At 33.9% G+C, this 72,089-nt stretch overlaps 3 protein-coding genes and 3 pseudogenes across 7 annotated transcripts; 4 read left to right on the forward strand and 2 right to left on the reverse strand.

Moving 5' to 3' along the window:
• Window positions 1-9,617: 9,617 nt before the first annotated feature.
• LOC132046009 (pleiotropic drug resistance protein 1-like) lies at window positions 9,618-16,709 on the forward strand (annotated as a pseudogene).
• A 646-nt stretch (window positions 16,710-17,355) lies between these two features.
• On the reverse strand, window positions 17,356-21,802 carry LOC132045993 (uncharacterized). 2 transcript variants are annotated; one of them, XM_059436554.1, is made up of 2 exons: window positions 19,864-21,800; window positions 17,356-17,826 (listed from the first exon to the last, which is right to left on the reverse strand). In XM_059436554.1, exons 1-2 carry the CDS (start codon window positions 21,606-21,608, stop codon window positions 17,820-17,822), a joined length of 1,752 nt encoding a protein of 583 aa, XP_059292537.1. In that variant the 5' UTR covers window positions 21,609-21,800; the 3' UTR covers window positions 17,356-17,819. The 2 variants fall into 2 exon arrangements, with proteins under 2 accessions (XP_059292537.1, XP_059292541.1); XM_059436558.1 differs by lacking the exon at window positions 17,356-17,826 and having other exon boundaries at window positions 19,860-21,802.
• A 542-nt stretch (window positions 21,803-22,344) lies between these two features.
• On the reverse strand, window positions 22,345-25,405 carry LOC132046019 (uncharacterized). Of its 4 annotated transcripts, XM_059436584.1 has the most exons (4): window positions 25,251-25,397; window positions 24,010-24,100; window positions 22,680-23,713; window positions 22,345-22,563 (listed from the first exon to the last, which is right to left on the reverse strand). In XM_059436584.1, exons 3-4 carry the CDS (start codon window positions 23,607-23,609, stop codon window positions 22,558-22,560), a joined length of 936 nt encoding a protein of 311 aa, XP_059292567.1. In that variant the 5' UTR covers window positions 23,610-23,713; window positions 24,010-24,100; window positions 25,251-25,397; the 3' UTR covers window positions 22,345-22,557. The 4 variants fall into 4 exon arrangements, with proteins under 4 accessions (XP_059292567.1, XP_059292554.1, XP_059292558.1 ...); XM_059436571.1 differs by lacking the exon at window positions 24,010-24,100 and having other exon boundaries at window positions 22,680-23,654; window positions 25,251-25,405; XM_059436575.1 differs by lacking the exon at window positions 24,010-24,100 and having other exon boundaries at window positions 25,251-25,405.
• A 3,578-nt stretch (window positions 25,406-28,983) lies between these two features.
• Window positions 28,984-29,743, forward strand: LOC132048218 (SKP1-like protein 1B). The gene has a single exon (XM_059439128.1). The coding sequence runs from the start codon at window positions 29,137-29,139 to the stop codon at window positions 29,587-29,589; it is 453 nt and encodes a 150-aa protein (XP_059295111.1). The 5' UTR covers window positions 28,984-29,136; the 3' UTR covers window positions 29,590-29,743.
• A 1,743-nt stretch (window positions 29,744-31,486) lies between these two features.
• Window positions 31,487-32,040, forward strand: LOC132048219 (SKP1-like protein 1B; annotated as a pseudogene).
• A 4,684-nt stretch (window positions 32,041-36,724) lies between these two features.
• LOC132048220 (SKP1-like protein 11) lies at window positions 36,725-37,439 on the forward strand (annotated as a pseudogene).
• The last annotated feature ends 34,650 nt before the right edge of the window (window positions 37,440-72,089 follow it).

Genomic DNA, 72,089 nt, shown 5'->3' on the forward strand with positions numbered 1-72,089 from the left:
AAGAAAAAGAAATTAAAAAACAAAATAATAGATCCAAAAAAAAAAAAAAGTTAATTGAAATTTCCAGGTGTCAAGCGCGTGCGCTTCACCACCAAACACATATGTGGGTGTGACTTTTTAAGGGGATACATATTCTATTTTAAATTAGTCCAGGGGGGTAATAGGACCCCCGCAAGGCAAGTATTCGAGATTCACGTATTTGGAAGCAAACGTTAGGGGCTCATTTGGCTATTTTCTAAAAGAAAGTAACAAAGTGGATGTAAGCTGACCTTTTTCAAAGTGATGTTGAGGTAGGACATAAAAATATGATAAATGTCAAAGCATTTACAACGAGCCTATAATGAAAATTTATGAACCACGTAAAATGATTTTATAGTCCATTCCTTGAAGATAATGTGACTTATGGTAAGCATCGTTAATGCTCACCCATTCTTGATATATAGTGAATGTGTCAAGATGTGATAAAAATTATGAATAGTGACTTGCTCATGTATGATTGGATAAATACTACAATCCACATTTACGGAAGGTTTGAGAGAAATAGAGAAATTTATTTTGGCATAATTAGTCATTGATCGCGTACTTTTAGTACATCACAAATATCGTAGCACGTCTTATCAGCGAACTACCAAATGGCAAAGTGCAATTAATAACCTTGCATGTAAAGGTTTTTATGACCAAAATGAATATTATCGTAGCCGCAGATATGTCATTGAGCACGTACGTAGGTGTATGTCAAAAATATTTTGTCAGCCCTTATAAAAAATTATTACAGGTAAAAGTAAAGAAGAAATGTGTCTTGCCTGTGATCAGGGGCGGACCTACATTGGGTCAAGGGGATTCAACTGAACCCACTTCGCCAAATGTTTTGGCTTTTTACATGTATTAATTCATTGGAAATTGTATATATAAATGAAATGAACCCTCTTGCAACATTGAAAAAGCGTAGCTCAGTTGGTTAGCGGGTTCATTTATAACGAATGGGCTTAGATCGAGCCTCGGTATAGTCAAAATCTCTGAACTTTTTAGTTTTTAAATGTCACGAGTTGGCGAGCGGGTTCATTTATACATGTTGACCATTATAGTCCTAGACACGTAGTCCGTGGGAGTAGCGAGAGTAATACTTTTAGTTCAGTTTTCCTTTCAAGTTTATTATTTGAGAATTATATTGAAATTGTAAATAATAATTGAGATTATATATTTATATCTCTTAAATAGTACTACTTGTTATTGTACTTGGTTTAAATTCTTTAATAATCTACAAAGTTGTGTATTTTTTTCTTCTTCCACGGTATACACGAAGGTTAGGTTAGTGTGCTTTTATTTAATTATTTATTTATTATTTTACTATATTTTTATTTTATTTTATTTGTAGTTTTCCAAAATTGCTACATTTTTATTGTTATTTATAGGAGTAATACTTAACATTTTAATTGAAGATATGTGGAAAATTTCAATCTTTTAAAAACTTAATATATGTTTTGTCTAATTATTTATTCATTTTTAAATTGAACACCTCAAAACGATATTCCTTTTTTTAAATTACTTCTTCATTTATTTTATAATTATAAAATACCACCTCCAAACAACTTTTCAGGGGTATTATGGGAATAGAAAAAATATGATAATTATTATTATCGACAACTATCGTGGTTCATTGTAACTTGAACCCGCTTGAACAAAATTCTGGGTCCGTCACTGGGTGTGAAAGTTAAAATCATAATGGTGAGAAATAGTAGAGGGTTAACTATACATCATGAAGAAGAATGAGTATAGTAATGTGAGTCATTTCTTAGGATTTATGGACATCCATAGTAGTTTCATTATTTCATAACGCATACGGATTTGTTCTGATTATAACAATTGAATCGTTTTCTTTTAATTAATTCAACCATATTGTATTACACCACGAGAGTAGTCTAATATGCTTTTAAAAAATAGGAAAGCGGTCGATTTGTCCCTCGTACTCTCACCGTCAAGTAAAGTGTTATTTGTCATTATATTATACTTTTTCAATATATTTCGTTATCATCCTTTTAGTCACATTGCCTTCGTACAAAAAAAGCCATTTTTAACCCTACTCCTTTCAAATCCCCATGTCCCACCTTAATTTTCCTATGTGACGCCTTTCGTGTTTCTTTTCAATTAAATCTACTCACCCATTTAAACTATTTTTAACCGTCCGCTAGTTGACCGAATCCACCGACTCACCAAAAAATTAAAACCCAACTATTTTCTTTTCTTTCCATCATCATCATCATCTTCCTCTTCTTTTCTCTTTTAAATACCCACCCACAAGCATAGACAATATATATGTCATTTACATATGAAACGAGTGCATGATGGGTACATATCTATTTACCAAGAAAAGCAGCACGCGTTTAGACTCCACTGGAAAACAACATAAGAACAGCTCCATCAATATCAATCAATATTATATTAAAACATGAACTCCAAAACTTAAAAGTTAAATTATTAAAATACCCTTTTAAATAAGTTACATTCCCTACTCATTAAAAACAAAAATAAAAAAACTGATGCCGCTTTATTCTCAACAAGAATGGACATGACTGTTCTAATTAAATTTTGTCATTGTATTGACGCATCCATTGAGATTTTCTTTCACACTATGCCCACTTATTGGTATGATACAGTAACGTTGTTATATTATGTGAGATTAATCACTTGATTACTAATCGAGAAGACTTTGGTACTTTAATTTCTAACTAACAGTTCATTTTTTCAAATAAGAAAATTACATAAAATTACCTGTTTGTTTGAAGGGATATTGGAACTGCACACTTTGGTACTACAAAATCCCTGACCAATCATCAACGTTGAAGGCCAAAGATAGTTTCAGTGATTAACTGAGGTTAGTTTAATACTATTTATTACATACAAAAATACTTTCGAACCTATTAAAGCCATTGTTATTATCACTTTGTTTGCTTTAGAATATAATCCAAGTAAAGAAGAGGATTTATTTCCATTTTTTCTTGTTATTGGGACAATTTTCAATATTTTGACACTACGTAATAGAGAGAATATTTGAGAGGTATTTGTGTTGAAAGTGTAGTATTAATAATTGCACTACAAAAGGACAATATATGAATATTATAAAATTTTGTCATTTAAATCATGTATTGTTACAAGAAAATCAAAATAATGAAGTGTAATATTTCAAACCATGAGGGAGGTTAGTGTTATAAAAGCAAATCTGAAAGGTGGTTTCTGAAATAATCTCTAAAACTTAACATGCACATGATACAAGAAACAAGGAACAAAAGGAATGGCGTGATTAATATAGAAGCGATTAACAATATCATTGATTACTATTAATATATGGAGTTATTCCTCTGCGTTTACTTTTTCATGTCACTATTTTGAAAAATAGATTTTCACTTTTACTTGTCAGCTTTTGCATATCAAGTGAAAAATAATTTGTTTTTCCCGTTTTGCCCTTACCAGTAACTACTCATTCCAAATCCATACAACTATACACCAATTAATATGGATAACATGGTAAAGTATGCACTTCATTTATTATTGCTTAAGGAGTGTGCAAAATCCATAGTGGACAAATAAAAATGAACAGAGAGAGTGAATATGAGCAGTAGAAGCTTTCAGCTAATTAACTGCGGTGTTCAATACTCAAGGTTTGATTTAATTATAGGATTTTTACTTCACTTTTATGATATGTGGATCTAAAAGAAGATTTTGTATATTATCAACACTTACCGTATGCAAAATATAACAAGCTTCCACTGTGGAAAGTAAGCTAACAAATGTGGACCTAACAGAAATACAATTAAAATATCAAAATTACATATATTATGCTTACCTGCATAAATATGCGCTTATTTTATGTTTACCTAAGAATATATTCATAATATGATGGTGGTTCGTGCATACTATTAATCGTCATTAATAGTGTTTTATGGAACTTGAAATATTAAAAGTTACGACATAGACATACCAAAAAAACAAAATAAAAGGAATAGCGAGAGATGAAACAGGCTAACCATAGAATTGGTTACTATTAATATGGTGTATTAGTACCTCCCAAGATAGGGGTAAGATCTGTGTACACTCTATCCTCTCCAAACCTCACTTGTGAAAATACACTGGATATATCCAATATCATATGAAATTGTGTTTAAATAATATAAATTGGAGAGTGAATTAATGCTTTTAATGTCAAAAGTCAAATAGATAAAACTTCAACTTGTTTGGAATTGCAATATAGTTATCCTTGTTATTATAACGTCAAAGAAAAAGAGAAGACATTTGTCAAAATAATTTAAAGGGAAGACTTTTTTGAATTTTGTGGTCTAAAACAAGCCAAACAATTTTTTGTAGGAAATCATTTCATTAGGGTAAAAATGAAATTTTGCATAAGTTGTTGCTAAATATAGAAAGGTATCAATTTTTTTTTTTTTTGGAGTGACTAAAAAAAAAAGAGTGTTATATTAGATGTTGGAAATTCTTAAGAAAGTGGCCCGAGAAAGTAAGGCACTACGGTAATAGATTGTGCAAGGATCTTAAATACAAATTTACAATCATGAAATCTGTCCATGTGGAGTGGACAAAACAAAATATTTAAACATATATTCGATAATCTTAATAACAAGCTTGACAAGGATTATTTTCCGTCCACAACTTTTTTGGTAAATGTATGCGAATAATACAAAGATCTATCACCTATATATATGGACGGTGGGCCGAGGTTGAGAAGCAAAGATCTATATATAGTAGTAATATGATATTTGTTACAGGAATTGTTTTAGCATGAAGGAAACCCAAAAAAGGAAATTGTAATGGAGCATTTCGGATTCTAATGCTATGTAACCGTTCGTTTTTGTAGTTTAATTATTTATAGTATTATTTTACAAAATATACTACATGACGCGACATACACGTGCAATGCACGTGGCGAGAAACTAGTAGGATAAAAGATGTGAGACCAAATCAAGTAAATTACTGAAACACAAAACAACAAGTCTCCTTTTAGACTTACAGGATTTGACTACTTATAGCAAGCATTGTAAGGGACTCGGAAAACGGGATGGGAGAAACTGTTGCACTTACAAGATTGCTCAGGACTGAATTAAGAAGAAGAAATATAGCATTTACAGAATGCACTAATCCAATTAGCTGCCATGCCAACAAAAGTGAATTAGAATAAGTATTTGAGTAAATAAACTGCAAGAACAAGCTTCGATTGGGTATTGAAAAGTGAAAAGAAGAGGAAAAGATGAAAAGAAAAGAAAATGGTTCGGGTTTTAATTTTTAAGTGGGTCGGTGGGTCGGGTCGGATAGGTTAAAAAGAATTTAAATGAGTGAATAGATTTAATTAAAATGAAAAGTCTGTAGGCGCCACATAGGAAAATTAAGGTGGACATGAAAATTTAATGGAGTAGGGATAAGTATGACCTTTTTTTTTTTTTTTTTTTTTTTTTTGTACGAGAACAAAATATGTTGAAAAAGTATAACGAAAAGAAATATAGCTTTATTTGGCGTAAAGATACAAGGGCAAATCTTAGCCTTTTCGCATTAAAAATTCCTCTTTGGCAACATTTCCACTATAACGTTATTGACCTTTTTTAGTTGGGGGTGGGGGTGGGGGGGGGGGAAGATGGTTAAGGGCGAGGGATCGAAAGCGTTGTGTGGGTGGGGAAGGGGGGACAATAACTTGAAATGTCACTTATAGAAACTGTTTACCTTGCTTTCGGTAGGGAAGTCATTTTTCTCATTTGTAAGGAACTCGTTTTTTCTAGAGAAAATATTTGGACCAACCAAACATGAGAAAATTGAAAAATATTTTTCTGGAATACAAAAGCTATTCATAGAGCTAGTCCATATATGTACTTCCTCTATCCAATTTGTGTGACTTTTTCCATTTTAGTCAGTCTAAAAAAGAATGAAACTTTTCTAAATTTAGTAACAATTTAATTTAAAATATCATTTTACGCTTAATGAAATAATTTATAGCCAGACAAATATCTATATATTTATTTAGGCCACAATTAAAAAATTTCTTTATTTTTAAATTTTCGCTAACCTAAATACCTTCGTATCTACTAGATTTTCATGAAATTGTGTGACACTGGTAGTAAGAGGGGAGAAGAAGCCTCGTTAGTGGTTAGAAACTCTTTTTCATTTTTAATATTTTACTATGTTTTCGTATTTTTACAATGAGGAGGTCAATTTTTATTTTAATAGTAACTGACATGGTAATGGTTGTTATAGAATCTTTCAAAGGAAATTTGGTGTTGATTTCTTCAAATGATTAAAGTACTTTCTCCTTTTTGTAATGTAGTGATAAGCTAATGGAAGTGTATGGAAATTTATGAGTAGTGACGAGGAAACATGACTTGTAACGAGTTTAAATAGGTAATTTTAATTTTGTGAAATTTCCATACTATTAGTATTTGAAAGTCAACTATATAAACCGTCTATATTAAGTAGGTTCATAATCCGCAACATGAAATAGGTAACTTATTATGAGTAATTACATTATCTTGATTGTGTGAAACATCTTTAAGCCGAATTTTGTCATAAAAATTGAGATGGTGGTGAAGGAGTTGGTGACTTTGAAAGGTGGTGGATGACGAAGAAGGGTTGGCATGAGTTGGCATGCTATGTGGCTAAATGGACGAGATTAACCGAGGAAGGTCATATTTGAGCCGCTTTTATGACATTAGGGGTATCTATGAATTCATAATATAATGTTAGGGGTTAGGGATAATATAGATTGATAGTATAACGGAGGGTAATATTAAACCTTTTTAAATATTAGAGGGGCAAATATTACCCTTTGTCCCAACTAGAATGGCCAATATGTAGCGTTGTTCACAAGAAATCAAATAATCGAGCCAACCGAAAAATAAATTAAATGGATTTTTTTAATTTGGCTTGGTTTTCAATTAAGAAATTAATGAAGTTTGGTTTGATTTTGATTTTAAGAAAAAAATCACCGGAAAATACACATATAAATATATATATTTTCTTTTATATAAAATGTTAAACAAAAATTAATCTTTTAAACTCTTGACTTGTAATTTAGTTATTTGCCTTTACAATAATCTAATTTTTTATCTTTACATAAGCAAGGATAATGCTGGAGGAATTTGCGGAATCATTAGAAATGAGGCTGGGAAATGAGTTATGGGATTTACAAGGAGAGTATACTCCTTAACTCACACATACTCAGAACTAATAGACATCATACAAGGACTCCAACAGCATATCCAAATCAGCAGCTCCCAATTGAAATTGAGCTTGACTCAATATCTTTCCCCATGTATGCAAATTTAATTAAATCATGCAGGTCCTATTGAAAAGGTTGGCGAATTCAGTGGTACGCACATAAAGTGGCTGACTGCTCGGCAAATAAAGGACCCAGACTACAAAATATGATAGATCACACATCTTTTTTGTTATCTCCGCCGAAATTTGGTAGCAGAAACGATCCAAGCAGACAAGGATGAGTAAACAACCACTAAGCAACTTTCACTTTCTATATGTAATATTTTGGCTTCCTTTGGAAACAATAGTATGAACATTTATCAATGATAGTGATAATGTAACTACTTTGTATGATCCACCTTAGTATATAATACTCACTCCGTTCACTTTTACTTGTCCACTATACTAAAAATAAATTTTCACTTTTACTTGTCCACTATACTAAAAATAAATTTTCATTTTTCACTTGTCCACCATACATTGTCCACCATACAAAATTAGACAGCCTGCCTCTAGCCACAAGCCTCGTCACCTATGTCCTCAACACCAATGACATGACGTAGCAAGCCCAAACGCCAAGTACAACCCAAGGATGCGCAGCGAATCTCGTTGGACTAAACATTTATTATGAAATGAAGTAAAGAAAATTAAGTAATTCATTTGTATCGTGAATTAATTGGATGAATTCATACTTTTCAAACAAATAGACTAAAGATTTACTCTCAAGAAAAAATCAGACAATTGCTTATCAAACCCTGATTTAGGGAAGCAACCTCAACTTACCTAACATCAACTGTCAAGGTTCTCTTGTTTGGATGGTTGTTACCTATTGTGTTGTTACTTTAAATACCTTGTTTAGATTATTACTTAAATTTTATTGTATCATATCGTTACGTAATGGTGAAAAGCTACATTTTATGAACTGATCGATTTGTGGTGATCGCGTAGTTACCTTATTTTTTCTTCTCATTTTGTATTAGCGTATTATCCAATAATCCTATTTTATCTTTTACCCTACTTTTTTTATAATAGCTCTACTCTTATCTTCTTTTCTTGTAGGTTTATCGTTCAAATTACTTACAAGATCATTTTGTAACAACGGAAAACGATACAATCTATCCGAACATTATCTTCATTAAAATAATATACTGTAGTAAAATACAAGTGGTAATTAATACATTATAAAAACATATGTAACAACCATCCAAACGAGGTGTAACAAACTCGCGACCCTACCCAACTACTTACTAAATCAAATTCCTCAATTGAGGTCTCATTTAGCCATTTGCACTCAGAAACTCCATCAATCTAACAATTGAAACATCGTTATACGTCATAAAATTGCTAACTTTAGTAGTAGGAAGTAACGAACTCATCTTGAAAAATGTCTCCACAAACCTTAGATTTTGGGTCTTGAAGTACTCTTTGATTCTTGGGTGGAAACCTAGGTTTTAGGAACTAGAAGGTGTTAAAAAATGTAAAATGAATTCTTGGTAAGAATCTTACCTCAAGGAGTAGTGTAGAACCCTAGCTTATTTTCTCCTCAAAAGCTTTAAAAAGGTTGTGAGAAATAATGATTTTTCTCTCCCCGACAACCTATTATTTCATTTTTTTACCGCCTGATGTTTTTGCCACGTGTCGCCGTCCCTACAGTGCTCAAGGACCACACTTTTCTGGTCCAGCACTTGAGCGAGTACATAATACGTTGCGAAAAAAACTTTTTAAGCGTTACAGTAGTGTTGAGTTGATTTTTCAAATAGTCACTCAACTAATAGTTATTATTTGAGAAAGTCACTTTCTTTGATTAAAAGAATTGGAATCAAGAAGAAGGATGACTTTCTGATATAATAACTATTAATTAAGTGACCATCTAAGAAGTAGTGTTATGCTAGAATTAATATAGTTTTCGGAATATGTGCTTGGGTATATGTCATATTAAAAAAAGCAAAACTGACAAAACCGATTCGATGAAAACCGACTTAATTGATTTGCTTTGGTTTCATCAATATTTGAAGCAACGACTTAATTGGTTTGATTTCTTTCTAGGGAAAACCGAAATAGAACCATGAACACCCCCTAGCTATATGCACATTCTTCACATTCCTTATGACGTATAGCATGAACAATTAATAGTTGACGTGTGTTTTGATACATAGTTAGTGATAGTTCAGGTAGGAAACTCGCACACCTGATAGTTCAGGTAGGAACTCACGAAAAAGTGATAGTTCAGTTGTGTTTTTGACCATTAACTCATTAATCTGTCTATTCAAACATTTTTGGAAAAAGAAATTGTTCTTGAACCATCTACTCCTATTTATAGCCCGCCTTCATACTTGCTGCTATATAATAATCCCTTTGCTTTTAAATTCAGTAACACTCTTATCTTTCATGTAAGATTTGTTGGTTCAAAATGGAGCCAGCAAATTTAAGAGGGAGTAGTTTGAGAGAAAATAGTATGAAAGGGAGTTCAAGGTTAAGTATGAATATATGGAGGAAGAATGCTGTGGAGATTTTTAGTCGTTCGTCAAGAGATGAAGATGATGAAGAGGCTCTTAAATGGGCAGCTCTTGAAAAACTCCCAACGTTCGATCGTTTAAGAAAAGGTCTCTTGGTTGGATCACAAGGTGCAGCTGTTGAAGTTGATATACATGATCTTGGTTTTCAAGAAAGAAAGAATTTGCTTGAGAGGCTTGTGAATGTTGCAGATGAGGATAATGAGAAGTTCTTGTTGAAACTCAGGCCAAGAATTCATAGGTAAGTGAAGGAATCTTTTTCTCTCTGTATGTGTGTCGTTATCCGTAGACGAAAAAAAAATCTATATAGGCGATACTGATTAATTGTGATTAAAGTCTTGTAATGTTAGGATGTTTACTTTAGGTTCAGTGTTTGTTAGGAGTCTTTAGAACTTGATACAAATGTATATGCTATTAGAAACTCTAGAGAACTTCTAGTGTTAGAGAAACTAATTTTTATAGTATTTAACCGAGACAAGCTTAAATGGAGTGGCACGGATAATGAGGATTCATGTAGTCAATCCAACTTGCTTAGAATTGAAATGTAGTAGTTGTGATACTGACTTGGTTGTTTTCCCCCCTAATTTAAGTGATTTGACATTTCTTTTTTATTTTTACAGAGTTGGGATAGATTTGCCATCAATAGAAGTAAGATATGAGCATCTAAATCTTGAGGCAGATGCATATATAGGAAGCAGAGCTTTGCCTACATTTACCAACTTCATGACTAATTTTCTTGTGGTAAACATCTAAAAGAAAATCTTGATTCTCTATTAACAAAAAGGGTGTTTGTAACTATATTTTTTTTTTCTTTTGCGTTCATAGACAATGTTGAACTCTCTCCATATCCTACCGAACCGAAAGAAGAAACTCACTATTCTTAATGATGTGAGTGGTATCATTAAGCCTTCCAGAATGACTTTGATTTTAGGACCTCCAGGTTCTGGCAAAACTACTCTATTATTAGCTTTGGCTGGAATGCTTGATTCTGGCCTTTAAGATAAGACCATTAGCTCTACGTATTAAAAGGATTTAACTTATATATACTAACAGTGCAAAGATTGGTTATCATTTTTAACGGTCTACCAATTAAGATATGCTTATCATAGACTGTCGTCGTTGCATAGAACTTAAACTCCAAACGGGATGCACTTTTTCTTTTTTGGTTGCTTTTTGTGGAAATCAGGGTACTGGGAAAGTGACCTATAATGGACATGAAATGAATGAATTTGTGCCACAAAGAACTGCTGCTTATATTAGTCAGTATGATGTACACATAGGAGAAATGACTGTAAGAGAAACCTTGGAATTCTCTACCAGATGCTAGGGAGTTGGCTCTCGTTATGGTTAGCATTTCTTTTTTCTTTTTTCAAATTTTGATACTAACATAGATATATCGATTGATGGTTGTTAGAATTTTTTTGCAGATATGTTGGTTGAATTGTCAAGAAAAGAGAAAGCAGCTAAAATCAAGCCAGATCCTGATATTGATATCTTCATGAAGGTAAGGCTAGTACCAAATGTAGCATAGTAGAAATGGTACCACAAATCAGCTGGTATACATCTATGCAATTTGAAGCAAGTTTTGGAAGGCAAAGGCAAACCTTAATTGTTTTGTGACAACGTAGGCGGCAGCAGCAGAGGGACAAAAAGCCAATTTTGTTACAGATTATGTTCTTAAGGTAACAAAAGTTATGTCCAACAATTTCTCTACCTGACAATGAAAAGGCAGAAGAAATTTGATAACTATGTGTATTCCTTGTGCAGCTTTTGGGGCTGGATAGTTGTGCAGACACTATAGTTGGAGATGAGATGATAAGGGGTATTTCAGGAGGACAAAAGAAGCGTGTGACAACAGGTGAAATGCTCGTTGGACCGTCAAAGGCACTTTTCATGGATGAAATCTCAACTGGGTTGGATAGTTCCACCACTTATTCCATTGTGAACTCTCTAAGGCAATCTATGCAAATCTTCAATGGAATTGCTGTGATATCTCTCTTGCAGCCAGCACCCGAGACCTACAACTTGTTTGATGACATTATTCTGTTATCAGATGGCAAAATTGTCTATCAGGGCCCTCGAGAGGATGTCCTTGGCTTCTTCGAGTCCATGGGTTTCAAATGCCCAGATAGAAAAGGCGTGGCTGACTTCTTGCAAGAAGTATGTCTTATAATAAACTACAAACTAATATGGATGAGAAGCATTGATCTATTTGCCCTTCTGATGGTGAAAAAATAAATTCCTGGCAGATGACATCAATGAAGGATCAACAACAATAGTGGGTGAGGATGGATGAGACTTACAGGTTTATCACATCAAAAGAATTTGCTGAGGCATATCAATCATTCCATGTTGGGAGGAAACTTAGGGATGAGCTTGCAGATTCATATGACAAGACCAAAAGCCATCCCGCTGCTTTGTCGACTCAAAAGTATGGTATAGGGAAGAAACAACTCTTAAAGGTCTGCACAGAAAGAGAACTCTTACTAATGAAGAGGAACTCATTTGTTTACATCTTCAAGTTCACTCAGGTAACAACTTAGTCTATTAAATTTTATTGATTTTGAAGGTTTGTCTCATCATATTTACTTGCAAGTACTAATGCCTCTTTGTTTTGATTTGTTTTCAGCTTTCAATTATGGTACTCATAACAATGACCCTCTTTTTCTGAACTGAGATGCCCCATGATACTATGGATGATGGAGGAATATATGCCGGTGCCCTCTTTTTTGTGGTCACAAGGATGATGTTTAATGGAATGTCTGAGATTGCCTTGACAATTCATAAACTTCCTGTCTTCTACAAGCAAAGGGACCTTCTATTTTTCCCTACATGGGCTTATGCAATGCCCTCATGGATACTCAAAATCCCTGTAACATTTGCTGAAGTTGGTCTTTGGGTGTTCCTCACTTACTATGTCATTGGATTTGATCCCAACCCTGTAAGGTAAGGGGAGAAAATAATGATGTAGAATAAAGATTAGGTTACCTTCAACAATTTATATTTTCCCTTGATTACTAAACAGGAGTCTATTTTTGCAGATTGTTCAAACATTTCTTGCTACTCATATTAGTTAACCTGATGGCATCAGGATTGTTACGCTTCATTGGGGCAGCTGGAAGGACCATGGGAGTTGCTAATACATTTGGAATGTTTGCTATGCTTTCACAATTTGTATTGAGTGGATTCATTCTTTCACGAGGTAGATTTTGTGATTTATATGTTTGTAGAAGCATATGTCTTTCTTTAACCAGCTAGTGTTAAAGTCCACTGCTAATGTTGTAGATGATGTGAAGAAATAGTGGATATGGGGTTATTGGTCTTCACCTTTGATGTATTCAATGAATTCGATTCTAGCGAATGAATTTGATAGGAAAAAGTGGGAACAGATTGCACCAAATGGAACTGAGCCACTTGGAGCTGTAGTTGTAAGATCTCGAGGGTTCTTCCCAGATGCATATTGGTATTGGATAGGTATCGGTGCACTTATTGGATTCATAATCGTTTTTAACATCTGCTACAATCTTGCACTGGCTTATCTTAACCGTGGGTACCTCTTGAGTTTCTCCGTTTAATTTTTACCTAAAAGGCAAAAATATTGAATGTTTAGTTGAATATCTACAGCATTTGGTAAGCCACAAGCTATGATATCAGAAGGCAGTGAAGATGCCAAAACAACGAGCATTGAGAAAGAAGTGTCCAATAGTGAGGGCCAGAATAAGAAAAAGGGTATGGTTCTTATATTTGAACTGCATTCCATCACCTTCGATGAAGTTACATACTCTGTTGATATGCCTCAGGTAACTAGCTAGGAATTATTATGGATCAGAAATTAGTGATGCTAATCCCCCATTTCAATATTTATTTTACTGAATTTTCTAATAATACTTGCAGTGAAATATCAGGGTGCCACTGAAGATAGGTTGGTACTTTTGAAGGGTGTAAGTGGAGCGTTCAGGCCCGGTGTTTTGACGGCTTTGATGGGAGTTAGTGGGGCTGGAAAAACAACATTGATGAATGTATTAGCCGGAAGAAAAACAGGAGGATATATTGGGGGTGGTATCAAGATCTCTGGCTATCCGAAGAAGCAAAAAACATTTGCACGTATATCTGGATACTGTGAGCAGAATGATATCCATTCACCTTATGTTACAGTTTATGAGTCATTAGTATACTCAGCTTGGCTCCGTTTATCTCATGATGTTGATGAAAATACCAGAAAGGTTGGCTCTTTTTGAATATTTTCTTCCATAACATGAATCTCTCGCCTAAAAATCAGTTAACCTCAATCATATTACATTTCCTATATTATTATCCTTGTGCAGATGTTTGTTGAGGAAGTTATGAAACTTGTGGAGCTTACACCATTAAGTTCATCCTTAGTTGGTTTGCCAAGAGTGAATGGTCTCTCAACTGAGCAACAGAAAAGGTTGACCATTGCAGTGGAACTAGTGGCAAACCCCTCTATCATTTTCATGGATGAACCAACTTCAGGGTTGGATGCGAGGGCTGCTGCAATTGTGATAAGAACTATTAGGAACACCATTGATACAGGAAGAACCGTTGTTTGTACCATCCACCAGCCCAGTATCGACATTTTTGAAACCTTTGATGAGGTGAATTTAGCACCTTTTTTGAACGTAATCAAGCTAATAAATGTGTCTTTCTTTCTCATTTGACATTGAAACACCACACTTTGCAGCTATTTCTAATGAAACAAGGTGGACAAGAGATATATGTTGGTCCATTGGGTCACCATTCTTGCCATTTGATCAAATACTTTGAGGTAAGTTGTCTAAGTGAAAAAAAGCTTTCCTTTTTTCGATCAAATACTAAACTAAATTTTCTTGTATTCAGTCAATGTCTGGGGTAAGTAAAATACAAGATGGCTACAATCCAGCAACTTGGATGTTAGAAGTCACGAACTCGACTCAGAAAATGATGTTGGAGGTTGATTTTGCTGATTTATTCAAGAAACCAGACCTTTACAGGAGGAATAAAGCTTTGATTAGTGAACTCAGCATCCCTCGCCCTGGAATAAAAGACCTGCATTTCGCTAATCAATACTCACAACCATTTTGGACCCAATGTATGGCTTGCCTTTGGAAGCAACACTGGTCATACTGGCGTAATCCCGCTTATACTGCAGTCAGATTTCTCTTTACAATCTTCATCGCCTTGGCCATGGGGACAATGTTCTGGGATCTTAGTGCTAAAGTGTAAAGTCCAAACATATGACGAAACAAGTACTCATTTAACCTGGAAAAGACTTTAGGTCTTAATGCTAAAAGCTTTTTCTTTTTTGTTACAGGAGTAAGAGCCAAGATCTATTTAATACTATGGGATCAATGTATGCTCCTGTTATCTTCCTTGGTCTTCAACATGCATCATCAGTGATGCCTGTTGTAGCCGTTGAGCGTACAATATTTTACGGAGAAAGAGCTGCTGGAATGTATTCTACCATCCCCTATGCCTTTGGACAAGTGAGCAGAGAATTTAACTTCTTATAAGCCAATTTCTGGTTTAAAAAGTCTAAATTACTTATAGCTTTTGTTTTCCTTATCTTGTAGGTTTTCATTGAAATGCCCTATGTCTTTGTGCAAGCTTTTTTCTATGGTGTCATTGTCTATGTTATGATTGGATTTGAATGGACAGTAACCAAGTTCCTTTGGTACTTGTTCTTCATGTATTTCACTCTCTTATACTTCACCTTCTATGGTATGATGCCCATTGCCGTTACCCCAAATCAAAATATTGCGCATATTGCGTCTCGTTTCTTCTATGCCTTGTGGAATCTTTTCTCAGGATTCATTGTTCCACGACTTGTAAGTTCTTGAAATACTTTGATTTTTTGTTATATGAAAATCAATTTAGAGATCGAAATTGACATGTGTTTGTTGTTTTTCTTCATTAAAAAAACAACGTATGCCCATATGGTGGAGATGGTATTATTGCGTTGTCCTATTGCCTGGACATTGTATGGTTTGTTTGCATCACAATTTGGAGACCTCCAAGACAAAATTAGTGATGATGAAACAGTGGAACAATTCTTGAGCCGTTACTTCGGGTACAAGCATGATTTTCTTGGAGTGGTTGCAGTTGTGATTGTTGCATATGCTGTTGTTTTTGCCTTCACATTTGCTTTTGCTATTAAAGTATTTAACCTCCAAAAAAGATAGAAGAGTTACCTGCTGAAGATCTATATGAGGAAAATTTAAGAAAAGATTGATAATAAAACTATTGTATACAAGTTACCACTTTAGGAAGTATATGTTTTCTACTACAACATATTACACAAGGATTATCATATTGTGCAACAGAATTACTCCCTTCATCCCAACAACTATAGTGCAACCAGGGGCGAATTTATATATAAAAAATGGGTCAAGTGAACCCATGGCCACCCGATTAAACTCGGTATATTATGTATATCATCGTTAAATTATATTTAATATTAACTGAAGGAGCACATGATCAAACAAAATTGAGTAGAGCACTGTGCTAGCTTTAATCCCTTAAGGTAGCGGGATCGAACCCGACTAAATGCACTTGCGTCTTTTTTTTTTTTATAATTTCTAAGAAGCCTTTAACGTTTAGCTCGCCAAGTTGATGCCACTATAAATTTTATATCTTATCTTATGAATAATGATGAACCCATCCTCTTTAAATCCTAGATTCGCCTCTGAGTGCAACTAGAATTCTCTCTTCATATCTAAGCCTGACTTAAACCTTGTTACAAGACGACTTGCGACAAATATGCTTTACACCGCTTCTGCGAACTCATGCCACTATCTATACTCCCCTTTGATGGGTCGTATAGTCCCACGTTACGTACTTTCATGATTATTTCGACTTTGTTTCCTAAAACTCGCTTTCTCATTCCAACCATGTCATCACTATGTTTACCATCATGTAACATTTAAGAGCGACACCTTGTATCTCCTGGAGCCCCAGGGCGTCTTGAACTTGATCACTTGATGGTATCTCTCATATCTATTGCATACAGAAGATGTCTGTAAAATTGTCTTTTGATCTTCTATCTTTTAATTGCTTCCCCACGGACTTCGATGCCATATTTAGTACATTACTATCTACTGCGTCACTTCAGGGATAAAATTAACATTCCGCGTCGAGTTTCTGCTTCTCTTAATCCACTCGAACCAGACTCCGTTCCTCGTAACTTGTTTAGTAATGTTGTATGATTGTTGTTTTCCCCATTGCTAGAAGACGGGAACGGGGAAGAAATATTAAAACTAAGTTTTTATACAATAACTAGGGAGTAATTGATGAAAACGCAGCTTCTCCGGTTTATTTCTTCGCTGGAACTGTATTTGGCTGTTGGAAAAGTCTTTCACCAGGTACATCGCGGGACATGCCTGAGAGCATTCTCAAATGTGTTACCCTCTATGAAATTGAGCAAGTATCACCAACCAAAGAAATGAGAAAGGAAATCCCTGTTATAAGTTCACCCGGAAATTGCAGCTAAAAGCTCCAAAGGCTTAAATTCAACAAAGAACAAAAAAGAAAACAAAATGCACAGCTAAAGTACATCGCAGAATCTGAGAGTATAAGACCAGGTCGACGGGAACTGATGTGAAATATAGAACACCGGGTGTCTGTTTACCATTTCATCAAAAAAGAGGTGAAACAAGAACTGCAACCTCTATATCCTCAAACCCAATCCATTTGGCGGAAAAAAGAGGTTAAAATAAAGAAAACAATATACAACATAAAGTTCATTCTTGCATGACACTGACGGGAAAATGCAAGAACTGATTTTCCAACTAACTAGTCTACTGGAATATCATAGCTTGATTGAAAGTGACATGTCCCTCCGTTAGTAACTATTGGTACAACCTCAACCAAAGAAAAACCATCTGAGAAGACAACCTGTTTTACAGAGCTAAAGACGGGTGTTGACCAACAAATGCATACATAGCTTCTTGATTCCTCTAGCCAACATGTCCCAGACGATTTAAGTCTTGATTCCTCGAAGCCAACCGATGTTGAACAAGTTGCCCTCGCATACATGCAAAGACAGATATGGCTGCTCAAAAACTAGTCCCTGCAAACCAGAGATGAGGTTAGCATGTCTGTTAAACACCAGGAATAATAATAATAATAATAATAATAATAATAGTGAATCCGCCTGAAAATATAAACATGTACAAACAAGAGCACAACACGATAAGAGAAGTGAATAGAAAATATGGTTATCCTCCAGAGCAAGAGAGGACAATAGATCTAATTGATATTCTGGATGAGAGATCTATCCACTGATCTACCTCTACCACCCCACCCCCACGCCAAAAACCCCAAAAAAATTAAAAAATAAATAAACAACCCCCCAAATAGCATTCATCCCAATAACAGATATATACAGTAATGACAGCAAAACAGCAGGAGTGGAAGTGCTTTAACCCTCTCTGGTTGCTAGTAAGCTGAAATGTACCATCTCTCAAGGGATTGACAAGAGGAGACACTTGTAGAAACTGACAAAAGGTCTCAAAAACATTAATTGGAAGCAGGTCGAGATGTGTTATGGTGGCAGAATAGTAGCAGGGGCTCTTTAAAGGTGAGTTTAGCCTACAGAAGAATGAAACAGTCCAATCTACAGCTACATATCTGGAAAACAAAAAACCCCCACTGAGTTGCTTGCTTTGTATGGTTGCTGGCTAAGGAAGCAGTACTGACACAAGACAATTTGCTGAGAAGGGGGGTGCCTTTATTTTCCAGATGTTTCTTTTGTGGTGAAGATGCAGAAACAGTTAACCATCTATTTCTACACTGCAAGATTACAGGACAGCCAAGGCATTTCATGGACTATGCCTGGAATGATACAGAAGCACTTCAGAGTTGGGAGGAAGCAGGTTTGCAGGCAAAGAACAAAGGTAGATGCAGAATTATCCCAGCAAGTATTTAATGACAGTAGAGTGATGGAGTTTTTATGTAAATATGGTTTCAGTACAACCCATGTACTGTTTTGCTCTAATGAAATGATACAGTTACCAGTTCCCAAAAAAAAAAAAAAAAGAAGATATATGCAATGCACAAAAACCAATTAACAAATTTCAACAAAGATAGCCTGTTAAGGAAGATATTTCAACACATCCCAGACTACAATTCTACTTCACTGTCAGATAGACAGAGACATTTGGAGTGTGTTTTTGAATCTTTTAGGGTTAGTTGGGTAATGCCCTACACTGTTAAGGACCCTTGTGCTAGCTGGGGGCTCTGGAGAGTTGGCAATTCAGTCAAGATGATATGACAAATGGTTCCGGCCTGCATCTTTTGGTGTATTTGGAAGGAGAGAAATCTCAGATGCTCTGAGAGAATCACTACTCCCATATATGTGCTAAGGCTATATGGGGGCTCTGGAGAGTTGGCAATTCAGTGAAGATGATATGGCAAATGGTTACGGCCTGCAGCTTCTGGTGTATTTGGGAGGAGAGAAATCTCAGATGATCTGAGAGAATCACTACTCCCATCTATGTGCTAAGGCTAAGATGTCTCAAGAGTCTTTTCTGTTGCTGTAGAGTTGAAACAGTAATTAGTATTGATCAATTTATGGATTTTGTTAGCTCCTTGAATTACACGTAGTGATTACAGAAACATTGTACAGGAGCTATTTTCCACTAAGCTGCTGCAACTTTTAAGCACAGACCTCGTTAATCAATTTAAAATATTAAATTTCTAAAAATGCAACACAATTTCAAGTTTTTAAAATCGGGATTATTTTATACTGAAATTTATAATTTGTTGTTCTAAAATCAGTAACCTATTCATTCATAACATTTTCTATATTATAGTTCACTTTAGAGCTCTGTATTTGAGATGGCTTTATTTATGAGGGTGATGAGAGTACTTCATCCGTGGATCAAGGTGGGAGTGACAAATTTAGTCACAATTCTAATCAACACACTACCCTCCCCAGAACCCACTTGTGGGATTACCGTGGGTATGTTGTTGTTGTTGTATAAGGAGAGCATTTTTAATTATCCATATCACAACTACTTTCACAACTAAAATCTAATGCAGGAAAAAGCAATAAAAGATCAATCTACATAAACATAATAATTAAGGCAAGGATCATAAAGCTCACCAGTACTTGATCAAACCATCCCAACCACAAGTAGCAACTTTACTTTGTTCCAGAGGATGCCACTCTGCACCAATACAGACCCCTTCATGACATTTGAGAGTTCTGAAGACCTTACACGATTTCCAATCCCAAAACCAGCATCTGCCTTCACCATCTCCTGACAAGACAAACCGTCCATCAGGTGAAAAATTGACCTGGCAAGCATAACCAGCGACAATGTGTCCAGCAAATCTTTTCTTTTTATTCAGCTGAAATCTCTCTCGCGTACTATAAATAAGAATCTGGTTATCCAAACTTTGTGCTGCAATCCAATTCCCATTTGGATGGGGCGAAATAGACGGCATGGAATGCATATGGGGTTCACTTATATACTTAATAACAACCGGAATACCATATTCCCAAACACGAAGTGATTTATCATCACTAGAGGTCACAAACCTCCTATTATTATCCACAAAGGTAATTGTATTAACTGCCCCCAGATGTTGATCATACTCTTGTGTAATCTGTCCACTGTTTATATCCCACTGCACAATCTTCTTATCACTCATACCAGCCAAAAGTACATTCTGCTTATCCTCGTCAGGGTTAAGCCTCACCACATAGGGTATCTTACCTGTCGTGAACGTTTGGATCACTTGTCCTGTTTCTGTATCCCAATACTTAATGTACTTATCATACGAAGCTGTCAAAAACTTCGACCCATCATTACTAAACCAAATATCCCTCACTGCTTTCGAATGTCCCATGTAAGTCCTCATACATTTACCTGAATTGTAAACATCCCAAATCTTCACCTTTGTATCCATCCCAGCTGACAAAATCAAATGACCATGCTTAGGGAAAAATCTAATAGCTGAAACCCCTTTCGTATGTCCACTCCAAGTATGAACCAATCTTTTCGGTATATAACAATGATCATTAGCAGCCTTTGCATCCTTAGGTGGCGCAATCCACGACCTACCCTGATAATCTTTTTCCTCTTTACCATGAAATGTACTCTTTTCAAGTAAAGGTTCCGCCTTTTCTCTATCGCCACCTCTTTCTTCACCCTTCTTTTTAGCATACTCTTCAGCATACTTTTTCTGCTCCTCAGTTAACTCCACTTGTAACCCTTCTTTCTTTCCAGCCCATGGACTCTTCCTATTCCTCATTAACCACGTATCAGTCGACGGATTCTCAACTTCCGATACATCCACATCCCCCTCATCACCTTCCTCTTCCATTTTTTCCTTCTTTTTCTCTAATTTCCTCTTCTTCTGTTCATGTTGTGGTATATTATACACCGAAATCGCATCACATTCCTTCATTTTTTCCAAATCACCAATATAACTATTCTCAGAAGGATCAACAGCATACCCATATTTCTGAAAAGTATTATACTGCTCATCAAACACAAACGGTTCAATTGACGCGTTTTCAACAAACCCTAATTTATGATTTCGGAGCCCTTGGGCTAACCCGTCTTTAGCATAGGGGTGAGCTGGACCGATAATTGGGGCCCAGAGTTGTTCGTAAGTCGGGTTGAATCCGACAAGGTGTTGGGTCGGGTCAAGGGGTTTGGATTGAGCTCTGGCAGCGCCGCCGGCAACTGTTAGGGCTAACATGGTGTCGTCGACTTTAGGGGCGGCGGATTTAGAAGGAAGGATGCGGATTGGGGAAGAATCAGGTGAAGGGTTTTGGTCGGAATTAGGGTTTGGAGATTTGGGGATTTCGTCATCATCGTAGGATTGTAAGAGATCCATATGAAGATCTAGGTTTTGTGGAATCGTAAATGTGTTACTGCACTACTTACGAACGAAAAGATATACTATAGGATTGTTGAGGTTTTTATAATATGTTGGACGACAGAGGAGCTGATTTTTCCTTATCCCTCCTGCTCATTAACAACAGAGAATTTGGGTATGGAAATTTCAATTGAGCACATCATTAAGGTGCCATTTTTGCCATGATTATAAATTTTTAAATACTGCATATAAATAACTTTTATATTTCTGAAAATTTAAATATTAAATCTCCTTTGCAGCTATTGATTTATTTATTTTGTACTCCCTCCGATCATTTTTACCTGTCATGTGTATTAAATATAGATGTCTCTTTGTCCGGTTTGGAAAACCAATGTCATACTTATTTTACCCTAGTCCTTATGCCAAGGGTCTATCGAAAGTAGCGGTTTCACCTTGCAAGATAGGGGTAAGGTTTACGTTACACTATAACCTCCCTAGATCCCACTTTGCAAGATTTCACGGGATATGTTGTGGGTGTTGTTGTGGTGTACCAATTTTAGCCTTACTAATAATTATTGGGTTGGAAGTTCAAGGAATTCTTAGTAATTGTATAACTTTTAAAGTATATTTTATTAATTTCAATCATTAGATGACTTGGTAATAATTATGATGATATAGTAAAATTATCATTCTATTTATGCCTTACTAAGGGTGTGTCAAGTTAATATAAGCCAAGTAAAAATGGACGGGGGAGTATTTCTCTAGTAAAAATGGTCTCTGGGTACAGTTTAAGCAACTTTACAAGCCAAAAGTTAAAAAGATAATAAGCGAAGAATTTGATGTACTAATGCAACCACAAACTTTGATACAATAGTTGAACACAAAAGAGATATATTTGCCCAGTCACATTATGAAAAGCCTAAGAATGCTTTGAGCTGTCTTCAATGACACAGCTCCAATTTGCACTTTATACCTGTTACAGAAGAAGAGATGTGGTTAGGAAAATATACCATGAACCAATTAGACAAAAGGAAACGGGAAACTGCATGTAGCAGTGTCAACTGCACGTCTTAAAAGAGTTAAATTTACCTGTTGCTGTACTTTTGAACCTTCATAAGAAAAGAGCCGGGATGCATTTGCGAAGCTTATCTCAGCAAGTTCTTCTTTTGTCAGCTCAACTAAAGACGCAACATAAGAGAGTACATGGTGAATGTTTGCAGGATGGTTATGGATTGTTTGTGCCTGTCGTTCATTGCCTTTGTCCTCCTGGGGTGAATTATCAGACGGATTTCCATCATTAGTTCCTCCTCCACTTGAACTTTCATCAGATAATGAAGCTTCCCTCTCAATCAAATACAGAGAATCTGGATCGCTCAATTTTGGCAAAGCATCTGGTGCATCTGTCTCCAACAAGATCCTGTCCTTAGGAACTGACTTTAACATTTTCTTCGCTTTGCTTTCCTTCATGGACATAAGAAACCCAGAAAAGGAGAAGTAAGCACCAAGCTTTGCAAATTCAGGAACCATTTCAGCAGAGCCAAGGTACGAGTGCAGGATAAAACCGGCAGGAACTGGCCCCACAGATTTTAATAATTCAAGAAGATCCCCGAAAGCACGAACACAATGTATGGATGCTGGTCTTTCCAACTCGTTGGCAAGTTGAAGCTGCTGTCGACAGACATCCACCTGATCAGCAAAGTCAATCTTCTTTCCAAATGAACCTTTATCTATACCAATCTCTCCGACTGCAGCAGCAGGAGTAGCCTCCAAATATCCTCTCAAAGTTTTCAGCCAATTAGGAGTCCTCTCAGTAATAAACCAGGGATGGAGCCCAAAGTTTGGAACAATACAAGGGTAGCTTTCACTCATTTCTTTGACCAAATGCCAATCTTTCTCCGACACGCCATTGACAGCAAAATGGACAACTCCTGTTTCAGTTGTGGTCCTTATAATTTTTGGGACCATATTAATGATCCTTGGATCTTGAAGGTGACAATGAGAATCAAAGAGTTTCATCATGGGTGTGGATGCTGTCAGCCTCTTTTCTTATCTTCTGTCGATATGCTGCAAGTCGGTATTATACTGCTTATTCCTTGAATGAATCCCTAATGACAGCTCAAACGCTGAAGAAAGATAATGATAAATAGAAGATGCAAGTGCAGCACGGTTTTGCAACTGTATGATAAATATAATTAAGGGGTAGCTGTGTATGTATGACCAACAAATGACTAAACGGAGAGTGCAGAAATCAAAGGACGAAAATCAAAAGTCCAGCAATTTGATACTCTAATACAACTCAAAAATCTAAATCTATAAACCTATAACAAATCCACATTCAAGCTGATCTAACCTATTAAACTTGAACGCATGTGAACAGAAAAATGAGAGTAAGGCTTAAAGTTGAAGAAAAGTGACTAATTTCAAACTGGATAAGTGTTGCTTGGGAATTGTCATATTCAACAAAGGCCACTCTCTTGGCCATTAGAGTCTTGATAACAACCTAAAGCGAACTGAAACAAATATGATTATGTCACAGATGAGAGTTTATAAACAAGGCTACATTCAGCTTATATCTCCAAAACTAATTTTTTAAATTCTTGAGCCTCAAATAAGGGGTGTGAAGTGAAAAATCAGTGAAACAACAGAATGATGAACCCACTGTCCAGCAACTCAGGCCCTCAGACTGTTAGACATAGGGTATCAGGCTGAAGTAAATTATCTAAATGTTATGGATGGGCAGAATCGACACGAAAAGCATGACGAAACTGTTTCACTTCCCAATTCCCATAGTCTTAAATTCATCATCAATAAGTCAGGTTCGACTCAGGAACAACTCTTCCTCTTTCTTTTAACCAAACTTCCTATTTTTATTTCCAGATAAAATAGAAGTATTTCTCATTGATCTAAACACCAGAAAGAGGCAAATAAGTTAATGAGAACAAGCAGAGAAGAAGGACAAACTGGATTGATAAACAGATAATAATAGTAGGAAAACAAATTAAGGAGGAACCGCAGCCAAAACCTACATATAAACAATTTTCAGTAAAAAATTATACACCAGCATAAAAATATCACGAGATGCAGCTCCTTTTTTGTTTTTTATTTATTTATTTTACTAACACACATATCAGCGGCAGAAGAGTTTCATGGAGATCTAAGGAATACTGAACAGAGAACACAAGTCATACATTCACTCTATATTTTCACTATTGTTGATCTTGAAAAATCACATTAAGCAATCACCAACAGCCTTAATTTTCTCTTCTTTATTTCTATCTTATTTGGGGGGAAAAGCTAGTGGAAGGTAAACACCTCCTCTACACTTCTTCAACTTCAAAAAAAGAAAAAGAAAGAAACTTCAAACTCTTCATCAACTTTTCAAACACCATTCTCCAAATAATAACTGCACTTTTTGCAAGAAGATTCACAACAAACGCTTTCTTATTCCTATAACCATCTTCTTATGCATCACAGAGTGAGAGTGTAATTTCTACTGAGTCATCTTTACCATATGTTCTGACTGATAAAGATTGAATTTTTCAATAACCATAAACTCCAATTACAAGAAATTTTATGGTTCTTTTTATTTCTTAAAGCAATAGTCTAAGAAAAAAAAAAAAAAAGATTGACATCTGAAATTTTCTTGGAATGAATAAGTACCTTGAATAGGAGAAAATTTGAGCTCTGAAATTTGATGGGTACCCCAAAAAGAGAAGGTTCTCAATCACTATTCAAATCTGAAGCCCGAGCTGAGCTTCAATGGTACTTTGGGGTTAACCATGGTTAGACATATTCCTTAAAAAAAAACAAAAAAAAACACTGTTTGATAATTTCAGAAATCTCCCCAAAGTTTGTCTCGATCACATTAACCACCTTCGTAATTTAAGTTATTACGTCACCTTCCTTATTTTATATATTTGTAGTAAATGGCAAATTTTCTCACTAAGAATATTAGTCTGTTTGGCCAAATCTTTAAAATCAGTTTATTTTGAAAAGTATTTTAAAAAAAAAAATCAAAAAAGGTATTATTAGCGAAAAACAGTTTATATTTGGCTAATTAATTTAAAAAGTACTTTTTACCAGCAATTAATGTTTGGTCAAGCTTTTAAAAAGTGCTTCTAAGTGTATTTTTGCTACAAGTGCTTTTCAAAAAAGTGTTTTCGGGCATAAGCTATTTTTTTAAGCTTATGAAAAATAGTTTCTTCTACCAAAAGCACTTATTTTCACTCAAAAGTTTGGTCAAACACCTCACTTTACTACTATATATAAGAGGGAATGAGGTGCTTTTGTAGTCCTCACAAAAATTTTAATCTTATGGTGCTTGGCTTTGTTTTATCTTTTGCCTAATCTTATTTTTTGGACTCATTTTTTATCTTAAATAAATTTTTATGTGGGCCTATGTAATTGGTGTATATTGAATTGTAATAACTTTTTTTGTGAATTTTTTCTCGTTCTTTACTTCCTTCGCATATTATATGGTATTTTAACTTTTATATTTAATTCAAATAATTTTTTATATAAATTGAGAAGATATTGATAGTTTTTTTTTTAACTAAATTTCTTTTTATTTAGATAAGTGAATTTTTACATAACCAAAAAATTATATTAAATTGGTACTATTTAACTAAGGTAATTTAGTAAAACGCTTCTTACTTTCTAGCACAAACTAAAAAAAACATATTATATGGACAGAAAGGATTATTAAATTACTCTTTACATTATTTGTTACCATACATATTATGTAGTAAAATTTAGATAATTATGGGAATTTATTAGATCTTACTAATTAATCAAATAAACAAAAGCAGAATGTTTTTGAACGAAAAAAAGTTAAAGTAATTATTTTTAGAAAATCATTTACTCTATCCTATTGCAACTTATTACTTACTAGTGGTATATTACAATCTCTTTCTCTCTCTTTTTTTTTTTTTTTTTTTTTTTTTTGAATGTATCAAAATAATTTACTTCATGCCACTAATAATGATTTCATAATTTTCATAGTTTTCAAGAATTCAAATGTGGTGAGAGTCACCTAGTATATTAATTTAATATGATGTCTAATTTCTTTCTTCCTGCTCTTAGTAATTGTAAACCAGTTTTAGTTTATGTGACATTTTTTATTTAGCCAGAGTATTTGGCTAAATTATGAAGGTAAATTAAATTGGATGAACTTAATATTTAAATTAAATTTAGAAATTAAAAATTCAAAAAGTATTATAAATTGTAATATTAACTTAGAAGAAATAGTTTTAAGCACAAACTATATATGAAGAACTAAATTGATTCTTGACATTCATTTAATGAATTTAATTTTTTCTCTTCATTTCGTCTAAAACTAAGCTTAAATCATGACATTTAGCTAGCATAAACTCTTGTTACATGAATATTATGAGTGAAATTAAAACTTAATAATATATAAATATAAAAAAAAGTCTATTTCTATCTATAAATACAAAATTTGTATGCTCACAAACTCATAAAAATGTCAATAATTTAAATTTATGATTTTCACCGAGTTGGATTCTTTTACATAATTTAAATTAGGGAAAAGGGTCAAAAATATCTCTCTACTTTGGGAAAATGGCTAAAAATATCCTCCATTATAAATTTGGGTCAAAAATACCACTCCCGTCATTAAAGTTTTCAAATATACCTCTGTCTTAACGGAAATCCCCCCAAATAAACCGATTTCATTTTTAAACCTGTTTCATTTAAACCCGACTCAACTAAATAAAAATCCATATGGGTTACCCGCTCATGTGCCTAGTGGCTCCAGATGTAGGAATCGGGAACAAGTTAGTCGCATATGGGTTTTTTATTTAGTTGAGTCGTGTTTAAATGAAGCGGGTCTATAAATGGAATCGGGTTATTTTGGGGGATTTCCATTATGACAGGATATATTTGAAAACTTTAATGACGGGAGGGCTATTTTTTAACCCAAATTTATAAGGAGGATATTTTCAACCATTTTCCCAAAGTAGAGGGACATTTTTGACCCTTTTCCCTTTAAATTATGTTACTTTACAGAATTTCGAGTTGCTTGTGTCCCTTTGGTATTTGATGATTTTTCTGCTAAACTTCCTTCCTCATAATTAATTTTTTGTTTAAAAATTATCTAATCAACTGACTAAAGAACATTAATAACAATGAAGATTTATCAACAATACATATTTAACGTGCCAACGAATTGTTAATTATGCAGTAAGAAAATATGTAATAATATGTAATAAATTATACTTTTTTAATTAAAATATGACTATTTTGGTATTTTGAGTTTGGGCTCAAGCTTAGCACGAGCCTTAGATAACTAGTTTTAAAAATAAGCACTTATAGGAAAAAATAAGCTTAGCCAAACGGGCAATACATTTCAATGGTCGTCAATTTTTGTAACTATGTATTGACTATTTGACTTATATAAAAGTTTATTCACAACTCTAGTAGATTAACTTTGTATTTTATGCGTGACAAAAAATTGAAGAGAAAAATCGAAAATAGCTAATTTGATTTTCTTTCTGATAAAATTCGAACTAAATTGAACCATGAACATCGTTAGCATATTTCTTCAGCACTCAGCTATAGTGACAAAATGGTGGCCTCTCAAGTGACAAAAATAAATTGACCAACCTTCCTCTTAAATATTCTATGTCGAAAAGTATATTATTACATTGTATAAAGGGATTTTCATAAAGAACTTACTTTTAATGGGCAATTTGCAGGATTGGCCTTGGCTGGGAGTGGTCTTTAAATTTTGCCCTGTGCCCATGCAAATTCTGTCTTAAAGTCGTAATTTGCATACAGATTTGCAAAATTCAATACGCGAAATTATGTTTTACAATTTTTTTTATTTTTTTTTACTGATTTGGAGTTCGAATCCACAACCTCGAGATATTAGGCGAAGGACAAAACTTAAAAAACACCAATTTGAAGGGCAACCCCAAATGAAGGGTAATCCGCACAGAAAAAAGATTTTTAATTAGTGGTAGGCGAATAAAGGTTCCAAAGGACAGATAATCAGGCTAAATCCAAATTCAAATCGTTCCATTTTCCTTTGTATTCATTAGTCGAAAATTAAGAAAAATCAAGCACTACTCCAAGACGTGAATTCCTTATTATCATAAGCTCCTAGTGCATAAAGAAATTTCACTTGTTGCTGTCAATTGAAGGTTCTGTAAATTTTATTACTAATAATTTTTCAAAAAAAAACTTCCTTTTCCTAATTTGACATGGTTTATGCAAATCTTACTTTAAGCTAGCGTTCATTGTGCTGTATTCACAAAAAAAAAAAAAAACTGAGGGTGGGGGTGGGGGCGTGGGGGGTGAGGGGAATTACTTTTCCTAATCTGACATGATTTTTATAAAAGTTTCAGCTTGGAAAGAGTCCTTATTCTATTTTTCCCGTTTTCACTTCCTATATCAACTAGGAAAGTGAAACCTTAGTTCTCTATAAAAACAAAGCAAAGCCCTTTAAGTCCTTTCATACATTGAAATTATTCAAAGCTCTCTCAACTCCCCTTTCAATAATTAATCTCAAAGTTTTTTCACCATCATGTCTTCAACAAAGCTCTTAACCCTAAAAACTAGCGATGGTGAGGAATTCAAACTCGACGAGGCCGTAGCCGTGAAGTCACAAGCCATCAAGAACATGGTTGAAGACGACTGCGTTTCAAACGCCATTCCTCTGCCTAATGTCGATAGCAAAACAATGACCAAAGTGATCGAATATTGGAAGAAACACTCAGAGGAAGGCGTCTCGAAAGACCAGTTGAATGATTTTGACAAGGGTTTCTTGGAGGTGCACCACTCGGTGTTGTACGATCTTCTCTTAGCCGCTAATTATCTTAATGATAAGGAGCTTGTAGATGTAATATGCCAAGAAGTTGCTGATAGGATTAAAGGGAAAACACCAGAGGAAATTCGTAAAGAATTTGATATCAAGAATGATTTTACACCAGAGGAAGAGGAGAAAATCCGCCAAGAGAATGCTTGGGCTTTTGATTGATTTTATATTAGTGTTTCCTTTTTTTATTCTTCTACTTTTATGCTTAGAATTAAAGCTGTCTAGCTATATCCTATGTTTGTGTTCTTTCTCACTCTCTCTCCTTTTTGTTTTTTGGCTTTGAGTTCTTGATGATTTTATAACAATGTTTCCTGTTTTATTTTTAATTGAAGCTTTAATGTTTGAGTTTTCTAATTGATGATCGTTAAGTTATTCCCGTTTATAAACTGGTTTGACTTTAGTTATCTACAAAAAAAAAAAAAAAAAATCAAAAACTGTATTTGTGGCTTTATTATACTATGTTGTATTGCAAAAATGTAAAAATAAGCAATTAAAATAGAATAATTGAACGAACATAAGTAGGCAAGCTTAGGTTGAAAAATCAATGAGATAAAGGATTTCAGGGCTATGGCCACAAATAATTCTGTCAAGTTATCTATTCGGATTGACTAATTGATCTATTTGGTTTATTAGTCGATAAGGTTAAATTTACTCAATCGTGGGAATCTCCCAATTTCCTGCTCGTATATTGATCAGGATAAGCTAACGCCTATATTTTTATGGACTTAGAATTAACAAGAACACACTAATAGTTCCTGTAAAGGTGACAAAGCCAATGTGATTATAAATGTCCTAACCTAACCTTGAATCTATTTTCCGATGTCTCGGTTCAAGACTTATCATATTGCAATTAAGAGTTCTCAATTATGTGCTCAATTCAAGACATATTATTCAATTGGTAATCAAGCAATCAAATCACTAAGCGCAAGATTTAATAAATAAATTAGTATGATAAATTCAATGAACGTCAATTTAAACTTCAAACATCAACATTCATGTAACACCATAACCTAAGAAAAGTAGTCATGCATGCGTAGTCATGACAGGCTGACAGCAGTCAAACGATTATTAAAAATCATAAAATAACTAAGAACAGATGAAAAGAAAAGAAAAAACTCAATGGCTTCTTGCTCCAAGATGCTCTAATTGTGCTTAATTTGTGCCTCCAAACTCGTAGAATCCCCTTCAAAATCAACTTACAAGTCTTTTTATATTGTGTAGAAATAATCCCAAAGAAAAGTTACCCTTTCAATTAGTGAGGTACCAACAATACTCCATGTTTTAAATATTAAGCTGAGAAATCATAGATAGTTTAGGGAGATTTAAATATATTAATTATCTGTTCATAAAAATTTGCTTCCATTAGTGGCCTATGGACGAAACATCCAAGAGACACGTGCCAGAGCTAAATCCAAATTCAAGTTATTCCATTTTCTTTTGTTTCATCAGTCAAAAATTAAGATAACTAGGTAACTATAGTAACACGAGAATTCGTTATCATTATTTACTCTGAAGCATAAGAATATTTTATTTTTTGGTGTCAATTGAAAGTTTTTGAATTTTTACCTATCGGTGCGTGTGTGTGTTTTCATTTAGAAACATGAACGGAGTTGAGGAGAATGTCTGAAGTAAAGTTATTCCCAAACTTTATTTTCTGTGACATGATCAAAATAATTGAAGATGAAATTGAAATATTTAAATAATTAACTATGGAACCTTCCAGTTAACCTGTCATTATATTCACAATAACTTTTTCTTTTTTTAAAAAAAAGGACATCTCCTTTTCCTAATTTGACGTGGTTAATGTAAAGTTTTTAACTTTAAGCTAGCGTTCATTGTATTGTATTCACAAAAAAGGAATCAAATTTACTTTTCCTAGTCTGACATGATTTATGTAAAAATTTCCGCTGGGAAAGAGTTTCCCATGTTCTCCTGTTCCCGTTTTAACTTCCTACATTAACTGGGAAAGTGAAAACTTAGTACTCTATAAAACCAAACCAATGCCCTTCAAGTCCTCTCATACATTGAAATTATTCAAAGCTCTCCTCTCAAGTTCCTTTTCAATAATCTCAAAGATTTTTCACCATCATGTCTTCAACAAAGCTCTTAACCCTAAAAACTAGCGATGGTGAGGAATTCGAACTCGATGAGGCCATAGCCGTGAAGTCACAAGCCATCAAGAACATGGTTGAAGACGATTGCGTTTCAAATGCCATCCCCCCTGCCTAATGTTGATAGCAAAACAATGACCAAAGTGATCGAATACTGGAAGAAACACTCGGAGGAAGGCGTCTCGAAAGACCAGTTGAATCATTTTGACAAGAAATTCTTGAATGTGCACCACTCGGTGTTGTATGATATATTATTAGCAGCTAATTATCTTAATGATAAGGAGCTGATGGATGTAGTACGCCAAGAAGTTGCTGATAGGATTAAAGGTAAAACACCAGAGGAAATTCGTAAAGAATTTGATATCAAGAATGATTTTACTCCAGAGGAAGAGGAGCAAATCCGTCAAGAGAATGCTTGGGCCTTTAACTGATTTTATAACGCTGTTTTCCTCTTATTTTGTCACAACTAAAATTAAACTGTCTAGTTAGCTATATCCTATTAGTCTTTTTTTGGTTCGATCTTCCTCCGGTTTCTTTTGTGGAATTGTTGTTTGGTTTTGATTGATTTATAAATTAATTTTTAATGATTAAACTGATCTAGTGTAATTAGTACTTTTTTCGTCATTAATTGGAGCTTATAAGTTTGAAGCCCCTTCTTTTAAGGGGCCCGGAGGAAAAACTAGTTATATTAAGAGTGTGTTGGGTATGGAGTTTCAATTTTCCTTTGTTCAAAAATTTTGAAAAACATTTTCTTTAGGAAAACAAGTTCCTCAAAAATGTGGAAAATGCCCTAATAAAAGTAGGGAAAACAAGTCTATAAGTGCATTCCATCAACCACCCATCCACTCCCACCACCCCACCCCACCCCACCCCCACGCCTGCCTCACGCACCCACTCCTGCCCCACTCCTTGGCCAAAAAAATAATAATTTTGTTTTGAAAAAAAAGCTTTTGAATTTTTTTTTTTTTTGATTTTTTGCACCCACCCCACCCCCCCACGCGCAGTCAAACCCCACTCCTGCGCCACGCTCACCCCACCCCATCCTCACCCCACGCACCCCTGCCCCACCTCCGACCCCCTCCCAAAAAAAAATTAATTTTGTTTTGAAAAAAAAGTTTTTGTTTCGAAAAAAAAAGTTTTGATTTTTTTTTTTTTTTTTGTTTGTTTTTTGCCCCACCCCCGCCGCCCCCCCCTCACCCCACCCTACCCCCACCCCACCCCTCCCAAAAATAATTAATTTTGTTTTGAAAAAAAAAAATTTGATTGTTTTTTTGGTTTTTTTTCGCCACCCCCACCCACTCCTGCCTCACCCCTCCCTCCCCCCCAAAAAAAATAATTTTGTTTTGAAAAAAAGTTTTGAATTTTTTTTTTTTTTGGTTTTTTGGCCCACCCCCACCCCCCTTTCCTGACACCCCACCGCCCCCTCCAAAAAAAATTGAGAGTGGGGGGTGGGGGTGGGGTGGAGTTGTGGGGCTTGGGTGGGTACTTTTCTGAAAATGTTTTCTACCAACCAAAAGAACATGAGAAAATAAGTAAGAAATCCACTTATTTTCCGCTACCCAAACGAACATGAGAAAATAAGTAGAAATTCATTTATTTTTCAAGAACACATTTTCCAGAAAAACATTTTCCTTCATACTGAACACACCCTTAGTTAAAGAAATGCAAGGACAAGGAGCAATGGTTAGTACTGGCACAACTCTATGCTCGTCAGTAAGACTAGGTATCAGAGGCGAACCTAGGATTTCTGGAGCATGGGTTCACCACTAAAATAAAAAAGCATTAAGCGGGAATTGATCCCTAGTCCCTTAGATAAATAACTCAACTTTCAACCAAGTGCACCATTTAGTCTTTTGTAGTATGTGTTCCAGTAGGTAGTATTATACTAATTTTAGAAAATATATACATAAAATACCTAGTTTTACGGCGAGACCATGTGTTTACGAGCTCCAAAAATAGGGCCTAAAATCACCCCTGCTAGGTATAATAAGGGTGCGACCTTGTGGAGGGTCATTACAACAAAGAATACTCGGAAGAAAATTGGTACTAGCTTGGCCCGACATAGGAAGTAATAAACTGTAATATCTTCATATTGTTTTGTCGCACAACTATGTCTTCCAGGCATATTTGGAGTTAATTCTCTAGATGGTCACCCAAATTTTGGGAATTATCTCTTAAATAACTTTTGTTTTTTTTAGGACCACAAAACCATTCAACTATTACAATTTTCCTCAAAAAACAAAACCCCACAAAAGCCTTATCTCTCCTACTTGGCATGTCATGTCATATTAAAACCCATTTTTTTTTAATAAACATATTTAACTCATATTCATCAAACCCATTTAACCCAACCCATATCTTATACCGGATAAAAAATGACCCCGTGATAAACTTTCGCAAACATTTTTTATTTTTTATTTTTAAGTAAATCTTAAGGTGACCTATGTGAAATAATAGTAGTTATTTAATTTTTATAGTGCCTGATTAATGAGGAAGTGCTAGCTATATATTTGGGTTCTCAATCTTCAGTCATGAAAGGTTATGCAGAAGAGTCTAACATGTAATTGCCTATCTAGTAGCCCAGGTTGATTACACAGAATCACTTGCTCACTAAATTTTTGGAAAAGCTCATGAACCTCACCAAGCTAAGTATCCCAGGTTGATGTTGTTATATCAAGGTTCAAGGTTGCACAGTTCTGGGTGAAGATCGATTGGGAACCCTTTTCAACTAACACATCTTCATTTTTTAAGGCAATATAGAAATTAAACTAATTATTTTACATGTGTCACCTTAATATTAACTTAAATCGGAAAAAATAAGCTAGAGCTAAAGTTCATTCCTTTGCTTCTTAACCGGTCATTTTTTATTGGGTAAGATATGGGTTGAGTTAAATGAGTTTGATGAATATGAGTTAAATAAGTTTATTAATTAAAAAATTGAGCTTTAATTTGACATGGCATGCCAAGTAGGAGAGAATGAGGCTTTTGAGATGTTTTGTATTTTTTGAGGAAAATAGTAATAGTTGAATAACTTTGTGGTCCTAAAAGAAAGAAAAGTGATTTTGAGAGGTAATTCTCAAAGATTGGATGACCATCTAGGGAATTAACTCGGCATATTTGCCAATTGGTTACGTAGAGCATGCATGTGATCTACTTAGAGCCTGTTTGGATTAGCTGGAAAAAAGTGGCTTTTAACCATAAGTGCTTAAAGTACTGAAAGTTATTTTATAAATAAGCAGTTACGTGTTTAGATAAAAGTGCTTAAATGGTTTTTAGAAGTAAGGGTAGAATTGGAATTAACAGAAAATATAAGGGGTAAAAGGGTAAAATTATTGGTCAAACTAAAATGGCTTTTAAGCCAAAAAAAATAAATTGGGGTTGAGCAACTTCTTGGTTGTAGCTTATTTTAAGCACTTTTAAACTTAATTTAAGCTGTTTTCTATTTTTGTCAAACACTCAAATAAGTTAAAAATAGCTTATAAGCTAGTTTGACCAACTTATAAGCCAATCCAAACGGGCTCTTATTCAGCTAGTTTCATTCAAAGAAAACTCGCTAACTAGTTAAATGGGCTTTAAAACATTCATAGACCTCCTTGATTTAATATCTGAATAAGTAAGAAAAGAGTTTGAGAATAGATTTGTTGGTCATGATCTAAACAGGTCTGAAAAAGCGTTGCTGAGTAAGAAAAGGGAACAAACTCTTACCTCCTTTCGTGTGGGTCAAAGCCCAAAACGTTTATATCGTGTCTTGCCTCCTTGAAAATTGGAGAGTGTAACTACCTACATCCAGTTACACTACGTAACTACACTCAATCCCAGAATTAAAAAGTGTAATTACCCCTCTCAATTACACCCAATTCTCTACTAATCAAGTAATTATTTGGCCAAACAAGCAAGTCAAAGACTCAAAGTGTGTAATTACACCAAATTACACTCAAAGCTGATTCCCATGTGTCCTTTCAAATAGGTCCTTTAGAAAGCTCCCTCTATGTTTACCTCGATAAAATTAATTTTTCTGCCATTGAGCTATCACATTCACCTCCCTAATTTTCATATTGTTGCAATAAAACATTTTTAAATGATAACTTTTCTCATTAAGAATATATTTCACTAGATTATGAATTTGTCCATTTTATTAATTCTTGTTACGCATATAAAAGCTTATGCACGACTCTAGTAGATTAAATGAATTAAATTGGGATTTTATGTGTATAAAAGTGAACTGAGAAAATCGAAAATAATTGATTTGCTTTTCTTTTTGATAAAAATGAACTAGATCAAACCATGAACTCCGATAGCATGCTTCTCTAGCTCGGAGCTTACTCAACAAAAGTTAGCCTCACCAGTGACAAAAATAAATTGACCAACCTACCTCTTGAGAGGTATATTTAAGGAATTCATGTTCCTATTATCCCACCAATATAAGATGGGGCCAGAAATAATAAATTGGGATGGGCATGCCTCTATACCGTGTAAAGAATGAATTTGGAATTAATTCAACCCCAAAAATGAGTTCATGAAGTGAGAATTACCTAAGACCTACCGATGAGGGACACCAACAGTATACAAAGAGATTTTCTTAAAGAATTTGCTTTCATTAGTGGCCGATGGACGAAGGATCCAAAGGACACGTAGCCAGGGTTAAATCCAAATTCACAGGCTATTAATTTTTCTTCGCATTCATCAGTTAAAAATTAAGACAAATCGAGTATTATGGCATACCGTGAATTCATTATTATTATTATTTTTATTCATTAGCTAATTCTGAGTATCTATGTTAACTACGTACATATCGATATTGAATCCTAAAACATGAATACTTAATAAGTAATTAATTTGCAAAATTTACTTAATCATATAACATAAAGAGGTTAGAGGATTAAAGGAACAAGGAGCTCTCCAATTTTCCTTTTTAACTTTTCATTAATTAGTCCTAAAGAAGGTAAAAACCTTCCTTTTCCTAATCTGATACGGTCATACGATTAATACAGAATTTTCAAATTAGTTTTTAAGCTTTCATTGTATCACCAAAAAAAAAAAAAAAAACACTCATCCTAATCATACATGGTTTATGCAAATTTTCAGCTGCTCTATGGGAAGACAAAGTTTCCTATGCATGTTCTTCTTTTTTTTTTTTTTTTTGCTTCTCGTTTTTAGCTTCCTACTTCAACCAGGATAGTGAAAACTTGATGCTCTATAAAGCCCTTCAACCCCTTCATGCATTGAAATCATTCAAAGCTCTCTCAAGAAAAACAAAACGCCCCTTATTCAAATATTCATTCACCTTCATCATCATGTCTTCAACAAAGCTCTTAACCCTAAAAACTAGCGATGGTGAGGAATTCAAACTGGACGAGGCCATAGCCGTGAAGTCACAAGCCATCAAGAACATGGTTGAAGACGACTGCGTTTGAAACGCCATTCCTCTGCCTAATGTCGATAGCAAAACAATGACCAAAGTGATCGAATATTGGAAGAAACACTCGGAGGAAGGCGTCTCGAAAGACCAGTTGAATGATTTCGACAAGGGTTTCTTGGAGGTGCACCACTCGGTACTGTACGATCTTCTTTTAGCCGCTAATTATCTTAATGATAAGGAGCTGATGGATGTAACATGTCAAGAAGTTGCTGATAGGATTAAAGGGAAAACGCCAGAGGAAATACGTAAAGAATTTGACATCAAGAATGACTTTACTCCAGAGGAAGAGGAGAAAATTCGACAAGAGAATGCTTGGGCTTTTGATTGATTTTATAACGCTGTTTTCCTTCTTTTTCTTAAGAGTTAAAACTGTCTAGCTATATCCTCTTTTTTATTGTGATTCTTTTTTGGTTTTGAGTTGTTCTTTTTGTTTTGCTTTTAGACTTTCTTTGGTTTTGATTGATATGAATTAAATTTTTATGATAAAATTTAACTAGTATAAGTTCCTTTATTTTGTCATTAATTGAAGATAGTAAGTGTGAGTACTGCTAATTGATGGTGGTCGTCATTTTAAATTTCTTAGTTAGTTTTATTCTAGTAAACTAGTAAAATTGTCCGCGCTTCCCACGGTCTTAGTAAACCTTGTTGAATTTAATACTAATCTTTTTCTATTAAGGAACAAAAAAAGAAAGAAAGCAAAGCAAATTGTATAAGAATCTGTCATTGACCATGCCAAAAATTCTGGTGTTAGATGATAAGTTGGTATTTTACCAACTTATCTCTTCTGTAATCTTATATTTTTGCTATGTTTGCTTGAGAAAATAGTGCATTTAATATCATTTACATCTATTTTACAGGTTTATGTGATTTAGAACTGATCGGAAGAAACCAAGTGAAAATAAAGTCAAAAAGAGGTCAAATTGGACAAAACTGCACAGTTTTGCAAAACAGTTTTGCAAAAAGTGAACAGTTTTGCAAAAACGGGACAGATTTGCAAAAACGGGCAGAACTGCAAAAACGAAAATCTGGGGCATATTTTGTCATTTTTTGGACTTGGAAAAATTGGGAAACATAAAAGGAAGACTAGGGGGCAAAACATTATCATCTTTGGCACAACACAAGTCCTTGGAGGCTGGGGTTTCATCACCAACACCTTGGAGGAGAAGATTGGAGGCACTTTAATGAGATATTTCTTAATCCTTTCTTCAATTCCTTGTTTTGTATTGAATATTTAGATGTGTGGTATTTCATTTCAATACTTGAACCTTGTTTATGGAAGTATACATTGTTTATGTTTGGATTGAATCTCTTATTTTGCTTATGTGTTGAATGATTTTATTCTTAATGAAGTGGGTTATTGTTGTTTTAATTAATCTCACTTGAATGATTCTTAAGGGAGTAGCTAACCCTAAGACTTGCCATTTATTTCGGTTTAAACTTGGAAGAGGCAAACTCGAGATTGGGAAAGATTAATTAACAAGAATTTGGGGCGTTAACCCTCATCTAATGGAATTCGACCTAGGAATAGGCGAAACCACTTGTAGCCATATTCGTGTGTTCTTAATGCTCCTAATTGCTTTAGGGATATTCAATTAGGTAGTCTAGTTAGTCTTCGGAAGAAGCTAATTTAGAGTCATTATCCGAGGCTAAGTAATATAAACTCACCATTATTTGTAAATCATGAAATACATTGGATCGTTACTTGAGCGTAGTTTCCCTTGTATCCATGTTTGTGGCCATTGATCATTTTACTTGCTTTCTAGGTTAGTTTACATTTTCGCATTAGTTATAATTTTCTCCAAAAACCAAAATATTATCCATCGTTTGGGTTTAGCTTAGTTGGTGAAAATTCCATACTTTTCCTAATCGCCTATATATTGTTCTCTGTGGGAATCGACCCCGACTCATAGTTGGGTAAATTATATTTGCATACGACCGTACTCATTCTAATTAATAGAGTGAATTTGGACGTTATCATTAGACTTTACTGACAACTAAAAACATTTTCAATATTATTTGTCATAAAGCTATTCCTTTTCTTTTCATTTAGATTGTATGTACCATATATTATCTCACAATTCACGATGGTGAGAAATATTAGTAAATGTATTTCAGGATCAATAAGACATACTGCAAATGTATTAGCATCAACTCATATACAGCAATAAGCGACATTCATTCATGAAAAAGCTCATTATTATTCAAAAGATTAATTGGGGAACCAAAAGACTATATGAAAGTATTCACAGATTTTAACTAAACTCCATACAGATGCAAAGAAATTGAGCATAACCTAACTCCCCTTAATTAACATAATAAAATTTTATTGTCAATAATTAAAACTCATGAGGGAGAGATTTCCTTGAGCATCCATATTTATATCTTGAAAACTTTACTTCTAATAATCTATGGCCGCAATTATAACTATAAAAAAACGCTAAAACTGATGGACAACCAGAGAAGACAAATGCACTCCCTTATTCCAAGAATGACACATCTAAATTGGAGCACCAATTAATTCAGATGTGGTATATTCTTATACTGAATGCTACAACCAGTAACTAGATCTATCTACGTGCCTAAATATTGTACTCTCTCAATCCGAAAAAGATTGTCTTACTTTCCTTATTAGTTTGTCTCAAAAAGATTGGCACATTTCTATATTTAGAAATAATTTAACTTTATGAAATGATTTACAGCCGCACAAATATTTAAGGCTTATTTTGGACCACACATTTCAAAAGTCATTCATTTATTTGCTAAACTCCGTGTCAAGTCAAACTAAGATAATCTTTTTAAGATGGTGGGAGTAACTATTAAACAAAGATAGTTCACAGAAAATGAGGAAAAAGTTTCAGAAAATGAAATCATACGTACAACCATATCTGACATTTGGAAGTTCTCGCTCTATATAGCAATGGGTTTATTTGGGTATATTTACACCTAAAACAAATACTGTTTATTTTTTAGAAGATAATATACTTTTGGTTGATTTAGTTGAATGGACCAAAGTTGAGGAAATGAAATGGGAAGAAGACTTGAAAAATTGACCCCCCAGTTCAAAAGTATTAGTCAGAAATATACCCATACCTTCTCTGAAGTGTAGGATTGTAACATATACATTCTAAGTTTTGTGTAATTGAAGCCAAAGAAAGGCAAGAAGAAAAAGAAAAACAGATCAGTCCCTGTAAGTTAGTAAACTCGTCCTCCTCCTCAACCACATTATCAAGGAAATCCATATTTTCACTCTAATAATTGTTATGTTTCTCTTGCACCGCTTTTTGATACTTTTTTATCTGCATATATTTATTTGAAGGAAAACAGAAGTTAGAGAGTAAACATTCAGAAAAAAATTAATGTAAACACTCAATTGAAGTGTAAGAAACTTTTTTAGCGCTCAACTAAGTTTAGATTTCAATTATATAGGGTAAACTGATTCATTGACATCTTCTATACGTCGATCGAACAATGATTTTGACAAATCAAATCGGAAAGAAAAATTCAATTTTTTCTTTTAATTTTTCATTAACAAAAGAAAAGGCAAAGGTTTATGATATGATTATTTACTTAATAAACTCGTCAAAACGATGGATAAGCATATTACGTATCTGATGTGCTAATTATAAAGCCTGATTAATTTGACTCAATTATGGCAATTATCAAGAAAGAGGGTTAAAGTGGAAAAGAAAAAAGATTACCAATTATTTTAAGGCTGAAATCTTCGTTGAGAGCGATGTGATTTTGACAGATACGACACGTGTAGAAACGATCAGGAATTACCCTTCCGTCAAAACTTCCTTGTAGAAGAACAAATCAGAAGCAGAAAGGAAGAGGCTTTGGTTTTTGGTTTTCCCGTTGAAGGATGGGATTATTGGATTGACTTATGGTTTTCCAGTTGAGCGATGCGATGATTGGTTTAGTAGCGACTTTTGGACTCATAAAAATTATTTAGTTTTTAATTGAAAAATTAAGGGAAAAGGCCAAAAATTTGACAAAAAAGATAAATAAGAATTCTGCTCTATGAGAGCGCCACGTAGGCGGGCCTATTGCCCAGCTTTATATATATATATATATATATATATATATAGATTAGGCTCTGAATAGCCAAAGAGAAACTTATGGTACTTCTGCTTCGGCTTCTACGTTTTCTGTTCTTATTAGTATCACAAATTTACGCTGGGTGTACACCGTGTACTTAATTCCAAAGAACACCTAATTTTTGGCCATGTTAATACTGTTAGCAATTTATATTAGTAGATGATCTTACACATGATCCTCCTATGTCTTGTTTAGTTCTTTTTTCTCGTTTTCACTATCAAGGTCCTTTTTCCAATATATAATAACTAGGGGTGTCTACACTATGGTTTTCAAAGTTTCAGTTCGGAAATTTAATTTTCGATTTTTAAACGAATTAATTTGGTATGATTCGATATCTTTAAGCTCGATTTCAACTCATATGGGTACAGTAAATTAGTAATCATTATTTCAACTTAGACTTACATACAATAGTGAATTACGATTTCAACTATGCTATTAATTAACGAAATATTATTTGAGATACTTCGTGTTTAGCGGTACTCACCATCTTCGTGAATCCAATATTCAAATTAATAAAAGACTAGGCACGGTAACTTCAGTACTCTGAAATTTTTATTCACTAAACACAAATATATTCTTCATGTAACACTAACCTTTTGTCATATTTTGTATACAAACACCCGTTGCCTAAAGCAGATTGCAAAAAATCACTTACTTATATTTGAGACTGAAGTATAATTATTATTGTTATTATACACACACAATCACCACGTCTCAAATACGACTGAAATAATTTTCCGAGTGGAGAAATTTTTTATGTTCCTTCTAACATATAAAGCTGAAATAATTTATTTATTTTTTGAAAGAAATATTTCAATTTTTCGTATATTATTTTCTCTTTAAACTCAATCCAAGAATACAGCTAAACTCTTATCTCTAGAAAAAAAATTTGATTGCTTACAAGACTCCATAAAAAGAGGTCTTTTCTGTCAGTCCACATAAAGGCCGGTCCGAATTCTCTACAAGTGCCAACTCAAGCTGATGCCTGATCAGTCCAGAATTACTACACCTAGCCCAATCTAACGGCCCAATTGCATTATAGCCCACAAACCTCTACCTTTATTTACATTTTTTTTGTGCGGATCGTCCTTCAAAGACATTGGTCTTTAATTTTTGTCCCTCAAATTAATGGTCTTTAATTTTTAACTTTCGCCTAATACCCAAGGTTCTGGGTTCCAACTCCAGCTCAATAAAAAAAAATAAAAAATCGCAAGACAGAGGTTTGAAGCAAAGTTAGGCCTATTTGGGCAGTTAGGCCTTAAGACAAACTTTTAGCCAAAATTAGACCTATTCAGACAAAAATTAGGCATTAAGGCAGAGGTTTGTAAAATTCCAACTAAGTAAAAAAAAAAAAAAAATTCAACCTCTGCCTTGCAATTTTTTTTAATTTTTTTTTTGACTGAGCGGGAGTTCGAACAGAGATTTTAGCGAAGGCCAAAAATTAAAGACCACTAATTTGAGGGCCAAAAATTAAAGACCAGTGCCTTTGAAGGTCAATCGTGCAAATGACCCAATATTACTACTTAATATAAGAGGGAATGTGAGGACTTTTGTAGTCCTCACAATAATTTCCCAATTTTTTAAAAACTTTTTAATTAATTACTTTTATGTCCTAATCTTATTTATTTAAGTCAATTTTTTTGTTTTTGTTTTTAAAGTCTACTTTTTAGCCTATCGAACGCGGGGACTTTTGTAGTCCTCACAATAATTTTCAAATTTTTTTAAAACTTTTTAATTAATTACTTTTAGGTCCTAATCTTATTTATTTAAGTCAATTTTTTTTTTTAAAGTCTCTTTTCAAAAGCTATCGAACCTCCTACCTCATTTTTCACGTTCTTTGATTTTACGATTGGTGCTCGATATCGACATTTGAGCCCAATTAATCCGGATAATTCGCACCGCATTATTCGGGGGAGCGCTTCCTCAAAGATTTTTTTCCATATCCATGTTCGAACCCCTAATCCGATTAAGTTTTCCGTCCTGTCGCACAAGTTAAATTATGTATTTATCTTAAAAGTTCATTAACTATGTATAGATTATTTATTTAGAACTAAATAACTTTAAAATTAGGATACATAAGTTATCGGTTCCAAAATTTGATTTGAATTAAATAATTTCATCAAAATGGAAGTTAAAATATTAAAGGAGTGGAATGAAAATTTTGCTTTCATATAACTAACTTGTGGGACTACGATAGGTATATGGTTATTGTTGTACACTTGTACTTAACACAAATTATATTTCTTTAGTTAAAATATTTTATATCTTGAATTTGGGCGAGCACTTATACATAACTAGTAGTACTTTATAATCTTGGATTTTTCCTAAATTTGATACCAGTTTTTCATAAAGAAATCACCTAGTTTCACACTTGTAAAACATATATATCTTCACTATTTCATTATAAAAAAGGGATAAACTAGCACCTTCTTACCCAACTATCGAATTTCTTTACGACACACCTTACCTTTTGGGCCTATTACCCCTAAACTTATTTAAAACGGAATAATTACCCCCCTAAATGCTGATGTGGCAAAGAGAGTGTGTTTTCTCTTTGAAAGTGAGAAACATAAAAAAGGGAAAACTTAATTTTTTTTTTCTTAAAAACTGCATTTTCTTAAAAATTTGAAAATAAATCTAGTCTTCCACATTTAGTTTTAAAAAACGGGTTTTCCACATGTTAAGAAAATAATTAATTTTTTATTTTATAAAAATTCAGTTTTTTTCACATTTTGGCAAGAAAAACATTTCATTTTATTTGAAAAATAAAAGTGTCCTAAGAAAATGAAATCATGAAAATCAAGATTTTTTAAGACATTTTAAAAAAATAATCAAGTTTTCCATATTTTTAACAAATCCATTTTTCCATATTTAAAAAAAAAATCATTTTTTTTCTTTTTCAAAAACGGGTTTTAAAAAAAAAAAAACAAATTTTCAATTTTTTTTTAAAAGGGTTTTAAAAATCCTTTTTTAAAAGAAAATTTAGTTTTTTAATCCATGTTTTTAGTTTTTTTTTTTTTAAATGGGTTTAAAAAAAAATCAAATTTTCAAATTAAAAAAAAGACGGGTTTTAAAACTCATTTTTTTTTAATGAAAATCATTTTTTATTTTTATTTTAAAAAAAAATTGACAATTAATGAAAAAATTAAAAAAAAAGAAAACAAATAAATACATACTTATGGTCGGCGTTTGAGGGGCAGTTAATACCGTTTTAAATAAGTTTAGGGGTAATATACCTTCACTATTTCATTATCCCTTATAAAAAATATAACTTACAACTCAGCTTCATTGTAATCAACGCTCATATTTTTCAAAGCTGCTCCTTTGAACCCATTTTCGAACTTCATGAAACATTAATTTTTATTTTAATAATAATTGTAATATATCACATGAGAAGCCTAAATACGAATTGACAGATAACCATAGCTAAAGTCCTTGAGAAATCAAAATTAGTTTACTAGTTACAATTAATCATAAAGATAAAATTTAAAAGATAAATAGAGTAGTAGGTGGCTGAAGGGCAGTTAATACCGTTGGAAAGTACTAACAGCTAACCTAGAGCCCGTTTGGATTGTTTATAACACCAAAAGCATTTGCGAACATAAGGTGAAAAAAATAAGTTGGAGTACATAAGTTGTTTTCACATATAATTTCTTTTTTAGATAAAGCTAAGTTAAATGAATTCAATTATTTTTTTGAGAACATTTTTAAAAATGATTTTAATGAAACTCAAAATTCTGAACAACTTATAAAGCTCCAATCCAAACGGGCTCCTATTCTGTTGGCTTCCAGCTAAACACCCAAATGTCACCATCATTTGGCCCACCAAATGTTCCTTTATTTTTATTTTCTAAATTCTAAATAATTCTTTCCCTATTGTAGAATTAGAATTTAGAAACTTTCTTTTGTAAAGTTTTCAAAAAAATGGTTTGGTTCAAATTTATCTAGAGGCACTTTCATATAAAAAGTGTTTAGATAACTTAAAAATTACTCATAACTTCAATGAATTACATAGTAAAAATTACACATCAGTGCATAGAGCTTAAACTTTCTCAATCTCTTTTTATCGCCTTTAGTACGAGGAATTTTTAAAAGATGCCTATTATCTACTTCTATTGTATGTTCAAGATAGATACAACTGTTTATCATTTGAGATTTCGGTGTGAGAACTTAAACTTAATTTTAAGAAGGGAAATTATATATATATATATATATATATATATATTGTTCTCAATTATAAGCACCTAATACATAGAACTATAGAAGATCTTCTGTTAATTAGATGTTGCTAAATTACAAAGAGGGAAGTTTCCTACCTAATTTTTAATAAATTATCTTCCTGAAGAGAGAGTATCTAAAAAACAGGAACTTTTTTAATAAATTATCTTCCTGAAGAGAGAGTATCTAAAAAACAGGAACTTTTTTAATAAATTATCTTCCTTTGGATCAAGGTTTTCAAACATTATGAATAACATAAATTAACTTTCATATGGATGTTGCTAAAAAAAAACAAGTTTTTAATGCTTCCTATCCAAAGAATAATTCATTAAAATAATTAAAGAATAAAGTATTCCGGGAAACTAGAATATTTTTAAAGCTACTTTGACTTTGATCTAAATGTTTAGACTTATTAATTATTAGTATATAATAAGTAGTATTTAAATTTATTCTAGTATTCTTGTTTGTTATTGCCCATGCACGTGTCTGTTGGTCTGTCTTAATCCTTGTTAGTTACATTTGATTCCAAAATAATCACAAGAACGTTAACTGAATTACACGCATCATCATTCCATTGATTTACAATTTTTATTTTTCTATTCAGTATTCAAAATCTTCTGACCTAACTATTTCGAATTCACATAAAAATAAACTCATTAATGGATTAAGTGTTTTCTACTCAGAGGTTCTCTATTCTCATTGGTAATTTGTTTTATGCTTCTCTCTCTCTCTGTTTTCCTTTAAGTGATCGATAGTCTAAGATATGATGTATTAAAAAAAAAAAATACTCAAGTACCTTTTTTTTTTTTTTTTTTTTTTTTTTGTGAATGCTGATTTTTCTAAGCCATCAATTATTGAGAAGCTATTGCGGACCGATAATAAGTAAATAAAACCGTCTCTTCAATAGTTTGAATTTTATAATATGCTTCACATATTTGATTATAAAAGAGAATTCAAAGAAATGCATGGCGTTTTCTAACCGAATAAAAGGTGGAAATGCAATTGGTAAGTTCAAATCGCGTAAATAATTTTACATTTCACTATATATAACTTAAAGTATCCTTTCTATAAATAACTTTTTTTACTATTGTTTTTGCCTTTTGTGTTCTCTTTTTGGCTACTCCACAATGTCACTATATGTTGACTGTACCTAATAATATGGAAATTGAATGTAACAGAAAATATCCTAAAGGGTCAACCCACAAAACCTGTGTTTACATTTTTTATTTTTTTTTAAGGATCATTCCACCGTCCACGGACTGAGAGTGGAAATATCAAACAAAATAAGAAAATACAATCCTATTATTAATTAAATACGTACAAAGAAACTCGCAAGTGTTAGGGGAGAATAGGCAGTGGGCACCGTCGTACCTTGCTCATGAAGCCTCAGGAACTCTTAACAATCAATTGTTTTTTATCATTTATTATTACTATTATATAATTATTATTGTTATTATTATTATTATTACTATCACTTTGTAGGTTCAAAAATAAATATAAACTTTTTTAGAACTATCGGTTATTCCTTTTCTCTAGAGTTAGTACCAAAATTCACTTCTGCCGCGCGCATTGGATTTGGTCTCATAACATTCTTCTTGGTGTCTCATACGTACAAGTAATTTGTGGTTGTAATTACATATGATCGTTAAAATAATGATCTGAGTTGAGAAATATTTACATAAAATTTTGTAGAGTTATTTTTTTAATTTAAATTGTAACTAGTCATATGTAATAGATCGCGGTAAGAATAATATATACATTAGATTCTTAACTTATTTTCTCCATTCAAATTGTAATTAGCTACTAGTCATAGGAGATCATTTCCTCTCGGGTCCCACCACAACAATAACTAGCATTATTATCGTAACAATAAAAGGGTTTAATGCACAAAGCATTCGCGAGTTCGGGGAATGGCCACACACCAAAGGTGTGATGTAGAGATGTAGAGGACCTAACATAATGCAAGCATTAATTAGTGGATTTTCGAACTCCGTGACACAGCTAAAGGTCACGAAGACAATTTTATTGTTGCTCCAAGGCTTCCTTCATATCATAACAATAGAAGGTTGAATGAAAGAAAAAATAAAATCGTTTAATTACTTCACCTAGTAGAGATAAAAATGATACTAATAATCAATCAATCAACAAAAGAAGGACGTCAACTTCCAAAATTTTCTCCTTTCTCTCTTTTTTTTTTCTTTCCATTTTGTCTCACAATATATATTAAGGTGGTTAATTTTATTATGCATAAATCACGGCACTGGGGTTTCAACTACCGTCCACGGTCCATCAACAGTTTTGAAGATAATGTTTCGTAATAAAATGACATGAATAAAAGTGAAGTAAATATATTTAGCTTTCACGTAATTAAGTGCATGGTTATCTTTCATTTATGAAAGTGGGCAATTGGCGCGAATGCCCCTCTTTTGGGCTGGTCTTTAGATTTTGCCCCTCAAAATGGTGGTCTTTAATTATTGCCCTTCCGAGCAAAAGCAACATAGTAAAAAGACATTATTAGACCGTTACATATAAAAACAAATATCGTTATTCTCAAATCTGCTTCTTTCATATCGTTAACGTGTGCCAACTTCGTTCCCAATTTTTCACATTATTCAAATCGTTGTTCCAAGCAGATTTCTCAATTGATTTTGCTGCTACAACATCAGTAAAAGGTACAAATCTTAATTCAACTCAATTTAACGATTTTATTGAGTTTAGATTGTTAATATTTGAAAAAAATCATCTTCTACGACCTGATTATTAAGAAACAGATGACATACAGCTCAGATTGAAAATTGCGCATGATAAAATTAATCAACAAAAATAGAATTGATTGGATTTGTTGCTTTGTTCTGATTTTAATTACTTTATACCTTAATTAAATTAGTATACAATGCTTATTTACTTGAAATTGTAATAATAATAAATTAAATTTAAATCGTGCAATGCTTATCGATTTAAACTTGAATTAAGGCAACCGTGTACAGGGAGGCAAAAGGTCAATTTACAAAAGCGTACGGTATGCCGTTACCGCAACTTTCCGAACCAATTTCATAACAAGTATGCGGAGAAGGCAAAATTTCTGGTTTATATAGAAGTATAAATTAGTCGCAACGTAATCTTCTAATTGCAATAATTGCGGGCATTTGATTTAAATTGGATGAAGGTAGAGGAGGTTTTCAATTTTTTTATTTTTTTAAATTGTTATTGCATTATCATCAAAAACAAAAAGTGCTCATGTCTATGAGGAGGCAAAAGTTCAATTTACAAAAGAGTATAGTATCCGTTATCGGCAATGTTATGAACCAATTTCATAACAAGTATGCGGAGAAGGCAAAATTTCTAGTTTATATAGAAGTATAAATTAGTCCGGTTGCATCAATCCTCTAATTGCAATAATACATTGCGTGGCATTTGATTTAAATTGGATGAAGGTAGAGGAGGTTTTCAATTTTTTTAAACCAAAAACATTATTGCATTATCATCAAGAAACAAAAAGTGCTCATGCGGAGGAGAGGCAAAAGTTCAATTTACAAAAGAGAATAGTATGTCGTTATCGGCAATGTTATGAACCAATTTCATAACAAGTATCGGAGAAGGCAAAATTTCGGTTTATATAGAAGTATAAATTAGTCATTGCATCAATCCTCTAATTGCAACAAGCATTTGCATTTGATTTAAATTGGATGAAGGTAGAGAGGTTTTCAATTTTTTTATTTTTTTAAACCAAAAACAGTTATTGCATTATCATCATCAAAACAAAAAGTGCTCATGCCGGAGGAGGCAAAAGTTCAATTTACAAAAGAGAATAGTATGCCGTTATCGGCAATGTTGTGAACCAATTTCATAACAAGTATCGGAGAAGGCAAAAGTTACGGGTTTATATAGAAGTATAAATTAGTCCGATTGCGTCAATCCTCTAATTGCAATAAGCATTGCAGGCATTTGATTTAAATTGGATGAAGGTAGAGGAGGTTTTCATTTTTTTATTTTTTTAAACCAAAAACAGTTAGTGCATTATCATCAGCAAAACAAAAAGTGCTCATGCCGGAGGAGGCAAAAGTTAAATTTACAAAAGAGTATAGTATGCCGTTATCGGCAATGTTGTGAACAAACTTCTGAACAAGTATGCGGAGAAGGCAATACTTCTATTTAGAAGCCATTAAAGTAAAATTCTACAAACCTACGGATACTTACACTTCATTACACATACATTTAAATATATATATGTCCACAAAACATAAAATCCTAACTTCATAAGTACATCGGTTCTAATTTCATGTGTACCCATTCCAAATTGCCCCATCGTCAATTTGGCCGATTAATTTGGAATAACCTACGCCTTACAAATCGTAATTCTCTTCGCAGATCATCATTTTCTCCTAGAGCACCATAAAGAGCCTCGGAAAATCTATGTCTCTTTTGATATAAAGCAATTTCATGAGTAATTTGCAAATTTGCAATATTAGGATGAATTTGGTTATGAAGATGGGCATGTTCATGTGCTTGCCCGTGGCCACCATTAACATGTACAATATGTTGATTTTGGTTCATTTTGTATGTGATTTTATCGATTTTCGAAGTAAAGTGTTTTTTTTTTCCTTCTTCCAAAAGTTGTGTTGGTTTATATAGAAGTATAAACCAACGCAACTGTTGGATGGATTTGATTTAAATTGGATAAAGACAGAGGAGGTTTTTCGTTTCATGAAAATAATCGTTGCAATCTCATTGGAATAGCTGCACATTAAAACTTGATTACTCGTTTTTGAAGAATCTTGGTAGCGGCGAACTTCGTTTACAAAATGGTAGAGTATCCGTGTCGGGCATACATCATGACTTTACATGCAAAGTCGCCGGGAAGAAGTAACTTAAATTTTCAAAACTAACAACTTAAATACATTTCATTTTGGTTTTTTCTCAAGTGAATCTTTCTTTATGCAGGAAGTTTAACAAAAAAATGACACCAAGATGCATCTACGTAGCCTTCAACGGCAAATGGGACGCCACCTACAATTATGTTAATCATGAAACCAAGCTAATACTTGTCAATGATGGTGTAAATTTTCAACAATTCACTCGACGGATATTTGCGGGGCATACACAAGATACTCGAAAAAGAGACCAACATATGGTTTGACACCGGTGAGAAAACATCCAAAGGGATGCGTGTAACAAACGACATTGATCTTCACACTTGCTTGTACCGCTAACAACAATGACAACTTCGAAATTCCGTTTCATATTAGAGTTCAATTCGGGCCGATGCGGAGAACAACCCATTACAAGAACATCATAATGACTCTATCCTAATGACGGAAGGACAAAATAGAGGAAATTGACAAACAACTTTGCATTGCTTATGAAGAAGACATGTCGAAATTGGCTTGGATGATGAACAACACGACCACTATTGGACATAACCTTGGGATTCCACATGAGCGAGAGCGAGATAGTAACTCCTAACCGGACACCCGGCCTACAATGGCAATCGCCAAACATTGAGCAAGTTGTAAACAATGACCTTTCTCAAAGATCCAACTTGATGAATGTTGTATCACTTACTCCGAGCATGATTGAAGAGGAGAAACACGGCCATGCAACAAAAGAAAGACACTCAAGAGGAAGAGGATACAAAATGATACACAAATTTTGACACCTAGTGCATCGATTGATCAAATAGAAGTTGGCATTTTATTCAAAGACAAAGGCGTGAAAAAGTGCATGAATAACATTGCAATTACTCGTCATCAACGGTACAAGGTAGAAAAGTCATGCACGCAACGGTATTACATCGATGTGTTGAACCAACCTGCATTTGGCGTTTCCACAGTTCAAGGTTCAGAGGATCAGAACTTTTCAAAGTAGTTAACTTTGAAAAGAGACATAGTTGTTCAATAAATTTCATCACCTCTGACATGAGGAATGCAACTTCAAAAGTCATAGCGGAATACATTACAGACCTAGTACGCCATACACTACAAGAGATAACACCCAAATTTGTCATTGAAGAAATGAGAAGCAGATATGGCTTGCACATTGGTTACCACAAAGCATGGCGTTCCCTCCAACACGCTTATAATGTCATAAGAGGAACGCCAAAAAATAACTACACACTTCTACCGCAATATCTTCACATGATGAAATTAAGAAATCTGGGACGATTGCTAACATCAAATGGATCGCCGACAATAAGTTTAAGTATGCTTTTTTCGCTTATGGAGCATCAATTGAGGGTTGGAAACACTTTGCGGACGGTAATAATGGTGGATGCAACCTTCTTGAAATCAAAATACCGCGGTGTGCTCATGATAGCCGTAGCAAAAGATGGAAACAACAAGATATTTCCTCTAGCATTTGGTATTGCGACTCGAGAATAATGAATCCTACAAGTGGTTCTTCGGACACGTGAAAAGGTGTTTGGCACGCGCAAAGACCTATCAATTCTTTCCGATCGCCATGCATTTGCAATCAAAGAACCGTATCCGGATACCCAACATGGAATATGCATCTATGGAGAAGAACTTGCAAAAATATTTCCCGTACGAGCGATCCTATCTTTGTTCTACAATGCAAAGCAACTACCTACAAACGAGTGCAGTTTCGTACCTATATGTCACGGATACAACAAATCGTGCAGAATACATAGAAGAAGAACCACTGAAAAGATGGGCACGTTCATTCCACACCAACGACGGGCGTTACAACATGCTCACAACGAACAATGTCGAGACAACCCCGTATTGAGGAAAGCCAGTGGAGTTGCCAATAATGGCATGTATTGATTACGTCGAAAAGCCGCAAAATTGGTTTTACGAGAGAAAATTGGATGCAAAGACCGTCCCATGACGACATGTTGGTGAAAAGATTCTCGCTTGAAAAGATAAGTAGAGGCTTCACAATGAAAGTAAGTACATTTTCCCAACATACACTTCAATATTAGTTTGGTGAGCAATGCGTAGTTTAATTTTAACCAAACACAAAAGTTATCTTGGATAAAGGAAGAACTATGACCCCATTTTTATACTTCGCCTCTAAGGAAGGCGATTCTTATTTTAACTAGCATGGAATTATGCCGGTAAGGGCATAATTATGACACCGTTTTTATACTCACAATGAAAGTAAGTAGATTTTACCAACATACACTTCAAATCTTAGTTTTATGAGCAATGTATAGTTTAAAATCAAACAAACACAAAAGTTATCTTGGACAAAGGAACAAGCGTGACCCTATTTTATAAATAGTTCGCGGAAGGGACTCTTATTTTCCTTTGTACGGGAAGTATGCGGAAAGGGCATAACTCTCACATAATACGAAAAATTGCCCGAAAAAATATCACTCATTTATATTGTCAATTTCCACAGTCCCCCGTCAAATTTGTTGTGAAAGATGAAGGATATCAATACAATGTCGAAGAATATGACTTGTGAGTGCTTGGAGTTCCACGGCGACGAGTTACCGTGCACACATGCCATGGCAGTTATAGACAAAAGAAGTTTGCCAAAATCTACACCGTGCGGAATGGTTCAAGAAACAAGCACTGCCAAGAGACATACAAAGGTGAAATACTATCAGTTGGAAATCAAGACTATGGATTATTCCACAAAACATTATGGATATTAAAATAATGCCGCCGATGTTAAAATAAGACCGGAAGAAAACAAACAAAAAGATATCGCCCAAGAAGAGAATCGACAAAGTACACATACGGATGTGGTAGATGCAAGTTCTTTGGACACCTAGGGCAACACTCGTAACCACGGTCCGGCTCTCAATCCATATTCAAGACGATACGGGAAGAGGAAATTGTCATCCTAACATCACACTCTTATACATGGTTTATATGAATTGATCTTATGATTCTTGACGCATAATGCGCACTCGCTGCTGAAAGAAATGGCAAAACTTTGGTAGTACTAAGACGAGACTTCAAGCATCAATCACACATTTATTCTTGTCCATTCTTTCTTTTATTATTTTCTTTTACTAAGTTGTTATCTTCTTGTTGTTGATAATAAAAAACTATATAAGAGAAAGAGATAAATGTCCCTACATGAAATCTACAATTCTACCATAAAACATTGAGGAAAAAGAAAAAAAAATCATCAAATTTAATTATCTAGTTTTATAATTTATGCCTCCGTGGCAGTATAACGATTTTGCCGGGGAAACAAAATTGGTATCTCAAATACTACATCTGGTAAGTTTAATAGATGTATGCCTTGGGACATAACAATATTATTCTCTCTGTTGTTTTCATGTTTCACATTTATGCGGACCGGCAGTCTTTCGCTTACAAAATAAATAAGTATGCGGTTAGCGGCATACTTATGGGCTTTGTTGCTTATATAACATTTTAAAATCTTTGGAAAATTGGATAAAACATTCAGACAATACAATTAACACTAAGTAAAATATTTCATTCATTCATAGCAAAAATTCATTCATACTAAAACAACCATTATGGCGTCTCAACTAATCCCAATAAAATGCGTTATTCGTGGAAAAGTTAAAAACGTTTTATCTTTGTTCTTGCCGATTTCGTAGGTATGGGTGGAACTTCGTTCATAAAATGAGGAACTATGCCGACCCCGGCAAACTCTATTAAATAACCACCATAAATTTGGTTTTCAACAAAAAAAAAACTTTCCGTCACAAATAATCCCCAATAAATGCATTTTTGGTCAAATAACTTCAAATGGTTTGTCTTTGTTGTTGGTTATGGCAAGTTTTCTTAACTTAAATTTAGGAATGGGCGGAACTTCTATTTACATAATGAGAAACTATGCGACCCCGGCAAACTTCTATTATATAACAACCATGAAGTTGTGATGGAAACGGTATAACTTGGATTTTCAACAAAATAGCGCTTTTATGAACAGAGAAGTTGAGATTAAAAATGAACACCATCAAATTACAAAGGTGGTTAAAGTTGAAATTTATAACACAAAACAAAGCGTACAATCTTATAACATTTACAAAAAACACAAGGGCGCACCAAAAAAAACAAAATTACATAGTGCAAAAATAACTAAGACAAACTATTTTTTCCTTTCTTCACAGATCTTGCTCAACTAAAACAATCTATTTTTTTGCTTTCTTCACAGATCTTGCTCTCTTTTTCATGTCATACTCACAAATACCTGCATAATAGAAGAAAGAACCAAAACACATAAGATTGCATAAAAACAAAAATTATTAACAAGAAAACACCAAAAAACAAAGACACACATAAATTAACTTAATTCATGAAGTTATCTTAGGAACAGCATAACTTTATTATCCAGAATCGGCATAACTTCGCGATTTCAAAAACCAATAACTCTCACGGACCCGGCATATGTTGCCTCAGACAAACACAGTCTTCATGAAAACACAGGTTACTAAACAAAAAAAACACCAAAAATCTTAAACTAAAGCTTATAATCAGGAAAACATATAAACTATCATAAAAACCAAAAAATCATAACACATACAAAGTAACTTAAATCACGAAATTATGCGGAATAGGCATAAATGTAGTTTCAAAAAACAAAAAAACGGAACAGGCATATGCCGCCTCGCACAAACACATTCTTCACAAAAACCAGATTATTAAACAAAAACAACAGCAACAACATAAAACAGCTGTTCACAGGCAAAACTTCAAAGATTCAACGAAGAGAAAACCAAAACGCATATCAAAATCAACTAAAACATATTACGACATTCATAATACGACATTCAAAAAACCAAAATATATACATGGGCAACGAAAACTAAAGTTCAAAAAATCATACGAGACACTTTAACAAAACACTATAATTTTAAATCAAAAAGGATCACTTAAATATAAAAACGACGAAGACAAAGATATCAATTCAACAAACAACAATTTAACATAAAAACAAATATTGAAACGAGCAAAAGATCCAAATTCGTACCTAAATTTTGGAACGAGATAAGACGAGACAAAACAAAGGAGGAACGAAGAAGCAAAAAAAGAAAAGAAAAGGGCAAATGACGAAATAGAAAGGGTTTTAATGGGGTAAGGGTAATTTCGTCGAAAAACTTTCATTAAAAAGTAAAAAATTAAAGAAGGCGTAAATGAAAAGAAAATAAAAAGCCCAAAAGAAGGGCACTCCGCGCAAAAAAATGTATGAAAGTTCTTGAAAACACAGAAAGTCAGCCTAAACTTTGAGCTAGCTGGACTGCATTGTTGTTCTCAGCAATTAATGAGAAATTGATGGGCTTGAAGTATTGTTTTTCATTATCTTCACACAAATAAAGTCCAAAAGTATGCCCCGCAACTGTAAAACAGGTCCACAACTCTTTCTTGACTCTCCTCTTACATCTCCTTGTCCTCTTCGATCATATATCCTTTTTTTCCCTCTATCATAACATTTATCCAAAATATTTACGTATAATTTCACGTAAATATTTAAACAGTTATTATCAATAGATATATTTTTTTTAAAAAAATGATTCTGTATGCGAAGTATCCCATATTCATACAAAGAGTTCATGAAAGGGTCATATCCAAAGAGAGTTTGATGTAACGTCCTGTCCTATAATACAAACATCAATATCGATTCCCTTTTTTTCTCATTTTTTTTCATTATCTTCGGGTGCAAGAAAGTTCAATTGAACCTCATTTCTTGAAAAACTATATTATGGAAATAGAATAAAAATAACTTTTCACATATATATAAGTTACTGAATTTCCTTAATATGATTTCTTACTCTTGTTTGAATTTCTAACCTCACGTCGTTGCTGCTCAAACCCATAACTTATAGATCACATGTTGAGAAATTGTCAAAATGAATAGTGGGTGGCGATAGGGTGGTGCTAAACCACAAACTGCTAAGAAACCTCAAATTGTTGATGTTAGATAGTTTGTAATGTAAGGTCTTAAATTGAATAGACACATCTGTTCGTGAAAGGACATGACTATTCTTAAAATTAATATATATAAGGACACTCTTGAAGTAGCATATAAAAAAAATCTGCAGGTATAAACATGGGCTTTGTTGCATTCTGAAGCGAATTGCTTGTATTTCCCCCAATTTGTATACGGGCAATATCTCTTTAAAGAAAGTTGATTCTTCCACACCTCAAAGTCATTATATTCTTCGATTATGTTTACCTAATTATCTAACAATTGAGATCTCCTCGTTCGAGATATGGGCTAAGCCAAGTGTACCACTTAGCTTCCACCGTGAACGGCCCTTGCCTCAATATATACTCCAGTATTTCTCCTTTTATTTTGGCTTTCGTTTTTTTTTTTTTTTTTTTTTTCAAGCTACGTACGCACTCGGCTATATATTCACTGCATATGTGGACTATATATTGATTGTAACGGAAAAGATCTAAAAGCGTCAAATTCACAATACGCGTGTTGACATTTTTGGTTCACTCCACCGTCCACAAACTCATAAGGAGTGGAAATATCTAAAAGAATTACAGCATCATTAAGAGTGAATTTTAACTTCTTCTTTTTTGTTTTATTTTTTGAAAAAAAAAAAAAACTCAAGTTTGAGAATGGGCAGCATTATAAAATCTAAATTAACTAATTACAAAGAAATTTGCCAGTTGAGGAGAATGGGCAGTGGGCAGTGAGCACTGGTGGTAGAGCAAGAACTGGAAACTTATCCCATATACTGTTCTTAAAGCCTCTAAATTCTAATACCCTCTTTATTTAATATTATCATTTAGTGGGTTAATTAAAAAACTAATTAAATATACGATTGAGATTCAAGTATATATCTCTTATTACAATAACTACCAAAACGTATATAATTTCTCCTTAGTGTCACGAATGCCACAACCCACAAGTGCTACTCCATGATTGGAATCGTTTATGCACATTAGTTTGAATCATTTGTTTGGTTAGTGGAAGAGGGAGTTTTGGGAAAACAATATTTCTAACACCATGACTATTCTATGCCATATAATTTCAAATTAGATGCACAAGAAGTTGGTTCATCCCTAATATATATTTTTTTTTTTGGCATGTTGGGTAGCATATGTATAGTGTAAATAATATTTATACAGTCAGATCATAAGATAATTATAAGCATTAATATTAACAACATATTAAAATGATATTAGTAACATATATCACAAGTTAACACAACTCACTGATTAAAAAAAATTGTTTACACGGTTAATACATATAACTTAAATCTTTCTTTCAACCGGTTAACTAAACTCTTCTCTTTTACTTAATTTTAAAAAATAAGAATATAAAAGATACAAATATGAGTTGATATATCTTCAAAGTCAAAATCAGGTATGGATTTGTTGGGCTCAATTTAATTAGACATTAGCTTCCTACATTATCGGGTCAATTGTAGAAGAATAAGTAAGCTATATGACTCCTGATGAAGTCCCATTTCCAACAAACTTAGCTAATAAGTAACATCTGATCCTGTATATCTAATTTGTTATTATTTCAGAAAAGTTAACAGAGAGACAAAAAGCGCACTTGTCCGTGTATAGCTTTAGCTTTCCTCAAGCTATCTTTATTAGTTTGTTAAGTAAATCAATAAGCACACGTCACCATTTAAACAACTCTCAACGGTCAATTAAGTCACTTAACTCTAAGTTCAAGAGAGTACGTAACGATTGTCTTGAGAAACTAGTATATAAATCTTATACTTATAAGATCTTCAAAATTATTCTCTTAAACTCTTAATAACACGATTAATTAATCAGTGACACAAATAATAGTTCAACAGATTAACATGATCAATATCATGTATAAATGCTTTTTAACGAAGTACCAAAAACAGAATACTTACCTTTCTTCCCCCTTTATGAGCACTTACTAGTCACTACTTGATAAAAGTAAGTGACAGTTGAAGACACGCGTACAGACCCACACGTCCTAGAAACAACGGCAATGGAAAAAACTTAAATAAGAAATTAAAAGATTATGGTTTTTTTTTTCCTTCTTAATTTCTATGACGGGGTAGATAGATCCTTGATTAGTGGGAGAAGCAAAGGTAGGAGAGGAAATTTAGTGTGACTGAAATCTTTAAACAAAGCGATACATGATGATCACTCGACTATAACTCCAATCACTTTGATTCTCCTAAAACTGACTGATGAATATTATCTTGTTTAATTGTAATACTCAAATGAGAATATGGAAGATATTGTATTTATTACTCATATGACCATTGGGATTATATAAATTCTTTACAATGATAAGTTGTACTCTTATGATTGTTATCCTTTTGTATTCAAAAATATATTCTAGAGACAGAAACTAAATAAAATCAGAAATGGAGAAGAAACAGAATTAATAATGAATAAATTCGAGCTTACTGAATTCATAGTGTATCCTTAAGGAACTTAATCTCCCCAAGTACTCAAGGTTAGGGATTATTTCCTCCGAGGATAGAACGGATTACCGTCACCGGTGTAGAGGTACCTCAAACACCGATGCGTAGCGAACGCAAATGAACGGCCAAATCACACTTAGAAATTTTCTATTTTGTGCAGAAAGTTATGGAGAAAGAAGAGAAAGTGCAGAAATTTTAGTAAAGAAATTGAAGACAATGGATTGCTTCTTGGTAATGAGGCATTTAAAGGGATTGCATGTATGGACTGAGGTGTTGGACGGCAAAAGATAGATCCGGTCATGTATGAGTTAAGAAATTTAACTTTCCAACCGGTCGTCGGTAAACAGCAGGATCAGAGAGAAGTTCACCAATATCTGCTCGTAGTTTGGTGGAAGGATCAATTGGTGAAGAAACTAGCTTTTTGTTCAGACAATTGAATTCAACAAGAAGATCAAAGGTAAATTTCCTTGAGTGACAATAAGTCCCTGTTTTTCAATTTCCTTGAGTGACAATAAGTCCCTGTTTTTCTCTGATCAGTTTGAAACCAAGAAAATAATATGAAAGACCTGAGTCTTTAATCTTGAACTCAGAATTAAGAAATGACTTTAGAGCAGCTATTTTAGTTTAATCATCCCCTGTCACTAAAATGTCATCAACATGTATAGCAAGAATAGAAACACCACCAATGGTCTTCTTAAAAAAGAGTGAATAACCATTCATAGAATGTAAATATCCTTTGAATTGAAGAGTTGATGTGAGTCTTGCATACCATTTACGAGAGGCTTGTTTTAACCCATATAGAGCTTTGTTGAGTTTGCAAACAAGGTTAGGAGTAGAAACCTGTAAACCAGCAGGTATCCTCACATAAACATCCTCCTGTAAATTACCATAAAGGAAGGCATTATTAACATCAAATTGATAAAGATCCTAACCTTTCTTAATAGCAACAACCAGTAAACACCTTACAGTGGTCATGTTGACCACTGGTGAATAGGTCTCAATGTAATCTATTCCTTGTCTTTGAATATCACCTCGAATAACCAAACGAGCTTTAATCTTTCAAGGTATCCATTTGCTTTATATTTAACTTTGTATACCCATTTTGGGGGTAAAGCTTTGTGACCATGAGGAAGTAGAACCAATTTCCAAGTCTTATTGGCTTCCAAAGCAGCAAATTCCTGAGCCATTGCATTCTGCCAACATGGATGTAAAGATGCTTGGGATAAAGTAGTCGGTTCATGAGTATGAGCAATAATGTTTAGAAAAGTTTGGTTTGATTGAGATAATCAGAAAAAGGTAAAACATTGGGTGTTAAAGAGGCTGCTAAACAAGTAGCAGTAATATCAGTTAGGTAAACAGCATTACATGTATAATCAACTAAATTTATAGGAGGATATTTGACCCTAGAGGATTGTCTAGTTGGACAGGGGTTGGAATAGGTGTTGTAACAGGCAAAATATCAGTAGCAGATTGAATAAGATCTAGGATAGAATGTGAGTAGATGATTCAGCAAAATCAGTAAGTGGAACATGAGTAGGTGAAGGAATGGGTAGTACTGATTGGATAGGAACAAAAGAAGAGAGAGATGATGAAGATGGTGAAACTAGTTCCATAGGATCAGGGGTGGAGGATCTTGAGAAGCAGAATCAATTATAGGAACTGAGTCAATGGGACATTGGTAGGTGAAATAGTAGTGACAGGAAAAATAGGAGAAAGTGGTATAGAAAATGAGAATGGAAAATTGACTCATAGAATTTAACATCTTTTGAAATGAAAAAATTTCTAGTTTGTAAGTTTAGGAGTTTATAACCCTTTTGGTTAAAGGATAACCAAGGAAGATACACTTAGAAGCTCTAGGATCAAGTTTAGATCTCAAATGTCCTAAAGTACTTTCATAACAAAGGCAACCAAAACTCTTGAGGGACTAATATGAATGAGGAGATTGAAATAGAATTTGATAAGGGATTTCAAATTGTGGATTCTGGAAGGAAATCTGTTTGTTAAGTATGTTACAATTAAAAGACATTCACCCCAATAGGATAAAGGAACACGTGATTCAAAAAGCAAGGCCCTACAATTTTCTAAAATGTGCCTATGTTTCCTTTCAACTACAACATTTTGTTGTGGTACGGCAACACAAGTAGTTTGATGTATGATTCCTTGTGAAGATAAGAAATCAAAATTAGACAAACTAGAATCTAATTCCTTTGCATTATCAGATCTAATAATTTTGACTTTGGTTTGGAATTGTGTCTCAACTAATGCTAGAAATTGTTTTAGGAGCATTACTTTTAGTTTTGAGTAAGTATGTCCAAGTACCTCTAGAAAAATCAACAACAATGGTCAAAAAATACCTAAAACCATCATGGGTAGTGACCTCATAAGGACCCCAAGTGTCCACATGAATGAGTTCAAAAACAACCTTTGTAGTAATAGTACTAGATGAAAATGGTAATTTAGTGTGTCTAGCTTTAGCACAAACACCACAAGGTAAATTGAAATTAGATAAAGAAGAATGTAAAGGTAAACTGGAAATATTCTTCATATTAGAAAAAGGAAAATGCCCCAATCTTTGATGCCATAAGCTTACATTGAGAGTACTAGGGCTAACTGAACTAGGAGAGAAATTGGAAAATGCAAGTACATTGGAAGGAAAATTACAAGCACACTTAGATAATAAACTACTAACTGGAACTGAAGCAGACTTGGTCAATAAAATTTTAAATGGAACTAAAACAAAAGAAACTGAAACTATGCTTGACTTGATGAGACTGGATTTGAGAATGTAGAGACCCTCTTGGACATCACTAAGAACCATTGGGCTCTTCATGGAAGGGCCCTAAAAAATTGCACCAAAAGAGGAGAGAATTAGCATACAATGGAATTGACAAGTGAATTTATGAATGTAGAGAAGATTAAACTTGAAATCGGGGACAAAGAGAACATTATGAAGTATTAGATTAGGTAAAAAAAAGAACAATCGCCCTTATGAGTGACTTTGAGTGTGTGAGAATTTGATAATTAACATATAAGGCTATAGTTAAAACTGGGACATTAAACAATGAGGAAAAATCAAAAGTTATATATTCAGAGGCCCTTGTATCAAGTATCCATGAAGATGAGTCAATTGTAAAGAGATAGAAAAAGAATTGGGGTTAAAATGTTGGGTGATTATACCAACACAATTGGCTGAAACAGTGGCATCAGGAACCTACTCACTTAGTTGACCATACTTGAAATCTTGCAGAAGGTTCACCAGCTGTGAGTGTTGTTCTAGGGTCAGTTGCTTTCAAAAAAGGGAGAAATCATCTCCAAGAGTTGTGTGTGAACCATTTAGATCTGTCCCACTACTACTTGCAGTGGTATGAGCTGCAAACTTGTTCTTCTTTGGCTTGGTAAACTTAAAGTACCAATCAATCTATAGCATCTAGAAACATTATGGTTAGTCAACTTGGAATGTGTGCAATACAGTCTTGATTTCTGCTAATCAAAGTTACCCTTGAACCTTTCTTCACATCCACTGGATTTCTGAGCATAGTTGTTAAGAAGTTGTTATTGTTCTTTTGATTTTGATTGTACCTCTGATTTGAGACCATAAAAGTAGCTTGAGAAGGGTGTGCTTCCATATGCACCTCTCTTTGTTTTTCATCTTGAATAAGTAAAGCATAAGCAGAATTGACTAAAGGTAAAGGATCCATCATCAAGATTGGTGCTCTTAACACTGGAATAAGTGTGGTTCAATCCCATTAAGAACTGAATCAATCTTCCATCTTGATAAGATATCTTGGTTTTCACTTTACCTTCACAAATACACTTACATGTGCAATGATCAAAAGTAATGAGAGAATCAAGTTCATCCCATATTTTCTTAACTTTTATAAAATAACCTGCAATGTCTGAGCTACCTTGAACTACATCTAATAGTTCCTTTTGAAGTTGATAAAGTTGAGCACCATTACATTGACTAAATCTTGTTGATAACTCTTTCCAGATTTCTTTTGCAGATTTGGAGTGAAGAACAGACTCAGCAATTTATTTGGAAAATGAGTTGAGAATCCAGGAAATAACCATGTCATTACACCTGGTCCAAGATTTGTGATCTATGGAAAGAGAATCTGGTTCTTCAAGAGTGCTATCATTTATACATAGTTTGTTTTTAGCTGATAATGCAATGATAAGAGCTCGACTCCAGCCAGCATAACCCTTCCATCAAAAAAGAATTGACAAGTAACATTTCAGGTGAATCAGATGGATGGATATAGAAGGGGTTACTAGTGTCATTGACAGAGGTGATTTGGGTAGTGCCACGGCCCAACCGAAGGGCCATGACGGATACCCGGAGCTAACCTACCCAACACCTATTGGCATACTTCTCATCAACATTCTAGGTGGACCCTGATAGATGACTTATGAATATCATAATCTAACAAGGCATGAATCCGCAATAATAAAATCTCTCTATGTGAACATCATCAACTAAGCCAATATATACACACACACACACACACACACACAAAAGCTAATAAGACTGCCAAAAATGATATACAGAAAATGAACCGATAGGGTTATTGGACATCTAACCATACACATCTATTACGAGCGCCTACATAGAGTACAAGAAATCATAAGGACGGGACAGGACCCCGCCGTGCCCAAATATGTACACAAAAGAGCAATACCACGAGACTACAGCTCTGAAGTAAGTGCAGCGCTTCTATGAGATAGCTGATGAAGCGCCTAAGAATTTGATCCATCTCTCTGCCTACCTACGGGCATGAATCCAGTGTCCATAAGAAAAAGGACATCAGTACGAATAATGTACTGAGTATGTAAGTCATGAATAACAACATAATAAAGATATAAAGGAGCATGAGATAAAAGAGATAACTTGTACATCTGATTGCCTCTTAAGGCGAATATCATGCATACTAAGCTTTTTTTTTCAAAACAACATCTTATACATACGTAAATATATATATATATATATATATATATATATATATATATATTATCATCATATATATTATGATCATATATATAGTATACTTCCCGGCCATATAGGCGCGATGTTATCATCGCGTATATAGTATACTGTCCGGCCATATAGGCGCGGTGTTATCATCATATCATCATCATCCCGTGTCAGGGCATCCCGCGGCCGGGATGATATCTTAAGCTGCACACTGTAGTGATGTGTACATCTATATGTTGCCCGCCGCCTATAGCACGGCGTGGTGTGAGAAAATACATACATACATATATATATATATATATATATATATATATATATATATATATATATATATATATATATATAAAGCATGCATGAGAGCCCAATGAAACATTACTACTCTATCGGAGTGACGTAAGGTCGATAAACCTCCGATTTCTATTATGGAATCATCATTATCGCTATATCTCACATTGAAAGAACAATTACCATAAGGTGAGATCAATAACAATGAGTAAAATCAATAATCATGGAACAAGCTCAATAATATTATGAGAACATCAAGAACTGTAAGTTTTGGTATCTTTAGGAATAGGATCATCATCATCATCATCATAGAGAACATTTATCAACAATATCATAGGAACTTTGAGAATTTGGAGCTTCTAGCATTTCTAGGGGTAGGACATTATGGAAACCATGTGTGGATTCACAATAAAGGAATCATGCCTTTAGAAAGAAAGGGTTAGCCTTAACATACATTTACGTCTCATTAATAACTTAATGTTCTCCTTTCAAGTCCGCAAAATCTACATTCAAGAGGATTCATACTAAAGTTAAGTCTTGAAAACACTCTTAAGTTCAAACTAGCATAATTAACGAGCTAATGAAATTTGGGCAGCACTTCCCCTATTTTGTCAACTTCCACTATATCACAAAATAACTCCCAAACAATATTAACAACATCCACAATATCATAATCAAGAAGTTGTATTCAATTTAGTCTCAAATCTGTCCAAAATCCCTTTCAAATTCATCTCATAGGCATCTTCTTCACCCCAACACTCTATGACTTCTCTACTTTAATTCTTTTCCTTTCCAAGAGTGTAATGACCCTTCCGGTCATTATGGGAAATGTAGGATCACCCCACCAAATAAAACCTTCCCAAGGGTAGTACAAGCTGATAGAAACTCGATTTTATAAGTCTGAGAACTGAAAACTTGACTTATTTGTGGTTGTTATTTTATTGTATTGAGTCTGTCAGGGGGTGACGTAGAAAATTAGAACTCCATTGGAAATTTTGAGGCCACCGGTGGATTCGTATGATTTTTTTTGTATATGTGCATATTTAGTTTGTGTTGTAAGGCCTCGGATGAAATGTTGGGTGACAGGGGGAAAAACTGGGCAAAAGTCAGGCTCACTGCCCAAGTGGCACCGCCGCGGCGGTGGGTGTACCGTTGCAGCGGTATCACTGTAGCGGTCGGTTCACTGCCGCCAGCGGTTAACCATTTTTCATGTGGCCGCTGTGGGGGCGATGTCCCGCTATGGCAGCGATGCTGCTCGGTTCACCGCCGCCAGCGGTCAACTATTTTCCATGTGGCCGCTGTGGGGGGGCGATGTCCCGCTATAGCGATACCGCCATAGCGGAGGATGGCTCGCCATAGCGGTGGTCGAGTTCTCGTTTGTCCGCTATAGCGGTCAAGTGACCGCTATAGCGAGAGCGCTACCGCGGTCGACGGATGGCAAAATGTCATATTTTAAAGACTTAGTCCCACATTCTTTATTCATAAAACTCCAACACAGTTCCCCACAAGCACCTAGGGTGAAATTCCAAGCTAGGGCAAGAATACTCTTGAGAGGTAAGTCTCAATCATTCCGTATCATCTTCATGATTATCATCACTTTTATGGGTCTTCAATGGTGAGATTGTAATAGAAACCCTAGAAATTAATAAACCTTCTAAACTTGATGGGTTATGATTATTATCACTTATTTATCATCTAATGGCTTGGGTTAACTCCTCTTAATCATGAATTGCACCCTTAGAGCCATGAACTAACTAAATTGAGACCTAGGGTTCTATAAAAATGGTAGCTTGACCATGAAAACTGCTTGTAGTTGGAATATTTGTGTAATATTGTTATAATTGGATGATATTGTTATAATTGGATGATTAGTGATGACTAAGGCCTTTGTTAGGTTGTTTTACACCTAGAAAATCATTCACCCATTGGAATGGAGTAAGGGGAAAAGTATTCTTGAATTGGTACTTGTGATTTGAGTAATTATTGACTCATTAAGCCTTCTATTTGTAGACTTTGAGCGTTTCGAGGCTTTAAGGAAGGGAAAAGCTATAGCGGAGTGACTTGCATTATTTCAGCTCTACGTTTGAGGTAGGTTACGGTCTACTTGAGTTAGACTTTGGTTCGTTGATTATATGTCTTGTGAATTCCTTAGGAGAAAGCATGCCTAGTCTTCATGCATGATATTGTGTGGTTGAACTCCTATGTGAATGTGATTGAGTGATTGTGTAGGCTTCGTGCCACTATTCCTGTGTGTTGAATCCATAGTGGATGTGTTTTTGTGATGAGAAGTTAATATAATCTTCTCGGCGATATTGTGATACGAAATGGTGATGTGAGCATTGATAATAAGAGGACAGGAAACATCGTTACATATAGATATATGGAAAGACACATATGTGACCCAGATTATGGGTTCGTGGTCTGTGGTTCATTCTGAAAACAAGGGATATATTGATATGGCCCGCGTCCGAGGTTCTTTTCGGAACAGAGGTTTATGCTCGGGTCCGATGAGTATCCGGAATGAGTGGTACATAGACACCATGGGTCCTCTGTAGGTCATGACTAGTGAGCAATGACATCAGTTTGCATGTGTGTACAGTGAGTATGGTATTGTGGTAGACTTATTTCCGTGTTGTGGTTTACGTTGATTGATTCTTGCTATTTGGGTGATTGATTGGTGATATTCCTTGGTTGACTTGTCATGGCTTATTTATTTCATGTTTGTTGGCTGGATTGCTTATTTTATTGATTTTATGAGATATGCATGATACTAATCTTAGTCGGCCTATGATATCTACCGGTACATAGTGTTTGTACTGATAGTACCTTGTTGCATTCTTTGAGTGCAGATTGTGATACAGAGACTGCTACCCGCCCTCGCATCTAGCATTGAGGACGTTGTTAACAGATTTAGGGTGAGCTTCTATCCATGCCAGGCCGCCCGAAGATCTTCCTCTTATGATGTTTATTTCCTATTCTGGACATTATGGATAGTTATTAGACAAGCTTCATTCCTTGGATATGTTCTAGTTTAGAGTCCTCGTATGATGACTTTCGAATTTTGGGGATTTTGTAATAGTTAGAACTTCCGCATTTACTTCAGTATTTTTATGGCATGACTTATTTTGGTTATTTTATGCTTGAATGAGTTAAATCTGACTAAATTGGTTAATATAAAATCGGATTTGAATGAATAGATGACTTGTGTGTTGGTTCGCCCCCTAGGAATTAGTATAGGTGCTAGTCGTGGCGGGTTGGGTCATGACAAAGAGTTACTAAACCTTTATATCAACTCAATCATGTAAATAATAGGGAGAACATACCTTATAATAGAGAAACTTCACCTTCCTCAACTCCTGTCAAGACCAAGTTTATCACAACTTTGTAGAGAAGCAAAAACAATCACCTTCGATGGATTATCTTTTGGGTTTTGATGTTGATCTTCTCTCTTGATGATGTGGAAAGGTTTGGAGTGTTATGGAACCCTCAAGAACTCTCTAGAAGTGTGGGGAAATAAGTGTGGGAGGTTGATATGAAAATGGGATCTTTTGGTATTTAAAAAGGTGGCAAAGTCGCCCCCGCACCCACTTGCGGTGGAGATGCAGCTTCGCATATGGGATATGCAACCGCATCTCCCCTCATCTCCAAGGGGTGGATGTTGGGCAGTGGGGGCTGCCATTTTGGTGAATTTGCTGCCCATATGCGGTCCAGCTTACTGAGTATGCGGCCGTATATGGCCCCATTTTCTCAAGTTTCACGAAAATGCGTTCTTTTCGATTCGTTCGACCTCCAATCCTTATGGAACCTAACAGCTTATATAAAACTTCTTTAACCATCTAAAGGAGCCCTATATCTCCCCCCTCAAACCAATGCTAAGCAATGTATAACTCGAATGATATGAAACCTTCCCAAAACATGACTCAAACTCCAATTTCTCCAACGAACTTACTTCCATCGCTTCATATGACTCTGAAACTTTAAGGTATATACTTAAAATTATCAAATACCCTTCTTAACCTTATAAGGGCTTCATGTCCACTTTAGGCTTGCGTTAGTTTACTCATAATGCAAACGACGCGAAATTTCCCAAGGTGTAACAAGTAGCAGTAAGGATATTCTGAGTTTCATCTGAGTTCACCATCGTAGTGAAGATTGAAGAAAGATGATGAGCAAAAGAAGGATTTTAAGAGTGCTCTGATACCATGTATGAAAACAAAGAGTAATTTGGAAATTTTCTGTGTAATCCCTTTTTGCACCATACGAGTATATATACAAAACAATGGAAGTAAATAATATTCTATCCTAACAAACTAATGCACAACTATCCTATACATCATTAGCTGTGATGATAACAAACAAAATATATTCCCTAAACAAGAAAAAGAATGTGGTAGAAGAACTATACATGTGATAAAGGCCCAATTGTGTTTAAAGGCCCAAAGTAAGTGGATGAAGACGGTGTAGTTGACTTGTGCGATAGCTTGGAGCTTATCTTTTCAGATGAGCAATGACCATGTCCAATATAAGCACACTAGTATTATTTTCCCCTACCAATGAGATTTTCCCTCATTTTTGAATTTGGCATTTTCCTCCATTTTGTGTCCTTCCATTTCCATCCATACCTCATCCAAAAACCCAACAATGATTCCGCTTAAAAATAAATATTTCAGTACTCCACGCAACATTTTTGTTTTATACAGTCACATTAATCCATCAAGTCCAAGTGGGAAGTCCTTTTCTCCCTTTTGTTATTATGGTATAAGAGATATGTTGTGGCACAGATTAAGCTGTAGTTAATAAGACATAAATCACGGCACTAGAGTTTCCATCGTCCATCCGCTCAGTCTACAGTATATAGAGAGAATTTATGGCATGAAAATAAATAGTCACACCTGGAGAGTAGCTTTCGTGTGCGTGCATACAAATAATAGAATTTGAACCCGACAAATTAAATTATTGTGATTAAAGTGAGGTGAGGAAAATATAGTCACGGCGGTGGATTTAACATTTAAATTTAGTGGATTGGAAATTCTGAATTCTTAAAAATTATAGATTCACGAAAGTTCAACTGAGCCCATATTTAGCATTATACATAGATCTGCCTCAGGAGTGCACTAGATTTAAACTAGCACAATATTGTGGGTAGAAACGTTACGTCTCATCTACTGGATTATCTCACAAGAAATTCATGTCTAGTTAATTGAAAAAACTTTTATAGGTAACTTTTCGAGAAAAATAATTTTGTGAATTTAAATACTTGACTGAAAAAGCTTCCTTTCTTGATAAATCTGGTCTAGTTAATCACACACAAAAGAAAATCTTTCATCCTAAGGTCAATACAAACATTTTTACTTATATATATATCCCATATAATCAGGCGTGAATAAGCTCCTTTTTAATTTTTAATGGATTAGTTCATGAGATAGGAAATAGCTCGAGAATGGGAACAGTGACAAATGGGCAAATCTAAAAGGAGATGGTCATTATGGGGTGGTGGAAGAAGAGTGATACGGCTGTGGGAAAAAAATTAGGAAGAGAGAGAAAAGTTTTAATATATTTATTTATGAAAAAGTTATTAATTATTCAAATTATGATTAGGACTTTATTTTTTAGTCAATTAAATCTTAGTTATTAATTTTAACCTCCATTAATTTTAACCTATGCCATGTGTTCTTAATCTAAGCTAGAACTTTGGAAAAATGAAGAGAAGCCAGATCCGTCATTTTGTTAGTTGGGAACATAACTACTCCTATTTAATTACCCCAATATTTCATTATCCATAACATGTACTAGCTAGTAGAAGTCCACTATATTAATTTGGTGCCTCCCAACTGTAAAACAAATTGTAAAATCAGACTCCTCCTTTGTCTCCTTCCTCCACTTCCGTCATCAACTTCTCTCTCTCTCGTCTTGCATGTTTTGGAATTACTCGGTTCAAGTTGTGGTAGTTGATCAGTCTTTTGGTTGATTATAATTAAGGTTTTGCATTTTCTCAGCCGTATTTATTCTCATACTTGTTTTGACAAAAGCTTAAATTTTAGATTAAATGGTTACACACTTCAACATGATAGCAAATAGAGATTCAAAATTCGAATCACACTACTATCCATAATTTTTAAAAAGTAATTTTTCATGTGTTTGACTAAGTAGGCGTTTGGACATGCGATTTCATCTCATGAGATGAAATCAGCGTTTGAACATGCGATTTCATCTCTGATTTCATCTCATAAGATGGAATCTCAAATCATCCAGAAAGGCATGATTTGGGATTTGAAATCATGATTTCAAAAAATATAAATGTAAAATTTGACTCATACGTTTATATTTTGTAAAAAAAGACCCATAAGTTGGTAAATATATTTACCAATCATGTTTACCAACCATTTGTATTAAATATTAATCTGCAAGTTGGTAAAATATATTTACTAATCATGTTTATCATGTGGGAGGATTATATTAAAGAGTAGTTACATAACTATTCATGTTAAATTTTCCTTTTTATTGAACTAAAGTTTGATCAATTGATGTTGTATTTTTTAGAAAGGCCTTCTAGTAGCTTATTAATTGTATTATGAACTATGATTTACTCATTTGATAAGATTGTATAAGAATTGAGAAAATTTTGATGGTTTTCATAACTTGTGGGGTTTTTAGATAAAATCATGTCCAAACAGCTCCTAATAAAAATGAATGAATTTAGCTCGCACGTAAGAAAACGTGTATAAATGACTAGATAAATAAAGTGTGTTTTCTCTAAAAGCTTTTGATGATAAAACACCTCAACAATTTGTTTATGTGCATAGTGAGGGGAATAGACAGAAATCAAAGAGGAATAGAAAAAAGAACTTCTTTCGGTGTCCATATTATCTAATCTTTCATTTTTTTTTTTTTGTACCTTTTAAGATGAATATTCAGTATAGTTATGTGTATTTGTCAAAACTATCATTTAACTTTCCTTAAATATTTCGCTTAATTAACATGCTACTGACTAAAATAGTAGAGATGAATTTGAAGGAAGAAAAAGTAATAAATGACTTCTTATTGTTTAAAAATATTGAAGCAAATTCAATTTGTCAAAGTGACTATTATTTGATACCAAAGGAAGTAGCCAGTAAAAAAGAACCTTGTACTTTTAAAATGCAAGTTTGTCATTTATTGAAATTGATATTTGAGCTCTAAGAGATTGTTAGAACGGAAATACAATTATGTCATCTCTACGAAATTTAGATATTCAAACCGACAAATATTTTAAAATAAATTCAAAATTTAAGAATTTCTTAACTATATGTAAACATACTAATTTTCAAATTTAAGTGTTTGAAGATAGACGTCTCATACTTCTCTTTTTGTCGAAAGAACTCAATAAATAAGATTTTTATTTATTTTTCACCCAATGGTCGATATTTATATTGGAGTCCTGAACAATCCGAATTTGTGTCGCGTAAGTCTCACTTAAAGGAAAAACACTCTTACCAAGATTTTTTCATATGCTGACTCGAATAGAAAATCTTTAATTAAAGGTGAAGCAATCTTATTTGTCCGTAATAATTCTGATATAAATAAGATTTTTCACGACATCTAATATATTGTATATAATGATACACCCACCTAATTTAAGATGCTTCGTATTTATTAGTCACCCGTCTTCGTGGACCCAATATTAATTCAAATCAAAATTAATACTGTAGAAAAGAAAAGGCAGAGCACTTTCCTTGACGCTGTTGCATCACTTCGAGGAAAAGAATGACGGGAAGAAAGGGAATAGAAAAAGTAGGATAAAAGGAAGAAATTCAAAAAACATTTTTTTTTTTTATCACCACTTTTTGTTGTTTTATATAATTAATATCACCCTCCTAAGCTACGAATATGTATTTCCTTCCTCTCGAAGAATTTCGAAATATATCACTTAACTTAAAAAGAAGAAAGATGGTATTGGTGTTGGCGTAGGCCAGCTGGTCATAATTCTATTCTCTGTTTTATAAAAATTCTTTTTATCTGCATTTCTTTAGTTTTTTAAAAAATGTTCAACAAAACTGTAGATTCAAGTACAGCTAAAATGAGCAGAATTATGTCAATCAACTTCACTTCTAGGTTCATGCATTTATTAATTTCATCATCACTATAATTGTATTCGAAACTTGTGGGACATAGTGAAATTCTAATTGAGATTTATCATGAAAATATACTCATGATAATAATAATACTATACGAAGATGAAGTTGTATATAATTT

This window comes from Lycium ferocissimum, chromosome 2, assembly GCF_029784015.1.
Source record: "Lycium ferocissimum isolate CSIRO_LF1 chromosome 2, AGI_CSIRO_Lferr_CH_V1, whole genome shotgun sequence".
In the NCBI taxonomy this organism is placed as follows: Eukaryota; Viridiplantae; Streptophyta; class Magnoliopsida; order Solanales; family Solanaceae; genus Lycium; species Lycium ferocissimum.

Excerpts from the sequence above, each read along its gene's own strand:
- LOC132045993 (XM_059436554.1), bottom strand. The coding sequence starts at position 21,608 with ATGGATCTCTTACAATCCTACGATGATGACGAAATCCCCAAATCTCCA.
- LOC132046019 (XM_059436571.1), bottom strand. The coding sequence starts at position 23,609 with ATGATGAAACTCTTTGATTCTCATTGTCACCTTCAAGATCCAAGGATC.
- LOC132048218 (XM_059439128.1), top strand. The coding sequence starts at position 29,137 with ATGTCTTCAACAAAGCTCTTAACCCTAAAAACTAGCGATGGTGAGGAA.